Source organism: Sapajus apella, unplaced genomic scaffold, assembly GCF_009761245.1.
Source record: "Sapajus apella isolate SASKATOON/1434 unplaced genomic scaffold, GSC_monkey_1.0 scaffold28, whole genome shotgun sequence".
NCBI lineage: Eukaryota > Metazoa > Chordata > Mammalia > Primates > Cebidae > Sapajus > Sapajus apella.
Genome location: NW_022436968.1, coordinates 2,550,906 through 2,622,994, shown reverse-complemented (window position 1 = coordinate 2,622,994; position 72,089 = coordinate 2,550,906). Strand labels below are relative to the sequence as shown.

The window sequence follows — 72,089 nt, the reverse complement described above, 5'->3', positions numbered from 1 at the left end:
CCAGGATTTTTGCCAGAATATATTTAAAGAGAAAACAAAGAAAGGACGGGGAATAACAAAGTTTGATATGGTTGGCAAATCTTCAAGTTTTTTAAAATTAGCAATGTTTTTATTAGAGATGTCTAAGTGATTTTATGATTTTAGCATAAGCACACACTGATATTTTATATATTTCATTTGATGTATTTAATTTTACATAATTAACATACATATTGGGATATTTTGTATTTCTCAATTTAATTTTGACCATGATAATGCTTTGCTTATAGTGTTTAAAAGCTAATTCAATTCATTTGAGCCACAGTATTGGGGAGAACATTTCTTATGCTCACCATATGTCAATGGCTCAGGCTACCCAGGGGACAGAAACAGTCCAACCGTCTTCCTATTCTTGCTCTTCTCTGTCTTCATCCTCCCCCATTTTTGTTGTATATCTCACTTGTGAGGCACAGTTAAGTTAGTAGAACCAAGTTCAAAATTCACCATGCTACATTTCACTAGATGGCAGGGTCATCTCATAGGGACTGTTGATGTTTTTGACATTTTCTGTTTTACAACTAGATTATGAGGTCCTTAAATGCTTGTGCACAGGCCTGGGTCAGCATCATGATCATAATATATACATATAGACACAGTATTTCTGACAGGGAACAGATCATTTGTGGAGAGTAGAAAGCCATGTTTAGAATTTCAAAGAGAAATGTTTTTCGTGTGGGAAAAATTCACCGTATGGATTAAATAGTTTACCAACAGTGTAAATGAAAAAATAACTTATTCAAATTACCCAGGAATAAATTATGTTCACATTAGAGCGAATTAATAGTAGAGAAAAATAGATTCCACTTTATTTCAGCAGAGGTCCCCATGAAACTTAATGGTTCTGCATTGAAAATATGTCTAGTGTTTCTGCCTATTAACTGACATTGTGGCTTAATATATGAGTCAATAAGAAATGAAAAGAAAAATATAATACCTTTTCAAGGAGAATGCTTTGGTTGCTCAAGAAACACTTATTGCACCCTCAATATTGACACAGTCACAGTGCACGTCTCTGGTCTTATTTGAAACATTCCTTAGAAAGGGGGCATACAGTGCTCTGAACAATCAGAAATTTGTCGTTCATTTAAATATTTAATTTATCTTGAGTTAATTTTTGTATATATTAATAGTAAGGATCTAGTTTCATTCTTTTACTTAAGGCTAGCCAGTGACCCCAGCACCATTTGTTGAAAGGGAAGTCCTTTGCTCATTGCTTGCTTTTGTCAGCCTTGTCAAAGATCAGAGAGTTGTAGGTGTGTAGCTTTATTTCTGAGTTTTTTATTCTGTTCCATTGGTCTATGTGTCTGCTTTATATCATTATCACTGTTTTTGTAACTCTACCTTGTAGTGTAAAGTTGGGTAGTGTGATGCTTCCAGTTTTGTTCTTTTTGCTTAGGATTGCTTTGTCTATTTGGGCTTTTTTTGGTGTTATATGAACTTTAGAACAGATTTTTCTAATTTGGTTAAGAATGACATTGGTAGCTTGTTAGGAATAAAGCTGAATCTGTAAATTGCTTTGGGCCATATAGCTATTTTAATGATATCGATTCTTCCAATCTATAAGCATGGGCTATCTTTCCATTTATTTGTGTCTTCTCTGATTTCTTTCAGTGTATATCTTTAGGATAGTTAAAGCTTCTGTTGAATTGTACCTTTTATTAGTATGTAATGATCTTTTTTGTTCTACTTAATTTTTATTGCTTTAAAGTTTGTTTTATCTAATATAAGAATAGTGATTCCTGCTCTTTTTGTTTTCTGTTTGCATGGTAGATATTTCTTCATCATTTTACTTTGAGCCTGTGGATGTTGTACCATGTGAGATGGGTCTCTGGAAGACAACAGATGGTTGGGTCTTGTCTTTTGATCCAGGCTTCCACTCTGTGTTTTTTAAGTGGGGAGTTTAGCCCCTTTGCATTCAGAGTTACTGCTGATATGCGTTATTTTCATCCTGTCATCAGGTTGTTAGCTGACTATTATCTAGGCTTGATTGATAGTTTTAAGTGCCTGTGGGCTGTGTACATGTTTTTGTGGTAACAGGTGTCATTCTTTTGACTCTGTACTTAGCTCTTTTTTAAGCCATTTGACCATTTTGTGAGGGTTAGTTAGATTACAATTAGTAAAAATAATCCTTAAACATACTTCCCCATGCACAGATATATGGAATATTACAATGCTCGATAGGCAAATGAAAAGTAAGGATACTCTGCACTGTGGAACTTGTATGTAAGGACCCCTGTGAATTGTGATATTTGATGACTGGTCACCTAAAGCAAATGAGGGCACTGACAGCACATCACATATTAAATATTAGTATGACTCAATTTTGGGTTAATTTTTAGCTGAGGTTTACATAATAGAAGTTTATTTACATAAATAGGAGTTCTGATATTTTTCCTAGAACTCGATGTTCTAGGAAACTAGAACTGTGTATTCATATTTCATGCATACATAGAAGTCCATGAGATTGAGGGTTGCTGTAGGTATAGTCCAGTTCAAGACAGCAGTATAAAGTAGATCTTATACAAGTGATTTACAGACCTCTTGTACAGGTGTATTACCACAGCTTTTACTTGTCTGAGAAGGATTTTATTTCTCCTTCACTTATAAAGTTAGAACTATAAGAATCCTTCAAAAAAAAAAAAACTCTAGAAAATACTATTCTTGGCATCAGTGCAGCAAAGAATTTATGATCAAGTCCTCAAAAACAATTGCAACAAAAGCAAAAGAATTAAACAAAAGAGCTTCTCCACAGCAATAGAAACCATCAACAGAGGAAACAGACAACCTGCAAAATGGGAAAAAGTATTTACAAACTATGCAAGTTACAAAGATCTATTAACCAAAATCTACAAGGAACTTGAACAACAAGCAAAAAAGAGAAACAAAAGCCCAAGCTATTAAAAAGTGGGCAAAAGACATGAACAGACACTTTTGAAAATAAGACATACAAGTAGCCAATAAAGATATGAAAAAAATGCTAATGCCCATTAATCATCAGATAAACACAAATCAAAACTGCAATACACCAATCAGAGTGGCAATAATTAAAAAGTAAAAAAATAACAGATGCTAGTGAGGCTGCAGAGAAATAGAAATGCTTATACACTGGTGATGGGGATGTCAATTAGTTCAGCCACTGCAAAAACAGTTGGAGATTTCCAAAGGCACTTAACACAGAGCTACCATTTGACCCGGCAATCCCATTCCTGGATATATAAAAGGAATGTAGACTATTATACCAAAAAGACACCTACACTTATGCTCATCACAGCACTATATTCACAATAGCAAAAACATGAAATCCACCTTGGTGCCAGTCAATAGTTATGAACTGGTTTTAAAAAATAGCCATAAAATAGCATAAAATTATGTATTTTGCAGTCAAATGGATAGAAGTGGAGGCCTTAATTGCAAGCGAATTGTTGCAAGAAAAACAACAACAAAAAAATCAAATACTGTGTGTTTTTACTTAAAAGTGGGAGTTAAATATTGAGTACACATGAACATACATTGTGAATAATACACACTGTGCATTACTAATAGAGGATGGAGGAAAACATGAGTTGAAAAACATCCTATTAGGTACTATGCTGACTACCTGGGTCCAATATGACCATGTGAAAAATCTACACATGTATCCCCTTTATCTAAAATAAAAGGTGAAGTTTGAAAAAATTAAAATGAATACAAATAAATCAAATACAAGAAATTGGTCCTAATTTAGAGACTTGTTTTTTATAAGAGACAGATAATTTTGAAAAAAAATATACTATGTGTAATTTATAAAATTTCAAAAAAGATTGATAACATAAAACAAAAATTTAAACTGAGAGACAAAGAAAAAAAAGTAGTGAACTAAAAAGCATAGAAAATTTAAAGGAAAAGTTGTAGGACAACTGAAATGAATGACTGACATTAACACCTATAAGAAAATTGACACTGAAGAAGAATTTACCAGTGAAAGAATGACTGTTTTCCAAACCTCTTTCTAAATAAAGAATGACAAAATAATGAAAGGTGAAGAGATTTTAAGCGAAGCTATCTGGGCTCCCAGGTCACATTCAGAGTGAGATGAAAGAAGGCAACAATGAACAAGGGTGGAAGGAAATGTTTTTGGGAGTAATAAAGACAGTTCTAAACTTATTCAAGTAGAGATAAAATAATTTTCTATAAAATGTCAATTTTATGGTGTATATGTGTCACATTTTCTTTATCCAGTCTACTATTGATGCGCATTTGGGTTGGTTCCAAGTTTTTCCTATTGTGAATAGTGCTGCAGTAAACATCCAGGCACATGTGTTTATAGTAGAATGATTTACAATCCTTTGGGTATAAATCCAGTAATGGTATTTCTGGGTGAAATGATATTTCTGGTTCTAGATACTTGAGGAATTGTGACACTGTCTTCCACAATGGTTGAACTAATTTACACTCCCACTGAAAGTGTAAAAGTATTCCTGTTTCTCTACAGCCTGGCCAGCATCTGTTGTTTCCTGACTTTTTAATAATTGCCATTCTGACTGGCATGAGATGGTATCTCATTGTGGTTTTGATTTGCATATCTCTAATGACTAGTGAGGTTGAGTTTTTTTAATATGTTTGTTGGCCACATAAATGTCTTCTTTAGAGAAGTGTCTGTTCATATCCTTTGCCCACTTTTTGATGGGTTTTTTTTTTTAATTTTAAATTTGGTTAAGTTCCTTTCCAGTTTTTATTATAGTTGTTTTTTTTTTTTTTTTTAAAAGCTGGATTTTTATTTGTTGTTTCTTCTCTCAGTCATTGTCAGAACTTTCTTTTTTGTATTGAAGGGACAGTTTAGGCTCATATTTTTGCTTTTATGTTTTCTAGGTAATAGTCTACTGACAGCCACTAAATTGAAATGCCAGATGTAGGTGACAGAGGCATGGAGGCAGCAAACCACATTGCCATGTGTATACCTATGCAACAATCCTGCATGATCTGCACATGTACCCCAGAACCTAAAGTACAATTAAAAAAAAAAAAGAAAAATTCAAAAAATTGGAAAAACTTTTCTTAATATAAAATGAAAATGAGGAGTATCTTTATGTTTAACCACTCTTTTAAGTATTTTGCCTTGGAATATTCAGTATCTCTTTACATGATACAAGCGTCACTCATAGTTCTTTCTTATTGTTAAATTTCTGTAAATATTTTACTATATTTGAATATTTTGATTTTAGCAAATCAACCACATTGAGTACATTCTGAATTTGTTTTTAGCTCCTTATTGCAATAGTCTCTGTGAATAATGTCATGCTTTCATTAATGATATTTACCATTTCAGAAAGGTTTAAAAATTATGGGTGTAGCAGTTGAGATCATAAGTGTTCTTTACTGCTATAATGTACCCGTTGGAAAGCACATACTAGGGTAAGGAAAGATAGTAGATTAGCTGATTCATTTTTGTTTTCTGTAATCTTTATTATAGTAACCTCCATTCTGTGGTTTCACCAAATTATTTTTTAAGCCATTTGACCATTTTGTGAGAGTTAGTTGGATTACAGTTAGTAAAAATAATGCTTAAATGTACTTACCTAAGCACAGATATGTGGGATATTACAATGCTCTATAGGCCAGTGGAAAAGTGAGTATGCTTCACATGTGGAACATGCATGCAGGGACCCATGTGAATTGTGATATGTGATGATTGGCCACCTAAAGCAAATGAGGACACTGGTGGCAAGTCATATATAAAATATTAGTACACCTCATTTTTTGGTAAATTTTCTTACATAAATAGGAGTTCTAATATTTTTCCCAGAACTCAAATAATTATTTTATGCATACACAGAAGTCCATGAGGCTGAGGGCTGCTGAAGGTACAGTCTAGTTCAGAGCAGCAATATATAAAGTAGAGGTTACGACCTCTATGTAAAATTGCTTAGACTCTAATCCTGGCTCACCAAGTAATGATTGTGACTTTATTTCCTCAATTTAACATGTTTTTATTGGATAAAACCTAACATATTCATTAAACTTATAGAATTATTACCTCCTTTCACAGAATAGTAAATTCAGGCCCCGAGATGCTACATAATTGCACAGGACACACAGCTAGCAAGCAGCAGGCATGGAATTTGAGTCAAATCAATGTGGTTTCTCAAAGCTGTCTCCCAAAATTCAGATCATAAAAATATTTACTTCCCAGTTATATTGTGAGGATCCAATGACATGCAAAGCATTTAGAACAGAGTTTGGCACACACTCAGCACTCATTGCATGCTAGTTATTATAACAGACATTTTATTACCATGTGGTTGTGACTACGTGTGGTGGGAGGTGAGACGTTAGAAGTGGAACAAGAACCAGGCGTTGTGGCTCATGCCTGTAATCCCAGCATGTTGGGAGGCCAAGGCAGCTAGATCACCTGAGGTCAAGAGTTTGAGAGACCAGCCTGACTAACATGGAGAAACTCTGTCTCTACTAAAAATATAAAAAGTTAGCTGGGCGTGGTGCTGCTTGTCTGTAATGTCAGCTACACCAGAGGCTGAAGCAGGAGAATCGCTTGAACCTGGGAGGCGAAGGTTGTGGTAAGCCGAGGTTACATCATTGCACTCCAGCCTGGGCAAAAAGAATAAAACTTGGTTGAAAAAATAAAGAGTGAAAGAAAAAAAAAAAGTGGAACAAAAGATTGAGGAAAACCTTGAAAGTACCCAAAATATATTAGCTATCTGATTTCTAATCGCTTTTGGGGGCTGGATGCTTCCCTGTCTTTTCCGTAATTTGCTTCTTCATTCTCAATAAAGGCTATTCTTAGATTAGAGCCATAACAATTTTAAATCCGTATCTCATTTGCCATACTTTACACTTTTTATAATGACCCTGCATAACTAATTTCATATGGTTGGATGCTTAAAGAGTGAAAGAAAAAAACAAGAGAAGAAAAAAGAAATAGAAAAGGTGAAAAGGAAGAAAGAAGGAAGCAAGCTCAGTTCACTTCGAATCACAGTGTGAAATTTTGCAGGTTGCAAACAAGCAGTATTTAGTATGAAAAACATTAAGATATAAAACTTTAAAGGGCATTTTTTTCTAATGCCACATATCCAGACATTTCTGTTTACTCTAATATTTGGCAACATAGAAATATATGAAAGACTGCGGCCAAATACCAGCTAAATCATTTGGATCTTTCGTTGTATGTGTGTGCATATGTATTTGCCAGTGCTTTACTTTTCAAAGGTTTTGGCATTTTGTTAAGGTTAAAAGTAAGACCTTCATCCCATAATGGAAATAACCATAACTGTATCACATAGAAAATCCCCACACAGGTCACCTACTTGCTCAGGACATTTGTTACTTCATAAATTAGATAAAGCATTAGCATAAGCATTACTGAAGGCAAATCAAAGCAGATTGTAAAGGATTGTTCTAGTTCATACTCCTTCACTTTACCTACAGACATTTGACTTAAGGTATCCATAGTAAAAACCAGTCTCACTGTTCTCAAATACCAACACTTAGAAAAAAGGGCTGTTGGTAACAGGCAAAATAACTTGACATCAATTCCAATGTGAGTGATACCAGTTGGCTTTATACCAATGGGAAACCCTTACATACTGGCATTTATTTTATTTTTTTCCTAATGATGAATATTTTCAAATGGTTTAAAGGAAATATAATTTAAGGGGACAGTCTCTCAGAAAATGGCTAAAGAGAAACGACTATTAATATGTGTTCACAATTCATTGGTGCAGAAAAATGACAAAATTTGGATGAAGAATCAATTTATAAGAAATTTTTCTATTATTTCAAAATTAAATAGTTTTTGTTTGTTTGTTTGTTTTTGAGATGGAGTCTGGCTCTGTCATCCAGGTTGCACTGCAGTGGCTGGATCTCAGCTCATTGCAACCTCCGTCTCCCAGGTTCAAGTTATTCTCCTGTCTCAGCCACCATGCTTGGTTAATTTTTGTATTTTCAGTGGAGACCAGGTTTCACCATGTTGGCCAGACTGGTTTCTAACTCCTGACCTCAAGTTATCCACCTGCCTTGGCCTCCCAAAGTGCTGTGAGCCACAATGCCTGGCCTCAATGATTCATTAATTTTGGTATTTCACGCAGTTTAGTCCCTGAAAACTTTTGCTATCTGATTATGAATATTTAGCATTAATGAAAAATAGTAATATCTACGTTAAGACTTTGGGGGATGATAAAGTAAAATATACGTGAAACATCTAAACAATACATTGTACACAGTAGGCACTGTAAATTATATCAAGAGCAGTAATAATACCATTCTCACTATATTAATTTCGTAGCACACAGCACTATCATTCATTTTCTAGCAACCTACACAAAAATCAAAAGTACTGACTTCTAATCATTCGAATTTGAATTACTCTACAGCACCAGCAAACCAATATGGCATAACAGGGTATGCCAACAACTAATTTTTTGAAACAAAATAACAGCTTTGTCAGCATAAAACTAGAGGATGAGAAAAAAAAATATTTGTGTGTGTGTTAGTTGGATTTATATTTCTATTGTCCCTTTTCATATAGTGGTAGAATTTGATACACTGAAGATAATAAATATTATTTCTTAAAATACAGTGACAGATACATTCTGAACTCAGTTATAGATATCTTTGCTGTCAAGTAACTTCATTACAGCAGGGGTAGATTAATTCATAAGGCAATTTATTGAAAACTTTAAACAGTCTTACACATCACATTTAATGATACCAAAAGAATCTGCTATGATTAGTAGTAATATAATGAATACCATATGAATTAATAATATTTGGCCACTTATTGAAGTTTTAATGGCTCCATCTGTCTCTTAGTTCATTTGAAATAATTAATACTGTCTTGCTTTTCCTATGACAGTAATTCATACACTCTAGCTTCCAATGGTTATATGCATCCCTGAACATGGTACCAACTACATGAATTAAGAAAGGTTGTAGAGGTTGAATCCTACATTTTTAACTACCATAAAAAGAGGTAGCCCCATACATGCTAGGTAGATTCTTATTTATAAAATTCATCTTCAGGTTGGCAGGAAGGCAGAGAGAAGGAAATAAATTCAGTACATGTGACAAACATGTAACTATTACTGTAGTAAAGAAAACAGGGTCAAATAAATCATTTTCATGGGTTATTTGCATTTCAAATTATCAAAATATTTTGAAGACTGGCATATATGTAATGATTAGTCAATTGTCTACTATTTCACAGATTTTTTTTCTTTGTATTTTGCTTTACTTGTTTACGGTTACCTAAAGCACAATGCTCACTTGAAAACTAACTATAAATATGAGTCCAAACTAAAGAGAACGTTATAAGAAAATATTTTGAAAATATATTTTAATTGAAAAGTGTTAAGGAAGTTAAAAGAACAATTATAAAATCTGAAGCCCAACTTGGTTTCAATTGGCACTAGAACAACTAGACAGAATATTACAGTATAAATTAGGAAAATTACTTAGAAGTCAAGAGAAGTTATAACTGCATAACTGCATTGTACAGAGCCTTAGCAGCCTGTTCCAGATGTCAAAGGAGATATTGTGCAGAAAGTTGATGACCTGACATCTGAAGTACAGACTTTACTGATTCTAAAAAATATAAGATGTCTGCCATATACATTTTTCATATCAAGGGATTCTTACTAACAGAGCTGTCATTTTCAGAAAAACTTCTAATTGAGACACATTCAAGAATGTACTTTTTTAATGCACATAAAAATGTTTAATAAATATTAATTCAAAATGACAAATTTTATAATTAAATCTTAAGTTGAACCAAAATAATATTTAATGGCATATATAGATAGGGGATTTTGAACATTTATTGCTGGTCAGTCATGCAGGTGAAAATATAACACATAGAGAATATTTTTTTTCTTTTCTAATGCCTTTAATGAAAAGGCAAATAATTTTGTTTGTAATATATATTTTAAAAATGCAAAAGTTCACAAACTAAATTGAATAAACAGAATCATGAAGAGATTCCCAAAGGATACTTGAATTATAAAATACTACATAATTGATTGACTAATAAATCTTATGACTAGTTGAAAAAATTGGTAGGAACACAAAAGTACATGCAGTCAGCACTTCATATCTGCTCTTTGCATAACCGTGGATTAAGCACACTGTGGATTAAAATATTCTGAAAAATACTGAAAGGTTGTGTCTGTACCGAGCAGGTATAGATTATTTTCTTGTTATTCCCTAAACAATGCAGTATAAGAACTATTTACATAGCATTTACATTGTATTAGGTATTACAAGTAATCTAGAGATGATTTTAAAGTATGTGGGACTATGTGCCTAGGTTGTATGCAAATTATACTTCAGGGACTTGAGCTTTTGAGGATTTTGGTATCCACGGGAGGGCTTACAAACAATCCCTATGCCACCAAGAAAGGACTGTAAAAGTGATCACATTTCAAATGTTAAAAAAAAAAATTGGTTGCTAAATAATAATAATGGTCAGTAAATACCAAATACACCACTTGTAAAGACTACGATGTAAAATTGACATTAATTTTATAGTAGTGTATTCTCTAATTTTTTCATGGGCATATGAAGTATTTATTGTGCGTAAAATTTATATACAGGCTATGGTAAGAAAACAGAATATTCTCTTTCCTTAAAAAACTCAATTCCTGTCTTAGTTGTTTATGAGTTTACATTTTTAAAAATCAAACTATTTAAATCAAACTGTCACCTCTGAGGGCACACTGGCATAAATAATAATGGTATTACTATTATTATTATTATTAATTTACTTTCTAAAATTATTTTAAAAGGAATCATTCTCACTTCTTTTTCCATGTAATGAGGTACAATGAATTTGAGAGTAACTCTATTTATACAGCATATATTGTTAAAGAAAAATGAAGAAATCTGTAAGGAGAAATATGAATTTTATAAATTGCATGTGTCAAAAATATGTCATACAACTTCCAAATGACAAATGAAAAGAGGAGTGTGATTTTTTTTTTTTTTTTTTTTTTGAAATTTACAAACTCCATAAAAGGATCCTAGAAAGTAGTCAGGTTTCAAGATATGAATGATCAGTCAATGAAAAGCAGACGTTTTGAAGTCATCAGGAAAAGGGATACATAAGAAAATATATGCTAATAAAAGTCTTTAGAAAATAAACCTATTTCTGGCAGTCCATATGGGTGTGCCCACAGGGGTGCTTGTGTCACTTTAACCCAGATCCAAGTGGCTCAGAACAGAGAGACTCCATTTGTTTGAGATAAGTTAAGGAATTTACTGCCTGCTAATCCAAAGAATTCTTCCTGATCTTGTCCAAGACCATCAAGGTAGTACATGTACGGATCTACAGGAACCACATAATTACTGGGCTTGGGGCCCCCCTCTAAAACAGTTATAACTTAGATCACAGTATCCAAGTTCTTTCAAATATCTGAAAAGCTTTCCCAAGAAGGACAGGTCCAAACAAACCCTGACTGCATAGAGTACAGGCATTTGTCTATGCCTGGTCAGGCATAGACAAACATCTACAAGTATCAAGACAATCCAAGAAAACATGAACCCACCAAATGAATTAAAAAAGGCACCAAGGGCCAATCCTGGAGAAATAGAGATATGTGATTTTTCCATCAGAAAATTCAAAATAACTGTTTTGAGTAAACTTAAAGCAATCCAAGATGACACATAAGGAATTCAGAATTCTATCAGGTACATTTAACAAAAGAGATTAAAATAATTTTTTAAAAGCCAAACAGAAATTGTGGAGTTGAAATATGTGATTGACATACTTGAGAGTGCATTAGAGTCTCTTAATAGCAGAACTGATCAAGCAGAAGAAAGCATTAGTAAGCCTGAAGACAGGCTATATGAAAATACAGTCAGAGGAGGCAATAAAAAAGAAGAATTAAAAAGAAAGAAGCACACCTCCAAGATCTAGAACATAGCTTTAAAATGACAAATCTAAGAGTTATTTGCCTTAAAGAGGAGGTAAAGAGATAGAAATAGAAAGTTTCTTAAAAAGGATCATAACAGAAAACTTCCCAATCCTAGAGAACGCTATCAATATCCAAGTACAAGAAGGTTATAGAACACCAGGCTAATTTACGTTCTAAAAGCAGCAAAAGAAAAGTAATAACTAACATACAATGGACCTCCAATATGTCTAGTCGCAGATTTTTTCAGTGGAAAACTTACAGTCTAGGAGAGAGTGGCAGGATATAACTAAAGTTCTGAAGTAGAAAAAAATACAGTGGTATATCCAACAAACTCACAGCAATTCAAGATAACAAAGACCCCTTCCTCAGACAAAATAAATACATTTAAATAAGCTGAGGGATGTCATCCACATCAGACCTGTCCTACAAGAAATGCTAAAGGACTACTTCAGTCAGAAAGAAAAGGAAATTAATGAGCAACAAAAAATCATCTGAAGGTGTAAAACTCACTGGTAATTGTAAGTACATATAAAAACACAAAATATTATAACACTATAACTGTGGTGAATAAACTACTCTTATCTTCAGTAGAAACATTAAATGATGGGCCAATCAAAAATAACCACAACGTTTTAAGACATGTACAGTACAATGAGCTATAGTAACAAAAAAAGCTAAAAATTCTAGGGAGGAAGTTAATATATAGATTATTTTATAGCTTTTATTCTGCTTGTTTGTTTTTGTTTTTGCAAACAAAAAGTGTTAAATTTTTGTCAACTTAATTGGTTATAAGGTATTATTTGCAAGCCTTATCATAACATCAAGTTAAACAACATATAACAAATATACACACAGAAAAAAAAAATCTGAATCATATAACCAGAGAAAATCATGTCACTAAAAGAAAGAAAAAAAAAAAAGACAATGAAACAACAAGAAAGCATATGACAAAACGGCAGAAGTAATTTGTCACTAGTTATCTATAATAACGTTGAATGTAAATGAACTAGACTCTCCAAATAAAAGAATAGAGTGGCTGAATAGATTTTTTTTAAAATAGATACATTGATCCTTTTTAGAAGAAACACACCACACCTATAAGGACACATACAGGTTGAAAATAAAGAAATGAAAAAGGTATTCTATGCCAATAGAAACCTAAAAGACTAAAATTAGCAATATTTATATCATACAAAGTAGATTTTAAGACAAAACTATAAGAAGAGACAAGGAAGGTCACTATATAATGATGAACAGGTCAATTCAGCAAGAAAATATTGCAATTTGAAATATATATGCACCAAACACTAGAGCAACCAGATACATAAGGCAAATACTATCAGAGCTAAAGAGAGAGATGGAGTCCTATATAATAATATCTGGAGACTTCAACACCCAATTTTCAGCATTGGACAGAAACTCCAGACAGAAAATCAACAAAGAAACTTTGGACATAATCTGAATTATAGACCAAATGGATCAAATAGATATTTACAGAACATTTCATCAAATGACTACAGAATACCCATTCTTTTCTCCAGCACATGGATCATTCTCAAGAACAGACCAAACAAAAGGTCACAAAGCAAGACTCATAGGATTCAAAAAATTAAAATATCATGCATCTTCTCTGACCAAAAATGAATAAAACTAGGAATCCAAAATAAGAGGAATTTTGGAAATTACACACATATATACGAATTAAACAATATGCCCCTGAATGACCACTGGGTAAAATAAAGAAATTAAGAAGACAATTAAAAAACGTCTTGAAACAAATAATAATGGAAACACACTATACCAAAACCTATGGGATACAGCAAAAAAGCAGTACTAAGGAATATGTTTAAACATATAAGTGCCTATAGCAAAAAAGAAGAAAAACTTCAAACAACCTAACAATGCATCTTAAAGTACTACAAAGGCAAGAGTAAACTAAACCCAAAGTTAGAAGAAGAAAACAATAAAGATTAGAGCATAAATAAATAAAATTGAAATTTAAAAAATCAATGAATCAAAAATGTGATTTTATGAAAAGTTAAACAAAATTGACACACTTTCAGCCAGATTAAAGGAAAAAAAGAGAAGATGCACATAAATAAAATTAGGGATGTAAAAGAATACATATTACAATTGATACCACAGAAATTCAATGGATCATTAGGGGCTACAATGAGCACCTATATGCCAGTAAATTGGAAAATCTAGAAGAAATGGATAAAATCCTAGATACATAAAACCTACCAAGAGTGAACAATGAAGTAATTAAAAACCTAGACAGATCAGTAACAAGTAATGAAATTAAAACCATTGTAAAAAGTCTGCTGCAAAGAAAAGCCTGGGACCTGATGGCTTCGCTGTTGAATTCTACCAACCATTTAAAGAACAACGAATACTAATCCTATGCAAACTTTTCCAAAAAGTAGAAGAGGAGAGAATATTTTGAAAGTGATTCTATGGGGATAAATTTAGATTGATATCAAAACCAGGCAAAAAAAAACATTAAAAAATGATAGTATAGGCCAGTATCTCTGAAGGACATTAAACAAAATAAATAGATTTTATTTATAAATCCTAAATAAAATACTAGCAAACTGCATTCTACAATACATTAAAAAGATAATTTATCATGACCAAACAGAATTTATCCCTGTGATACAACAATGGTTCAACATATTGGAGTCAATGTGATACACCATATCAACAAAAGGAAGGACAGAAACCATATGATTATTTCAATTAATACTGAAAAAGTGTTTGATAAGATTCAGCATCCCCTCATGTTAAATACCATGAAAAAATTGGCTATAGGAGGAACATACCTCAACATAATAAAAGCCAAGTACAACAGACCCACAGCTAGTATCATATTAAATGAGACAAAACTAAAAGCTTTTTCTCTAAGATCTGGAACATAACAAGGATTGCCACTTTCAACACTGTTATTCAACATCGTGCTGGAAGTCCTAGCAGGAGCAATCAAATAAAGGAAAGAAATAAAGGACAGCCAAATTGGAAAGAAAGAAATCAAATTACTCTTGTTTGCAGGTGATAGAATTTTAATGTGGGAAACCTGAAGTCTCCACTAAAAACTATTAGAACCGGTAAGCAAATTCAGTAAAATGTAGGGTGCAAATCAACATGCAAAAATCAGTAAGATTTCTATATGTCAATAATGAACACTTTGAAAAAGAAATAAAAAAGTCTACTTATAAAAGCCAAAAATAAAATTAATACCTAGGTAACAACCAAAGAAGTAAAAATTATTTGTAAAGAAAACCGTAAAACACTGATGAAAAAATTGAAGAGGTTATCAAAAACTGAAAAGATGTTTCATATTCATGGATTGAAAGAAATAATATTTTTAAAGTATTCATATTACCCAAAGCAATCTACTGATGTAATTGTAATCTCTATCAAAATACCAATGATATTCTTTACAAAATAGAAAAAAAAAAAAAAAAAAACTATTTTAAAAAATTAGATAGAACCAAAAAAGACCCAGAATAGCCAAAATTATCCTGAGCAAAAAGAACAAAACTGGAAGTATTACATTACCTGTCTTCAAATTATACTACAGAGCTATAGTACCTCAAATAACATGTGTCTGGCCTAAAAACAGAAATATAAACATATAGAACAGAATAGAGAACCCAGAAACAAATCCATGCATCTTCAACAAACTTGTTTTTGACAAAGACGCCAAGAACATACACTGGGTAAAGGACAATCTCTTTAATAAATGATTCCGGGCATGAGCCACTGTGCCCTGCCAACACATGATATCACGTGAAAATATTAGAATTCTGAGTTGTGATTTTTATTTACTTGCTTGCTTTTCCTTAGGCTTTGTAACTTGTCATATGTTAAAGTGTACTATCCTAATAAACTGAATACTTTGGTATCTTAAAAAAAATAAATAAATAAAAATAAAATAAATAAATGATTCCGGGGAAATCGGATATCCATATGCAGCAGAATGGAATGAGACCCTGTCTCTATGTACAAAAATCAATTCAAAATGGATGAAATAATTAAATCTAAAACGTTTACCTATGAAACCACTACAAGAAAACGCTGGGTAAACTCTCCAGGACATCTGTCTGGTCAAAGATTTCTTGAGAATACCTTGTAAACACAGGCAACCAAAGAAAAAATGGACAAATAGGATTATATCAAGTTGTTACAAAGTTTCTGCACAGGAAAGGAGACAATCAAATAAATAAAGAGACAACCTACAGAATGGGAGAAATTATTTGCCAACTACCTAACTGACAAGGGGTTAATAACCAGACTATAAAGGAGCTCAAACAACTTTATAGGAAAAAAATGAATAATCCAATTACAAATGAGCAAAAGATTTGAATAGACATTTCTCAAAGGAAAACATACACATGGCAAATAGACAAATGAAAAGGTGCTCAACATCATTGATCATCAGAGAAATTCAAATTAAAACTACAATGAGATATCATCTCAACCCAATTAAAATGACATACCCAAAAAACAGACAATGACAAATACTGGTGAGGATGTAGAGAAAAAGATCCCTTGTTTACTGTTGATGGGAATGTTATTTAGTATAATCACTATGGAGAACAGTGTAAAGTTTCCTTAAATACTAAAATAAAACTAGCAATCCTACTGTTGGGTTTACAGGCAGAAGGAAAAAAAATCAAATACTACACTTCAACATTTATTGCAGCTGTGTTCATGATAGCCAAAATTTGGATGCAACCTAAGTGTTCATCAATCTTAAATGGGGTTACTTAAATGTATTAATTTGTTTTTATGCTGCTAATAAAGACATACCCAAGATGGAGCAATTTACAAAAGAAACAGTTTTAATGGACTCACAGTTCCATGTGACTGGGGAGGCCTCACAATCATGGTGGAAGGTGAAAGGCATGTGTCACATGGTGGCAGAGAAGATAAAAGAGTTTGTGCAAGGAAACTCCCTTTTATAAAACTGTTAGATCTCATGAGGCTTATTCACTATCATGAGAACAGCATGGGAAAGACCTGCCCCCATGATTCAATTACCTCCCATTGGGTCTCTTCCACAAAACATAGGAATTCAAGATGAGATTTGAGTGGGGACCCAGCCATACCATATCATTAAGTGTGTTCTTTATGTGTTACTTATACATATGGAGTACTATTCAGCCATAAAAAAGAATAAGATTTTTTTTTATTTGCAACAACATGGATGAAAATGGAGATCATTATATTAAGTGAAATAAGCCAGGCACACAAAAACTGACATCACATAATCTCACTTATTTATGGGATCTAAAAATTAAAACATTTGAACTCTAAGTGATAGAGAGTAGAAATATGATTATCACAGTCTGGGAAGCGTAGTTGGGGATGAAAGAAAAGTGGGGATGTTTTACTGGTCCAAAAGATAGTTGGAATTCATGAATAAGGCCTAGTATTTGATAGCACAACAGGGTAAATATAGTCAACAACAATTTAATTATGCATTGAAAAATAACTAAATGAGTAAAGTCAGATTATTTGTAACAAAAAGAGTAAATTATTAAGGGGTTAGATACACCATTTTCCATGATGTGATTATTATGCATTGCATGCTTGCATCAAAACACCTCAGGTACCCTATAAATATAAACACCTACTATGTACCCACAAAATTTAAAAATAAAAAATTATAAAATCAACTTATTTCTACTATAGAAATAGTTTTCTATTTTTTATTACAAGATTTTTGAAATGATAATACCTGCTATTATGATTAATTTATGAATACAGCTTGTAGCATTTTTTATTCCTTAATTATTCTTTGTTTTTATCCAAGAGAAAATTCAAACACAATAATTATATTAGTTACGTGACTGACCAATTAGTTGATTCTCATATTCTTTTGTTATCCTTTCTACATGACAATTTTTTATTTTTACAATTTTAACTCTGAAATTCTAAGACCTCATTTTTTAAATATATGTAGCAAATAGTCTTCCAAATATATTTTTGACAATGCCAACTTTCATGGAAATTAATAATCACATTGTAAAGTTACAAAGTATAAGTAATAAAATTGTTAGAGAACAAGGCCAGAGAAAGAAGTACACAAAAATGAACATTGCTAGGTTTGCAATGTATTAAAACATTTACTCACACTAACATTTTCTTTGAAATCTATTAGAGTTTGTATTGTACCAAATGAGGCAGTAAATCAAGAAAGAAGATATGGATCACCAAACTCAACATAACAAAGGGTTGAAGAGAATCCCCATAATGATAGTGAAAGGTAACAGCTTTGCGGAAATAAACTCCCAAGTTTCTAACTCAGAGAACAGAGACTGTCAGAAAGAGGATGACCAGATTGGAGCCTTTCAGAAAGCTCCAGCAAAGATTATTTTCAGGAAAGTAAAACTGAGGGCATAGGATGAGTGTGTACATATTGGGAGAAGAGAGGAGCAATTGTTACACTGTTTGGGGTTGAATTAACAAGAATGCAACCACTGTATCATTAATTTCAAGAAAATAAAAAGTAGTACTCAAAATTAAAAAAGAAGTAATCATACTATCATGCTGTAGTTCTCAAAAATTTGTAGATATCAGAATCTCCTAGAGGGCTTATTAAAACACAAATTGTTGAGTCCCATCTTCAAAATTTCTAACAAATCTGGCTCTGTACCCAAGAATTTGCAGCTGTCTCAAATTCTAAGGTAATGCTGCGTTTGTTAGTTCAGGGCTGACAATCTGAGAGCCCTTGGTATAATACGTGGCTCAGATGCGAAGATGTTTGTGTAGTCATGATAATGTAACAATAAACATAAATTTAAGAGATGGTTGTATAAGAAAATGATAGGATTGAGGGACTATGTTAACTTCTCTTCCCTGGTCCACAAGGGGCATGGTTTCAAAGGCAAGAACTTCCCAGCACTCTGCCTTCATCCACTTCCCCATCCAGGAACCTAGAGTTCTTTGTCTAACTTTCCTGTGTGCAAGCTAGGTAAAATTTCAGGTGTGCTCCTTTGTTTAAAAAGACTGCCAAAAGCCCTGGAAGGAGGGGCTCTATTGAGGGCCAAGCATCCAATCCAATATTGGAGGCAAAGATCAATCACTCCAGAGAAAGTCTAAAAGAACTCCTATCACTGGAGGCGAACATGAATGGGGTGGGAGTAACTTCAAAGTTAAAACCCCACTGCCCCTTACCTCTGTGGACTCCTTATCCAGATCCGTTCCTACAGCAATGTGGGAGCTTTCTCTCCCTCTTTACCTGTGCCAATTTCCCTGTCTGGGATCCTCTCCCACAACAGCATGGGAGCTCTCTGTACTTCTCTCTCTCTCTCTGCCTAACAAATCGCTCTCTACAACTCTTTGGGTCCATATTATTTGTATGAATGGCACTCCCACCACACCTCCAGGGCCTCTTTCCTCAATCCTGGGACAGGAGAGGCCAGGAACCTGGGACACCGGGTTACAGGGTCAGTATTGCACATGTGTAAACAGGTGGGGAAAACAGAAAAATAAACACAGCTAAATCTTCATTTTTTTCCTATTAGATCAAAAGATAATATATAAATGTGAAAAATAAAAACTTAGAAATATAAGTATTCTATTTAAAGGTGTAGAGATAAATATAAAATATATCAGTTAAAAAAAGTGAAAATATTTTTCTCTGGTGAGAAGGAAAAGGAAGACAGGAACAGGGACAGTTTCAAAGGCTCCCTGTTTTTCGAAGGACAAAATCACCATCAAAACCACAAAAATGTGAACTACGTGTTTCTAAACAGACCTCAAAAAGTTCACTTGCCTACAGTATGGAAGCTGAAAAAAGGCAGGATGTCCCTTGCTCCACCTTGGCGAGGAGCTGTGAGTCAGGCGATTCACCTTTTGTTGCTGCTCTGCCTGTGATGAGGAAAGTAGCACCAAGTGTTGATTTGGGGGTTAGAAGCAAAGCGTAGCCAGTAGGCAAATTTGCAAATACAGAATCCACACAAAATAAAAATTGGCTGTACTTTTATCCTTAAATTACCATCAGTATTCCAGTGACTACAAAACAGATATGATTCCGCTCAAACCTTCCCTGTGTCTCTGTATCCAAACTGCCACATCCATGGCCTCTTTGGCAGTCCTATTTAAATATACTAAAGGAATAAAAATTCCAGTTTACCTCAAACTGGATTATTCTCTTTGCCCAGCAAAATCGGCTAATTTCCTGTATTCTGAATGATACTTTTTAGCTTAAAATTCTTATCATATGACTTCCAGTTTGAAGGTGTGTCTGCAAATTTGTTACAATTCAGTATCTTTGGTTCCAACTTCTAAGATCAGCTCTAATCTTTCCAACCATTAGGAAATATTTTATTTCCTGAAACTGTAACACTCTCTCTTATTTCTGAGCCATTATGAGGAGGGAGACCCAGGCATTTGGAACCCCCTCCCCCTCTGTCATCCACTGTGCATCTCAGTAGAACAGAGAGCAGGTCAGCTGGTGCCTCCTGAATCTCCTTCCTGAAAACAAGAAGCTAGGCCCTGGGGAAAGTCTCCAGAAGGCACTATGGAGAAGGCACTATTTTTACTTAACACAAGATCAAACCAGAAAACTTTTCACATGTGAGTCCTGAAACCATGAACTGAAACCCCTTCATATGTAATTCCTGAAACTGTGAACTAAAGCCCTTTTCATATGTAATTCCTGAAACTATGAACTGAAACCCTTTTTATATGTAATTCCTGAAACTGTGAACTGAAGCCCTTTTCATATGTAATTCCTGAAACTATGAACTGAAACCCTTTCATATGTAATTCCTGAAACTATGAACTTAAGATTCTTCCACGTGTAGCATCTAAAGTATAAGCCTATATAAAGGCTGAACATCCCTTTGTTGGGCAGGTTTTGCTATTAGGCACGCATGCCAACAAAGCTCCCAGCTGTAATACAAATTCCTTTCTCCTGTATCCGGTGTCCGAGAGATCCTTTCCCTCGGCCGCTCCTGCTACAATTAAACAACTTGTTCTTCCCCATGTTTGAAACACCTTTCTCCCTCAAAACCTCTTCCTTTAGGATTTATTTTAAACACCACTTTTTCAGAGAGATCCTCCTTGACTCTATGGAAGACTTAAGTATCTCTTGTTGTACTCTAAACTTTGATTTTGACTATACTAATTATACCTATAATTTATTATAGAGCAAATTTAATTTTCTTTGTTATAGACTTAGGGATTCTTAAAAATCTGTATTTACCTATATATTTTATCAAATATATTTTGCATTTTGACTACAAATCTGTTGGCACTAAATTTATTCGTGTTACTCACTATATGATTAGCCACTATATGATTTATACTGTTGGTATGAATTAAATTTAGTATACTGTAAGAGATCTCAAAATACAGAGGTTTTAATAATATGGCTGTAAATTTTCTGTCAGTAAGAGTTAATGTTCAGCTCTCCTAAAAGCAGTAATGCTGGGTGGGACCCAGGTCTCTTCTGCTCTCTAGCTCTAACATCTCTAAATTCATCATCATCAACTGTATGACTGAGTCTAGGTTACATCCATATTTAAATTACAGCCTGCAGAAAGAGAAAAAGTTAAGTTCTAGAAAAACGAGCTTGGAGATGGCCTAGAGTTATAATTTGTACTATCCCAGGTTGGATTCTTGTTCACAATTATTCTCTCCTTTCTCTAATTAAATTATATATCTGTACCTTTTGCCAAATGACTTTGTAGTATCCTACCAGTAGATAAACTGGAGAAGATATTCCTGCTCCATCCATGACTTAGTCATTGCCATTTTACTATTGGCATGTGGATGCGAAGCAGGAACAGCCACAAACAAACCTCCCGAACACTGAACAGGGAAGGAAGTGGTAATTTTTTTCCTTCAGGAGCTGTGGTAGGCATAGATGCCTTAACCACCGAGCTCCCGATAAAGAAAACCCTGGCCCTTTCAAAGGCTTGCAGTCTAAGAGGTGCACAAGTGACAGGGTCAAGAGCATGGGGCACGTGACTTAGGTGAAGGGTCTAATCGTGATTAAGCAACAACAGTACCTTCCGGGAAAATTCCTCCATATCATATCCGTGATCTATAGAGAGGATTGTGGTTAGCAGTAGGGGATTTAACCCTTTAGATTTGGCCAGCAGTGCCAACCCCTCCCTCCTCTGGCTGACTTTTAACTATTCCTTTTGAGATGTAATGTAGAAGGCTAAAGAGGAAATGGCCTTAGAAGCTTGGGAGGAGGGAGTCTCCTTCCTCAGACGGAAATGATGGTGTGTTTGTTCCAATCCGAAGCTTTGAGAGACTGTGTATCCTCCCTGTCTGTCATCAGTCTCTAACTTCCTGTAAGAGAAAAGACTGCGCCAGACAGTGGTTGCTCCTTGCGGGTTCCCAAATAAAAAGGTGCTGTAGTCACATTTTATTTATCAGTTTCTCAGTTTATGACTTGTTTCTATCTTTTCCCCATTACAAATAATACTACTATGAACATTTGTGTAGAAACTTTTGTGTGAACATATGTTTTATTTCTCTTGGGTATATACCTAGTGCAAAAATTACTGGGCCATCTGGTAACTCTATGTTCAACTGTTTCATGAACTGTCAGACTACTCCAAAGCTGCTGGTATCGTTTTATAATCACAAAAGCAGCATATATGGGTTCAGATTTTTTCAAATCTCTTCACTATTACTTCCTTGTGTCTAATTTTTTTTATTCTAGTGGATGTGAAGTAGTATCTTATTGTGGTTTTAATTTGGAATTTTCTGGTAAATCATGATGTCAGACATCTTTATGTATTTTTTGTTTGTTTGTTTTGCTTATTACCCATTAGTATATCTTTCTTGAAATAATGTCATTTCAGGTCCTTTGTCCATATTTTAATCAGGTTGTCATTTTATTATTGAGTTGTGAGGCCTTTATCTTTTTGGAAATAAGTCCTTTATTAGATATATTCTTTTAAAAAATTTTCTTCCTGTGTTATTTTGTTTTTACTTTTTAAAATGGTGTACTAGTAACACCAAAGTTTTAAATTTAAATTTTTTATAAAGTTAAATTGACATTTTTTTTTTGGTTGGCCATAGTTTGGATGTCATATCTAAGAAAGCTTTGCTGAATCCAAGGTCATGAAGATTTATCCAAGTCTTTCATCTTTTCTCATGAATATTTTATAATTTTGTCGCTTATGTCTAAGTCTTTTAAAAATGTTTTATTTTTAATTTTTGTGTATAAAGAGTAGGTGTATATATTCATGGGGAACATAAAATATTTTGATACACACATTCAATGTGTAATAATCATATCAGGGTAAATGGAGTATTTGTCTACTCAAGACTTTATCTTTTTTTGTGTTAAAGGCAATGCAATTCTTCTCTCTTAGTTATTATGAAATATACAATAAATTATTGTTGACCATAGTCACCCTGTTCTGCTATCAAATAATAGATCTTATTTATTCTATTTTTTGTATCCATTAACCATCCACACTCCCACCTCCCATTGCCCTTGACTGCCTCTGATAATGATCATTACACTCTACATCTCCGTGAGTTCAGTTGTTTAAATTTTAGCACCCACAAATCAGTGAGAACATGTGAAGTGTGTCTTTCTGTGCCTGTCTTACATCACTTATAAGAACCTCCAGTTCTATGTATGTTCTGGTGAATCACAGGATGTCATTTTTTTTTTTTTTATGGCTGAACAATACCCCTCAGCGTATGTCATGTTTTCTTTATCCATTCATCTGTTGAAGAACATTGAGATTGCCTCCAAATCTTGGCTATTGTAAATAGTATTATAATAAATATGGGAGTGCAGATATGTCTTTGATAAATTGAATTTCTTTCTTTTGAGTATATGCTTAGCAGTGGGATTGTTGGATCATATGGTAGCTTTATTTTTAGAATTTGAGGAACCTCCAAACTAGTGGTTGTATTAACTTGCATTCCAACCAACAATGTACTAGATTTCCCTTTTCTCTGGATCTTGGCAACATTTGTTATTGCCTGTCTTTTGGTTATAAGCCATTTTAGTTGGGATGAGATGACATCTCATTGTAGTTTTGATTTGCAATCTTTGATGATCAGTGACAAACACCTTTTCATATATCTGCTTGCCATTTGTATGTCTTCTTCTAAAAAATGTCTATTCAGTCCTTATGCCCACTTTTTAAGTTGGATCATTAGGGTTTTTTCTATAAAGTGATGAGGACTTTGTTGATTGTTTCATTTCTTGTGCAGAAGCTTCTTAATTGATGTAATTTCAAGTGTCAATTTTTGCTTTGGTTGTCTGTGTTTGTAGGGTACAACCCAAAAATCTTTGTCCAGTCTAACATCCTGGAGAGTTTCAGCAATATTTCTTTTAGTAGTTTCATAGTCTGAAGTCCTATATTTAAATATTTAATTCATTTTGATTTGATTTATGTATATATAATAAGATAGGGGTTTCGTTTCTTCTGCTTATGGATATTTATGTTTCCCAGCATAATTTATTGATGAGACTGTTTCCCCAATGTATGTTCTTGCCATGTTTGTTGAAAGTGAGTTCACTGTGGATATCTATATTTTTTTCTGTGTTTTTATTCTGTTTCATTTGTCTATGTGTCTGTTTTTATTCCAGTACTATGCTGTTTAAATTGAAGTATAAATTGAAGGCAGGTAATGTGATTCTTCCGGCTTTGTTCTTTGTGTTCAGTACAGCTTTGGTTATTCTCAGTCTTTTGTAGTTCCATTTAGATTTTAGGATTGTTATTCTATTTTCTGAGAAGAATATCATTGATATTTTGATAGAAGTTGCATTGCAGCTATAGATTGCTTTAAGTAGTATAGAAGTTTTAACAATATTGATTCTCCAATATATGAACATGGTATATCTTTTCTCTTCAAAATTTTTCACTAATATTGTATGGTTTCATTGTAGATATCTTTTACTACTTTGACTACATTAATTCCTAATTATTTTGTTTGTAGCTATTATAAATGGAATTCATTTTTTATTTCCTTTTCTGATTGTTTGCTGTTATATAAAAATGCTACTTGTTTTTCTATGCTGATTTGTATTCTGCAACTTTTAGTTTATCAGTTTTAATATTTTTTAGTGGAGTCTTAAGATTTTTCCAAATGTAAGAGCGTATCATCTGAAAGTAAGAACAATTTGATATATTTTTTTCTTTCTTTTCTATGATTGCTCTAGCTAGGACTTCCAGTACTATGTTGAATAATAGTGGTGAAAGTAGGCAACCTTGTTGCATTCCAGATATGAAAGAAAAGGGTTTCACAATGTGTATTTGGCAGCTGTAGAATGAAATGTACTATAAGTATTTATTATGTCCATTTGTATTGTGCTGCAGATAAAGTCCAATGTTCCTTCATTGATTTTCTGTCTGGATGATTTGTCCAATGATGAAAGCGAGGTGTTAAAGTCTTCAGCTCTTACTGTATTGGAGTCTTTCTCTCTCATTTGCTCTAATAATATCGGTTTTGTATATCTGGGTGCTTCAGTGTTGTATGCATACATATTTATCATTATTATATCCTCTTGTGGAATTCACCCCTTTTCATTATATAATGGCCTTCTTTATCACTTTGTATAGCCGTTGTTTTGAAATCTATTTTGTCTACTATGAGTGTAGCTACTTATGCTATTTTTTGATTTCCATTTGCACAGAATATTTTTTTCCATCCCTCTATTTTCAGTTTATGTGTGTCTTTATAAGATAAGTGTGTTTCTTGTAGGCAACAGATTGTGAGACTTTTTTTTTTAATCCATTCAACTCTGTGTCTTTTGACTAGAGAGTTAAACTCGTTTACATTTAATATTATTATTAATACATGAGAAATTATTCCTGCCATTTTGTCATTCCTTTTATAGTTATTTTGTGGTCTTCTCTTCTTGTTTTTTTGTTAACAAAGATAATTTTCTCTAGTGGTATGTTTAATATTTTGTCTTTTAATTTTTCAAGTCTAACAATAGGCTCTCAGATAATATTGTATATCTTATTTTAAACTGATGACACTGATAGCATAAACAAACAAAATACAAACAAAAGAAAAATGAATAAAACTCTATAGTTTACATTCGTTTCCCTACTTTTTAACTTTATTGTTCGTATTTCTTTTTGTACTGTTATGTCTTCAAAAGTTGTTGCAGTTATTTTTTATTGGCTTATGTTTTCATAGTTTCTACTTATGATACAAGTAATTTGCATGCCACAATTATGGTGTTACAATGTTCCATGTGTTTGTGTATTTACTATTACCAGTGAGTTTTATACCTTCAGTTAATTTATTATTGTTCATTAACATCACTTTCTTTCAGACTGGTAAACTTCCTTTAGCATTTCTTGTAGTACAGGTTTGGTGTTGATAAAATTCCTTACCTTGTGTTCGTCTGGGAAAGTTTTTATTTTTCCTTCATGTCAGAAGGATAGTCTTCCCTTCTAATTTTATTCTAGAATAACTTTTTCTTTCAGCACTTTAAATATCTCATGCCACTCTCTCCTGGCCTGTAAGGTTACCACTGAAAAGTCTGCTGCCAGATGTTTTGGAGCTACATTGTATATTATTTATTTTAAGTACGTTTTTATCCTTGGCCTTTGGGAGTTTGATTATTAAATGACTTGAGGTAGTCTTCCCTGGTTTAAATCTTCTTGGTGTTCCATAGCCTTCTTGTGCTTGAATATTGATATTTTTCTCTAGGCTTGGGAAGTCTCTGTTATTATCCCTTTGAATAAACTTTCTACCCCATCTCTCTCTCTACTTCTTTCATAAGGCCAATAACTCCTAGATTTGTCGTTTAATGCTATTTTCTAGATCTTGGAGGTGTGCTTGTTTTTAATTCATTTTTTTTATTTGTCTCCTCTGACTATGTATTTTCGTATAGCCTACATTCAAGCTTCCTAATTCTTTCTTTTGCTTGATCAATTCTGTTATTGAGAGACTCTGATGCATTCTTTAGTATGTCAATTGCATTTTTCAACTCCAGAATCTCTAATTATTTCAGTCTCTTTTGTTAAATATATTTGATAGCATTCTGAATTCCTTATCTGTATCATCTTGAATTTATTTGAGTTTCCTCAAAACAGCCATTTTGAGTTCTCTGCTTGATATGTCACATATCGCTGAGTCTCTGGGATTGGCTCATGGTGCCTTATTTAGTTCATTTGTGAGGTCATGTGTACTGGATGGTCTTGATACCTATGGATTTCTCAGTGACTGGGCATTAAATAATTAGGTCTTTATTGTAGTCTTCACAGTCTAGGCTTGTTTATATCTTTCCTTCTCTGGAAGGCTTTCAAGATATTCAAAGGGATTTACGTGTTGCAGCACAAGTTTTTAGTCACTGTAAACATGTCTGCATTAGGGAGCACCTAAAGCTGAGTTTTTGCAGAGCCATAAAGATATCACCTTGGTGGTCTTGAATGACATCTGCAAGAATTTTCCAGATTATCAGGCAGAGGCTCTTGTTCTCTTCCTTTAATTTCTTCCAAACAAAGGGTCTGTCTCTCTCTCTCTTCTCTCTCTGGCTCTGTCTCTCTCTCTCTCTCTCTCTCTTTTCTCTGTGTTTCTTCTTCTCCCTGTTCAGTTACCTGGAGCTGGGTTAGGGTTGACACAAGCACCCCAACTCATTCCCACTGGGACTGTGCTGGGTCAGACATGAAGCCAGCACTCTACTGGTCTTACCCAAGACCCACTGTAACCAGTACCTGGCTACCACTTATGTTTACTCAGGGACCTAAGGCTCTACAATCAGCAGGTTGTGAAGCTAGCCTAACCTGGGTCTTTTCCTTCAGGGTGGCAAGCTCTCCTGGGCTACCTTGAAGGGAAAGACCCCAGTTAGGCTAGCTTGGGCCTAGCCTCATGTCAGGGATTCAAATATGTTGTCCAGGAGCCAGGGCCTGGAATCAGACAACTTAGGAATCTACCTGGTGCTCTATTCCACAGCAGCTAAGAAGAGCCACTACCCATGTCCACCACTATTAAAAGCACAAAGTGAGTACTGCCTGGTTATGGCTGATGTTCACTTAAGATGCAGGTGCTTTCAGTCAGCTTGTGGTGAATCTGTCAGGCCGGAGACTGGAAAAGTATATAGGTGTCTTTATTTTTAAAAGACAGCTTTGCTGCATATAAAATTGTTAACTCTTGTTTGGCAGTTTTATTCTTCATGCCATTGAATATCTTATCCCAGTGCTTTCTGCTTCTACTGTTTCTGTTAAGAAGTTAGCAGTTGGCCGGGTGCAGTGGCTCACGACTGTAATCCCAGCACTTTGGGAGGCCGAGGTGGGCGGATCACGAGGTCAAGAGATCCAGACCATCTTGGCCAACATGGTGAAACCCCATCTCTACTAAAAATACAAAAAAATTAGCTGGGCATGGTGGCGCATGCCTGTAGTCCCAGCTACTTGGGAGGCTGAGACAGGAAAATTGCTTGAATCCGGGAGGCGGAGGCTGCAACGAGCTGAGGTCGTGCCACTGCACTCCAGCCTGGCGCCTGGTGATGGAGTGAGACACTGTCTCAAAAAAAAAAAAAAAAAAAAAAAGAAGTTAGCTGTTCATCTGATTGAGGTTGTTTTGAAAGTAAGAGTCATTTATATTCTTGCTGCCTTTATGATTTTTTCTTGTCTTTTACTTTCAGTATTTCCAGTATGCTGTGTGTTTTAAATCTCTTTGTGTTTATTCTCCCTGGAGTATACTGGGTTTATTAGATATGTATATTAATATTTTTGTTTTTAAAATCATATTGAGGTAGTTTTCAGTCATTACATTTTCTGATTTTTTTCTTATCCTTTTTTCCACCTTTCTTTCTGGTTCCTTCATTCATGTAAGTTAGGGCGTTTAATATCATCCCACATTTCTCTGTGGCTCTCTTTATTTTTTTTTCATTCTTTCTTGGTTTTCTCCTGACATGATTTCTATAAATCTAAGTTTGTTAGCTTATTCTTCTGCTATTTCAAATATACTATTGACCCCTTCTTATTATTTTTTTTAATTTCAGTAAATTAACTTTTCAATTCCATAATTTTTATTTGGTTCTTCTTTATAATTTCTATCCCTTTACTGATAGTCTCTGTTTTGTATGCTGTCATATTATTTCTTATTTCTTTAATCATGGGGTTTTTTAGCTCTGCAAATATAAATGCTAATTTAAGTTTTCTGATAGAGTTGACATCTGATCTCTGATCTCTCTCTGTCTCTGTCATAGGTAGTTTTTGTTTTTTCTGTGTTTCTTTTCTGGTGTTTGATTCATATTTCTTTGTTTCCTTTTTTTATGTGTGGAAAAAAATTGATCATTTTAGATAGTATATTGTACTGACCCTAGATGCTGGTCCTCTCTCCCTTTTGTGTTTGTAAGTATTATTTGCTTGTTTATGTATGCAGTGACTGAGTTGGTGGATTATTTTAGTGAGGTCTCTTTCCAGTACAATTGCTCTACGCACATGTAGTTTGAGTCTTAGATGTTGTCATCGAGAAGGGCAGTGTAGTCATGTGGACTATGAAGACAGTGCTTTTAGTAAGTCTTTCTCCCTTAATTACACCAGCTCTCACATTGCACTAGCTCTCCTTTTATTATTTTTTAACAATTCCCTGGAGTGTAAATCACTTTACAGATGAATCCAATCAAATTCCGATTGCTTTTAAGGAATAGTTGAAGTCACTTTTTTATTTTTGCTCTGACCCAGGAGCACTCTTCCTGCTGTCTTATTCCAGGTCTCCTCTGCAAACCAACTGGCCAGCAGTTTAGTCTGCTTCTTGGGTCCCCTCTAAAATTCCTTTTATTACAATCTCACTGTTCTTGAGAACAATTTTAGATTTGAAATTCTTCACTCTCTGCTGCAAATAAAGTCAAACACTTTGAGAAGGAAGTAGGAGCTGTCTCTTTTATGTTTTTTTCTCCCATGCTCTTTTTACCAAGGAAAATCTCCAAGCTAGAGCTTTGGAACTAAATGTAGAACTGTGGCAACCTTCCCTCTGAAGGGCACTCCACTTTAGAATGCACCTGTTTGGGTGGACAGCAGCCTGCAGTCCTCTCAACTTACTTCTCTTGACATGGAACTACTATCTCAGCAGCTGGTGCAAGAATTGTTAGGGCTCCTGTATTCTCTGCACACAGTGTCCCAATAAACACTCAATTTTATAAGCAAGGATTGGGAGTGAGAGGGATCCCCTATATCTTCACCATAATCTCTAGGGTTTTGCCTCAATACCAGACAGCTTATATCCTGCACTTCTGCAAAAGAAAGTCCTCTGTTGGGGTGCTGGGTTAGGAGGAAGTCTAGTATTCTTATATTCAGCAGTTCAGACTAGAGTCTCTGTTTACCTGAGCTTGGAGCAGAAAGATAGAATAGTCTTGGTCCAACTACCACAGGCTTTCACCTTTTCTTTTTTTTTAACTAATTTTATAGAGTTGTTAAATAAATGTTTTCTCATTTGTCGCTCCTTTTTAGGACTCTTTCTAGAGGCTTACTATTATATTATACAGCAGTCATCAGTTTTACTGAGTGCAGCTCAGCAGAGCACTCTACACTAATATGGTGGAAGTCAATCTATTGAATTGAGATGTTTCAAAGTGAAGTCTTGTTTTAACTGCTTAATCTAGGCTTCTGGGGCCCCATTTAACATAATTATAAGCAAATAGCAGTTATTTGCTCCTTAACATTATTGTATCAGTTTTAAAGTTTAATAACATAGAGCTTCTTTTCAAATTATTCGTGTGTTATTTATAAGGAACTCTATAATACTACTGACTTGTTTTTAAATGAAAGAATGGTTTTATTTCACAGGTTTTAGAAGAACATACAAATGATAAGATTAGATGCAGAAAAACAACTGTAACAAATATAATAATTCTTTTCTCTCATATTTATTACGTTGAAGTTGACATGATATATTAGATATGCATGGCTTATATATATAATGTCAGATGATGGACCATGAGACAATTGAATTTAAAACAATGAGATATCTCCTTAGATAAGCATAATGCAAATATCAGACATAAAACAAAGACCATGGTAAGGCCACCCCTTTGATTACTCTTGAGCGCATGGAAATTGACTTTACTATTGATGAAATATTACAAAATCTTAAACCTGCTTCTATGTACTGTTAATTCATGGGTAGATTTTTAGGAATGACTAAGATTTATTGCAAAATATAAGATGAATAAAAAGTAAATTAAAATAGCTTGAGTCAATTTACATGCCAGTTTAGAAACACATTAGTTTTATTTTACATCTTTGCAAAAGACAGATGGTTATTAGCTATGCTTTAAAATGAAACTTGTATACTATCCAAGTAACAAGCAACATACCCAAGACTGCATTGGTATAATTTAACAACTGCAATTATTGGGCAAGGCAGTCTGTGAAATTAATAGTCTCTGCATGCAGAGCTTCTAAACATATACTACAGTGCTTGGCAGAGGTGTGTTAATCTTTAATTCACAATACTATCTAATAGACTCAGTCCTCCAGTTACTAACAAAATTCTTTATGCAAAATGAGGGTATTACTTCAAGAATTAATAAAGTCACTATACACCTTATTTTCTACAAGTAGGTTTGTAATCACAGGAAGAATTAAGCTTGCAACTTAATAAACATGCCAGTTTTATTGCTTCAAAAATCCAGTACTTATACAAAATGTAGTTAATTTGTAACTGTTGTTAAGCCATATAGTTGTTACACTGGTGTTGACTTTAGAAAATATTTCAGTCAGAAACTGAAATTGGATACATTCACAAGTATTCCTTGTATAATTTTCTTAAGTAACTTTTTTTGCACATTAGCACTGCTTTGTAATGGCAAAATTTTTTAAAATGTTATAAGATGAAATAATACTAGTTGACAATAATAAAGTTGTATTTTTCAACTAACTTTGAAGTGATTTACAAACACAGTTTCTTAAATCCCAACCTCTCATGTCACCTGTTGTAAAAACTGTTTTGTTTGGAAAAGATAATATCTGTATTTCAATTTTAGCAGATTACCTTAATATCATAGACGTCAGTATCCCAGTAAGAATCTTGTTTGTTGTAACTAATGAGTGCCCTCTGGAAGCTGATGGCAGACTATTACCATTATTCAAATTTATATGATCAGCCTATCCTATCTAGTCTCATTTTCAGTGATAGATAGATTAATAACACTTTCTATATTTGTGTTATTTTTAAAGGAAAATAGCAGTGCCTCGTACTATATTCTGAAGACTTGAAAGAATGACCCTATCATTCTTTTGACTCATTCTGAAATGACAACCTCATTCTTAGCTTCCACCCGGACTGTCAGCATCTTCAGTGTAAAAAAACAGAATATAACTTCAAAGTCAAACTAGACTTCGTAGAGGAAAATATAAGTGGATATAATACAAATAGTTTAAAGTAACAGAGGAAAAGAAAGTAAAACATAAAATTTGAAATTCGTTAATAATCATAAAAATAACTTATTAAACAACTTTAAAGCAATAATTATTAACAGATTGGGTAAGTAATATCCCATGTTTAAAAAGAACATTAACTTATTGTTTATTAAGAGGTGTCTTTGTGGTATCATGGGGCTGTGGATGAAATTAGGTAATTCGTGAATATACTTGTCATGGTGCCTGGCATGTAGTGAGCTTGTTTCTTTTGATTAACATGGTCTCTTACTATAAATGTAACTATTAATGGAGGAGGCAACAGAGGAGAATATCATGGGACTAGCTCCCCATGCTTTTCCCAATGGATATTTCTGTTCCATGAAAAGAAAAATATGTTAACAGAAAGTTAAATAACAATACAATAGCAAAGTAGAAAATATTAATGAGAGAAGAGAATCAAAAAAATGACACAACAGGTTATTTGAACAGTGGGTTTAAATGTAATACATTGAGAACTCAAGGGTTGGATGAAAGCCAGAAGAATAGGAATTTGTTAAGGATATTGAATTATCACCTAAGTCGTTTCCCGTGTTGACAACATTGGCAATAAGAGGTGTTTTTGTTGTTGTTGTGTTTTGTTTTTTTTTTTTTTTCTGTGACTTCATGGGCTGCAGGCATCTCTAAGTAGATGGAAGGAATACATTCCTCATGAGTGTAGGTGAGATATTCTGATGTAATTCAAAATGATCTTAGTATACGGAAACAATTTTTGTCATGTAGAAGTTGCAGATATATCTTTTTTTGAAAAATACATCTAAAGATGATTTATGTCCATTATTTGATGAAGTATGAGAATAAGTAAGATTTAGTAATACATTATAATACAGGATAATTTAAGTCTTAAAATGTAGAATCCAAAAGTCTAATCTATTTGATAGGGGGGATGCCATAGAAAAATATTTAGAGTCCAAGTCTGAGAGTAACTTAAATCAATTCTGCCTTTATTTCATTGGCCACAGGCACATGATATCATTCCAACTCAGAGCAAAGGGAGAAAGCATATGAACTCAGCGAATAATTCACAGACAGCCACTGACAAAAAGCAGAAGATATTCATGTTTAGCAAAAATACATGTAGTTACTAAGCACATAAAGATGTTTACTAGTAATCCATTAAAACAAAGTAAATCAGGAAATACATTGAAGAAGTTACTGTCATTCACTCTAAGTAGACGTGTGAAATTCATTTCAAGAAATCTACTTTTGGAGTTTTCATTCAGGAATCTTAAAATTGTTAAACATAATTAAATCTCAATAATTTCATTCAGAAAATAAGAAATGTGTTCAAATATTTATAAATAAATATATCTTTATAATACAGTTTAAAGATCTGCTTAGATTGATTTTTAGTAATGTTAGGCCTAGATGTATTATATCTTTTTACTTTTTTTGTACATTTTTACATTTTGCCAATTCAATTAGATCAGGTTATGTTATTTCAACATATTCTTAAGGAAAGAAATATAAAGCAACTGCATCAATAAGGATTAGGTTCCACTTTAAGTAAAAACAATCACAAAAGAAAAATGTCTTCAACATAGCAGAAATTGTGTTTTATGATGAAAGAGGATAAGAAAACAGGACTTTAGCTCAGTTTCATGAGAATCTCACTCAACCTCATTTGATCATATTATTTTACCATGTTCATATGCTTCAAATGTAAACTTGATCTATATCATGTCATCATAATCATATTTGAGAAGGAGTTGGTTTTGGGTGATAATTCTTCCTGGTCTAGCATTTCTGCACATGCTCTATTCAAAGAAGCCAATTTAAGAATGGTTTTACAAGTAAGCATCCTTGGAAAGACAAAACAGTCACTATCTCCAGAGAAATTTAGAGACATGTCTTCTAGCCAAAAACCTTATACCTCCTCAGAGACATTTCAGGATAGGAATGTATTTTTCCTATTTGGATAAGAGTTTTGCTTACAGTCAGGATAATAAAGTAATGTCTTTCTCTGGGGAACATTATAAGATTAGGAGTTCCCACTAGCAGAGTGTTCCTTAGCAGTGAAACACACTTGTGTGCTTAGCATCTTCCCAGATCTGGTCTGCATTGCGCTCATAGAGTGGGGCAAGTAGCACCAACATCAACCAGAAGCTAATGCTGCTTTCTGTGAACTTAATATAACCCATTTGTCTAAGTTCATTTGGACTCATTGTTTTCTTGCCAACTTCCATAAAAATTGTGGTAAGTTAGCCTAGGAGCTGTGTTGCTTCTTGGCAATTGCTTGACCACTTGACTTAGATAAAAAAAGAAGTAAAAAGGCAAAGTAGACAGCTATTCTTTTAGGAGGATTCTTAGAACCTACCATGGTGTACGTAGTAAGAATCGTTGAGGAGTGAAACAGAACCTTAAGAGTGGCCAGGAATTATAGTTTGAACTGCAGCTGTGTTACCAGCACAGTTATCAGCAGTTCTATTATAAAGGAAGGAAAGAGGATGTCATTGGATGACTAGCTGTTGTCCTATTGAAGCACTTATGCTCTAAAAAGAAATGAGACAATTGACAAGAAGACAATGCAGAGTGAAATCAAACTTTTATGAATGTAAGTATGATGTGTGTTCACACAGAAGCAAATGTGGAGTGATCTGATGAATGTAAATCAGTGTATTGGCTAAAATGGACAATTAATGATAGATATTAAGTCAAATGTTTAAAATACAGTGAAACAGTGCTTAATGACAGTGATACATTCTGAGAAAGGCATCATTAGGTGATTGGTTGTTTCACAAACCTCATACTGTATATATACACAAACCTGGTGGTCTAGCTTGCTACACGCTTAGGCTATATGGCATAGCTTACGGCTCCTAGGCTACAAACCTGTACCGCATGTTACTGTATTGAATAATTTAGGCAGTTTTAACACAATAGCAAGTGTTAGTGTTTGTGTATCCAAACACATCTAGATATAGAAAAGATACAGTAAAAGTGTCACATTATAATCTTAATGGGACCACCATCACGTATGCGGTCCGTCGACAGAAACGTCATTGTGCAGTACGTGACTGTAATATATTTTAAACTTCAGCCAGATTTTAGCACAAGTTTTGAAATAAAGAGTGAAGACACATGCTGACAAATTTGTTTAGGGTAAGAGACAAAGAAGCTGCACATTCAGCTAGTGTGTCTTCAGGGAGATATTTAGTTGACAATCAGGACAGTGAGCATTGCCAGAATATGCAGGAGTGACATATAAAAAGCGAATGTGTTAAGAATATGAGGATATTAAGGGACTACCCAAGAACTTTATCACTAGTTTTGGTATAAATTGATTTTACTTAAATGAATACTAATAAAACATAAAATCTGGTATTTGGGTAGTATGAAATAATTCAATACTCCATGGAATGACGTTTTCCCCTCTGAGGTTATTGTAATTATAAACCTGTAGTACAGTAAAGAGAGAGAGAAGTATTATAGCTCACTAAAAGATACATTTAAATACTTTAAGCAATTTCTCAGTCCATTTTGAAGAGGAAGTAAAATAAGTACTAAAACTGTCAAGCATCAGATTTAGATCTTTGGTGGTAGTGATTTTGTTTTATTTTCTGTAATTAAACCTGTTTACTCATTTTCTAAAATTCTGTGGCAGGTATAAAGGCAGTTTAAGAAAACCTAATAGTATTGAATAAATTTAGAAGGATGTAATCTTGTTATTAATTGTCATTCATTTGTTTTATTTGCATATCATGATGGCCTTATCTATTTTCCAATTAGTTTCCCCTGTTTTTAGTTATCAAGTGATTGCAACAGAAAAATCTCAATGTATTTTATTATGGGTTTGGTAAAAGTGCCCGATTTAGCAGATAATTGCACTTTTCAAGACACTTTTATAGGGTTTTATTTCATAGCCCATGAAGCTCAATATTTCGTGAATTTTATAGTCCATGAAATAAAGAGCTGGTGTAGCAATAAGTTAAACCATTTATGTTTCAAAAATGAATGTTAATTCTGAGATGCATTATGCTATAGGCCAATTGTCTAATGAGTTTGAGAGTAATTTTATTTTTATATATTTAGAGCAGACTCTTTATCATATAAACACATTTTTTTACTCAAGAAAAAGTACAAGATGAAAGAAATCAGGCAAAATGCAGAATAGATTTCTTTCCGTGATTTCAATCACTATAAAGATAGACACATCTCTCTACCCTCTAGGGTTCATTTCAGAGCTATATAACCTGAAGTGAGGTTTGAAGAAAACCTTGAACTACTATCAAATACAGACAAATGCAGGACATATCAAGAGGTAATAAAAATGCATCAATTTCAATCTATAAAATCATAGAGTATTCATTCTTAGAATGGATCTTATTTTGAATGGAAGCTAAATAGCTCTTATCCTTGTGTGAAAAGAATGAGCTTTTGTGGAAAATGCACCTTTATTTGAACATGGACACAGGTACAGCAATGCTTCCGATACTTTAAGTTGAGTGTTTCTTAATGTTAGTTCCATGGAACGTGAGAGAATAGAAAGAATTTTGTGAAAGAGAATTCTGTGATTAAAAAAGAGAGAAACACTACATTAAACCAATTTAAACATATTTTTGAGGCAGGATTTCTAAGAGATCTATAGGTACAACATTCAAGGAAAGGGTCCAACAAGGTGGTAGACATTGTATCGTTTTCCAAGCCCCTTTCACAGCGAAACAAAGATTTACAGAGCTTCACCCAAGTGTAGTTTTCCATAGAACCATTTAGTTAAAAAGTGACTTAATAATTCTACAAATTTACTCAATGTTCCAAGTGTTCAGACAAGAATTCCTCACAAACAAAAGTTATTCTCTCTTAGCCGAGTATAATTTAGGTTTGAAGGAACAGTGTTAGGGTCATGTCAAAGAAACCTGTTTTCTCTGCCATTTCTGTCCCATCACATCCATACGTAAAATCAGTCAATTATTTTAAAAATATTTTGTTGTGAGCTGTTATATACAAGGAAGTATACTGAGTACTCAAAGAGAAATAAATGCAATTTATGGCATATCAAATTTTCTGAGACTATGTCTTCTACCAATGTTCTGGTATATTTGATGTCACCCATTGGAATCACTGCAAGACAAGCAGCAATGTCAGGCTAAGGCCTTAGCACCTTTTGAATTGGCTTTACATATATTTAAAGCTCCCAGTAGTGCTAAGAGGTAACTCCTCTAACTGCCCTGTTTTGAAGTTAAGGAAGCAAGATCATGGAAGTCACATAATAAGAAAGTGGCTAAACCTAGTTTCAAACCCAGATTTCTGATGCTAGAGCTGTGTCTCTTTACCACCATATTCGCAATTTGCAGATCGTTCTGTCAACTGGTAGCATTAGTCAGGCGCTGGAACAGAAGCCAACAATTTAGGTTTCAAAAATTGTTCTTCCTTTTAATAACTGTGTAACTGTGTGCATATCACCTAACTTCTTTGAGTTCGGGTTATTCATCTATATAATTATGTTAATAATTATGTTCATTATACCTCATTATATGTCTATCTCATAAGATAGTAGATTTTAAACTTTTCTAAATAGCAAGACCTTTTTTAAAACAAATGAAATGTTATTCAGAAATTCAATTAATAAGAGATAAAAAGCAATTTGTTCTTGATGAAAAATGGATGGCAGGTAGCATTGAAAAAGAGGCTAGTTCAACTTCAAGTTTTCCCTCCTTCCTCATGGCCCTTCCCACCACAGGCTATCTTAATAACAACTTTGCATATCAATAGGGCTTAAGATACATTTTGAAATAATTTTCCATTTAAATATTATCATCGATATAAATTGCCTAACATAATAAAGTATTAAATGAATTAGTGATATTATGTTGCTAAATTACTAAGGCAAATCTGTTCCCCAAACATTTTCTAGGACAGAGTACCTTCCAAACATTATTTTGATAAAATCTAATGCCAGTAGCATAGGGCAAACACATTCATTTTTTAAAAAAACTACATTCTTAAAATGCATGGCTTTAATCATGCATGAGAATTATTTTCAGAATCCTAAACTGTCTAATAAGATTTTTGTTAATATTTGCATATTTACTGAAATTTTGAAATGATATGTATGTATAGATGTGTGTGTGTGTGTGTGTGTGTGTGTGTGTATGTGTGTGTGTGTATTTTTTTCTCTTTGAGATGGAGTCTAGCTGTGTTACCCTGGCTAGAGTGCAGTGTCATACTCCTGGCTCCAAGTAATTCTCCTGACTCAGGCTGGTCTCAAATTCCTCACCTCAACTGATCTGCTTGCCTTGGCCTCCCAAATGCTGGAATTACAAGTGAGAGCCACCGTGCAGGGCCTAAAACAATGTTCACTGTTCAGTTTTTATTTCCAAGAGTATAGAGTTTTATTAATGCAAAATGTAATCTTAATTTTTTTTGTACCAATGAGTACAGATAGAAAATAATGTTTCTAACAGAAATTTCTACTAATGTATTGTCAGTCAAAATTTAATCAAAACTTAATTTTTTTATATGTCCACCACAAACTAAACAAATTCCAAAAGTAAATAAAATGCTTAATTGGAAAATAAAATCTGGATGTTGTATATCTCTTGTTTATATTTGAAGAGGCTGAATGGAGTTCACAGTTTTATCAGAATCAATATATAGAACATAATGTAAATTTTAATACATTTCTAAGTTTTTAAATAAAAGAATATGCATTTAAAAGCGAATCCATTTTCGAGAAGAGTGAACTATGTGTACTACCTAAAATTAAGACATGAATGTGTTCAAATTATATGTATACAGTTGACCCTGAACAATACAGTTTGAATTGTGCTGGTCCACTTATTCAGGAGTTTTTTTCAGTAATACATTGGAAAAAAATTTGTAAATTTGTGACCATATAAAAATTTTGCCTAGCCTAGAAATATTTTTAAAAATTCAGAAAAATTTATGTGTGTCATGAATGCATCAAATATATATAGTTACTAGACTGTTTATATCTTTATCGGCTGTTATGTTATTGGTAAGGCTTCCAGTCAGCAGTAGTCTGTTATGTTAACAGTAAGGCTTCCAGTCAACATCAGTTAAGTTTTCTTGGGGAATCAAATATTATACATTTAATTTTGACTGTGTGTGAGGTCAGTACCTCTAATTCCTGTGCAATCCAAGGGACAACTGTAATTTACGTTATTCTCTATGAAGATTTCATTGAATACTTTAGTCCACATTTATATCTCCCTTCTTTCAATGCTATGTATAAATAACATTTATAGGAATTAATTTAGTGTATGAGCTGCTATGAAAATGTAATAGCTTTAATCTAAAAGACATGACCACCTTTCCTTCCCTGGAGACCTATTCTTCTCTACTGGAATGCTCTCCCCTTTATTCTAGTATCTGCCTTCCAGTGATACAAAAACAATTGCAAACCACAGTTACATACATGATATATATATTTGTAATGTCTGTCTTATACACACACACAAACATATATATGTACATTTATGTGAGACAGAGTAATATAAACGTATAAAATGTATAATATATATTAGAAAAACAGTAAGTCATTTTCAAATATTAATATGACTGTCCTTATATAATTTTTCAGCTTAAAAAATAGGGGCAATGGTAGCACTACAAAACTGTTAAGGGCTGTTCACTTGTGCAAGATGGGGTTAGCTATCAAAACCAATGAAAAGAACTTAAATATTGTTTACTTTCACCCCCTTCTGTCTTAGGGGAGAGGAAATGTTACTTCTTTTTCCTCTATGTAGTTTACATGGATTGGTTATTCAGTATACCCTTTGTTTGCTGTAGATTTTGAGATAAATCCAAAGATAGATAAAAGAAGTTGTATCAAATTGGAATCCTAGTGAGAATTTTTACTTCTTCCTCCCCATTATATACTCTCAGGAGACCAGAGCTTTCAAACATGTGACAACTGGGCTTCTGAATGATGACCTATGGATTTTTAGTTGATACAAATTTGCCAATAAGGACAGCAGAGCAGCTGACTGTAATAGAATGACTCATTCATACATCTGCACAGGCCCTTATCTGTACTCCTAGGGTTGCAAATGTGAAATAGGGCCAGTTTTGGCATATGATGCAAACACTCTCCCAGATACTACCGTAGGCTTACAAGGAAAAATAGAGGACTAATTAACCACTCAATTTGGAAAAAAAAAAAAAATGCTTAAACTACTCATAAAAAGAGGACAAGAATAACAGATGGCCATACTAGACCTTATTTTTCTTTGATATGGTAAACATATATATGTTTCCAGCTAAAAACAATCATTTATAAAATATAATCATAAAAACTAAGCTATATGGAAGTTCTTCCTTTAGTCTATAGCATTTTAAATGAGTTATGTGGGTTCATAAGCCAGCATACTACAAGGTTTATTTTTAAACTCAATCATACTACAACAGCTGTTCATTAATTTATCTGGTTATGTGTATCTCATATAATTTTGAGATTGCTACCTTTAAAGCCAATTTAAAAACTTTATAACCTCTTCCTCAAAAGATAACAGTGTTTATTTTAAAATGCCATATACACAACTCTTAACATATATCTGCAGATTTTTCCAAGGTGTATCCCTAAGTAACCATAGACCTATTGAATTAGAATTTCCATTGGAAGGCCTCAAAACTTTTATTTTTTAATAAATAGGTAATATATTTGCACTGAAGTTGAAATTTGGGCAATGTTCATCTAGCTAACTATTTTGAAAAATGCATAAGCAAAAGAGGACTTAAACAATTTGCTTTATTTACTGTAGTGTCACAAGTGTGTATCACAAAATCTGGCACATAGCAGATATTCTGATAGAAAAAGGTTTTTAGATGATTTGAAATAAATACAACTAGTTTTAGAAATGAGACAGAGAAAATGTTAGTCAGCATTTTAGAAATGTTTTTGATGTTTACTTTATTCTTCTTCTTTCCTCTTCAGTTAACTATATAAAATTCTGTAATTTTTGGATTATTTGTTAACTTTCCTTTAATAAACTCAATTGCTTACAGTCAGTCAGATAAAGCCTTGGCTAGCTCTGTTATAATAGTTCATTGACCTAACATCTTGAATTTTTCATAAGCCAGAATAAGTCGTGAAATACCATGTTTTACAAATACAATCATTTTTGCTAGAACTTTTTATGCATTCAAATTTCCTGAATTGTGCCAGTCCCAGTTAGGTGGCTGGTTCCATTCCAGTAACAATTAAAAATTCTTGCTATAATCCAATTTTACTGTTTAAGAAAAAGAGATTAGGAGAAAAATATTAGGTTCCTAAATACAAATATGCCGATAGAAGTCAACAAGTATAATGAAACCCAGATCTGCCTGGCTCCAGGTTCCTGTTCTTAAGTAGTGTAGTATAGTATTATCTTTATTATTAACTTTTCTTGTTTGTCAAATCAGAAAAAGTCCATATGATTACCTTACTTCAGTGTTCTGATTTGATTTTCCATAGCTTTATTAATCCCTTTATTTTAAACAGTTTATTAAGGTGTAATTGAAACATCTAAACTGCACATATTTAAAGTGTTTAATTTATGCACTGCTCTAACTATACACCCATAAACCATGGCAACAATTGAGGTAGCAAACATTTCCACTACCCTCAAACATTCTATGTGCCCCTTTATAATATTTCTATCCAGCCTTTCTCCAATCTCCTTCCTCCCCCATTCTTCCACGAAAACCTCTGAACTGCTATCTGACCATATACATTAGTTTACATTCCTAAACTTTTACAAAGAATCATACAGAATATACTGTTTTCAATTTTAATTATTTTTCTCAGCATAGTTGTTTAAAAATTCAAACATTTTATTAGTAGTATCAATAGTTTTTTCCTTCAAATTGCAGAGTAGTATTCCATTGTATGGATATACCAGCTTATTGGTTAATGAACATTTGTTTTGTTTTGTTTTTCAGAGGTTTTTTTTTGGCTATTGCAAATATAGTGGCTATAAAATATGTAAAAAAGTGTTCGTATAGACTTACTCTTTTATTTCATTTGGGGAAATATATAAGAGTAGAATGGCTGAATCATATTGTAGGTGTATGTTTATCTCCGAGAAATTGCAAAACCATTTTACAAGGTAATTACCTCAATTTGTACTGCCTCAAACAGCATATGAGTTACACACCCTTCTCCGTCATTTGTTTTCTTTTAAATAGCCATTTTTACAGATGTGCAGTATGTCTTTCTGTGTTTTTAATATACATTTCCCTAATGACCAACAATGTATAATAGATATTTATTTACCATCTATATATTATCCCCTTTGGTGGACTGCTTGTTGAAATACTTCTCTGATATTTTTATTGGATTTGTTTTATATTATTAAGTTTTGAGATTCTTTTATATTCTTTGGACAAAAGTTTTTTGTCAAGTATATGATTTGTGCATATGTTTGCCCAGTCTGCAGTTTATATCTTCATTTGCTTAACAGTGTCTGTTGAAGAGCAGATTCTTAACTTCAATTGGGTATAATTTTTAAGTCACTTTCATAGATCATATTTTTAGTGTGTATCTAGAAATTTTTTGCATAACCAAGGTTAGCAAAATTTGTTGTTATATTTTATTCTAGATATTTTACATTTTACATTTCCATTTAGATCTATGAGTTATTTTTGTTGTTGTTGTTGTTATTTAGTCTTTATTTCATAATCATAAACTTAACTCTGCAATCCAGTTACACATGGGAGGGAACAAGGAAAACATGGAACTCAAAGGAAACTGCAGTGAGAGCACAGATTCTAGAATACTTAGAGCAAATGGGGCGGAGGGGTTCTCTTCTGAGCTACAGAGGGAATGGTCTAGTGGTTAAGATAAAATGCAAGTCAAACTTATTTATTTATTTTATTTTATTTTTTTGAGACGAAGTTTCACTCATGTTACCCAGGCTGGAGTGCAATGGCGCGATCTCGGCTCACAGCAACATCCGCCTCCTGGGTTCAGGCAATTCTCCTGACTCAGCCTCCTGAGTAGCTGGGACTACAGGCACGCGCCACCATGCCCAGCTAATTTTTTGTATTTTTAGTAGATACGGGGTTTCACCATGTTGACCAGGATGGTCTCGATCTCTTGACCTCGTGATCCACCCGCCTCTGCCTCCCAAAGTGCTGGGATTACAGGCTTGAGCCACCGCGCCCGGCCAAGTCAAACTTATTAGCGTTGTCCACAGTCAGCAATGGTGATCTTCTTGCTGGTCTTGCCATTCCTAGACCCAAAGTGCTCCTCCACAATATTCATGCCTTCTTTCACCTTGTCAAAAACCACATGCTTGCCATCCAACCACTCAGTCTTGGCAGTGCAGATGAAAAACTGGGAACCATTTGTGTTGGGCTCAGCATTTGCCATGGACAAGATGCCTGGACCTGCATGCTTTAGGATGAAGTTCTCATCATCGAATTTCTCCCGGTAGATGGACTTGCCACCTGTGTCATTATGGCATGTGAAATCATCACCCTGACACATAAACCCTGGAATAATTTTGTGAAAGCAGGAACACTTATAACCAAATCCTTTCTCTCCAGTGCCCAGAGGATGAAAGTTGTCTGCTGTCTTTGGAAACTTGTCTGCAAACAGCTGGAAGGAGACGCAGCCCAAGGGCTGGCTGTGGATGGCAATGTCGAAGAACACAGTGTGGTTGACTTTGGCTGATACTGCACGGCTCCTGGCGGAGGTGGCATCTGCAAAGCCTCTGAGTTATTTTAATTGACTTATATGATGCAAATTATGTATCAAATATCTTATAATTTTGCATATGGATATTAAATCATTAAAGCATTCTATATCAAAAAGACTGTCTTTTTTTGGCTTGTTTTGCACTTTTGTAAAAAATCATTTACCATATGTAATATGGGTTTATTTTTGAATTCTGTTATGTTCTATATTTCTATTTTGAAACTATCACTTGTTTAACATAAATTTACATTATATATTTAAATTTTGTTTTAATTTATTTAGGTCTGCTGAATAATCATAAAACTTTTAGAATAAGATTTCAAATTTTTATTTTAAAAAGCCTACTGGGGTTTTGATTGGAAGTGTAGTGAATCTATAGATTGGTTTGAAAAGAATTGTCATCTTCTGATTCTTTTGATTGATGCACATGGTATCTTCTGATTCGTGAATATAATATGTTTCTCCATTTATTTAGGGTTTTTAAAAATTTTTCTCTCATAATGTTTAGAGACCCTTAACAACCTTTTAAAGATTCATTTATATTTTTTCATATTTTAATGTTATTTGAAACAATAATGTTGAAATTTTAATTTTCAATTGCTTTTTCTGGTATATAGAAATGGTTTTTATTTTTATAAGCTTCTGGCTTTTCATGGCTACAATTTCATGAAGATTGAAAGAGAGTTAATAGGCGTAGCTCTAAGTTAACAGATCCTGCTGTTCTTATAAGCTTAAGAAAAGTTTTTTGAATGAATGTGTTTAGTTTGTTCTGTGCTTCTAATTAATTTTGGGGGGTCCTGAAATGGCTGAGTTTGATATATTTGCCTTTTTTTGAGGAGCAAACTCACTGAACTTCTGTACGTCCTAAGTCCACAAACCCATGTTTATTGAGCAATTCAATTACTTGTTTTTGTAAAAAAAAAATTATTTATGTCCATACACGTTCTGAGTTCTGGTTTCTTTTTCTTTGTTTAGGGCTTCAGATTATTTAAAGTGGATTTGTCCACACTTGTCCACTGTTGATATTCTTATTTACTAGTTGGTGCCTAGAGACATTCATCATATTGTTTCCTGAGGCAATAGTCTTAAGAGGTGTCCAGGTATGGAGCTGCACTGGAAGGTAGGTAGAATGAAGATAATGTTGGACTCTGGGGCTCAAGTGATTCTCCCACCTCAGCCTCCTGAGAAGCTGGAGCTATAGGCATGCGCCACCAAGCCTGGTCCAATGACCTACAATTCCTAACATGAAAATCACTTATTAGTTAAAGAAGCCAAAGTGATCACCTCATAGTAACATTACAGGTTAATTTTAAAATTATAAAATCAAAAGCTCTATAAATGAGAAAATAAGTATTTAGTAATTTGAACAATTATTTATAAGACTAAAAATAAACTCAACGTTTAATTAAAAATACTGTTATCCATTACTTCAGACAGGTCTTTCTTCATCAAGTCATTCATCAAAGATGCTAATCAGAAGGTAAATGACCATATTAACTGCACAATTTATTCAAACATATATTTTAAAATATCAAAGATAAATAGATAAAACCTTTCTACATTTAAAAAATAATGTTTAATATATGCATTCGCTAGAGAAAATATTTGCTTATCAGCTATTTTTATGTCAAATATTAAGGACAATTTTAGTCAAATTTAATAAAAGTAATTATTAATTAAAATCACATTTTGAAGGCAGCAAAATCAACATGTTTTACACGTAAAAACAAAGATTAACAGATTTCCAAACAAAATTATTTACATATATTTGCCACTTAAAATTAGAAATTCTGTTACAAAAAGGAAAGAAATGTAAGACATACTGTTTTTTCATTAAATTATTGAATCGCTTGTCACCATAGTAACTAACAGACACATCAGGAGAAAATCATTCACATATATATTCTTGCAGGTGACTCTCATTCTCCCCATCTTTCTTTCAGCTGCCTCCATAGCTTATTATTAGAACCAAAACTAATATTAGTCGAGAAACAGGTGTTCACCTGAGAAGCATTGCTTTCAAGCAGAATTAGCTTGTAAATTGCACATAAAAATTGATCAATATGCATTTAGTCTTTAGTCTTTAATATCAGTTTCTGCCTAATTAATTGGAATAAAAATTTCTTGTTTAGCACATCTCCCTTTATATGAGAAGGAGATTTTTCTGGTCTTCCTTTCTAATAGGTAGAGGATCATATGGGATGAGTGTGAGAAAGTTCTTAGAGAAGTATATCCAGAAGACTAAGTGTTGACAGATGCATCATCTTAACTAATGGGTATAGAATAAAGTATTTCAATATGGAGCAATTTACAATTGCCTCTCTATCATTTGATGTCATTTATTATATTGTATTCTATGTTACAAAATCATACTGAAGTCAAGAATCTTCTGAGTTAGACATTTTTTCACATTTCCTGGACGAGTGTATAGTGACTCAGAAACTTATAGTAATTTGACAACTATTTACAGCTAGTAATCAGTGGGACAAGAATGCCAAACCATGCCTGTCTATTTATAAAACTAAAGATTTTTCACTACAATGAACTGTCATGTTCTTATTACACATAGAAGCCAGATGGCAAATTGGAAATACACCAGCCAGAGAAGCTATGGTAGAAATGGTAATTTTACTCCAATAACCATCACCTTCCTCCACATAGAAATATAAATATCACCCCACTCATTTTTAGCTTGACACACAGCTTGCCTTTACCGTTTGTCAGCTTTTCATGTAGTTATGACTTGTCATGTGATTAAATTTAGGGCATGAGGAATAAGCAGAAATAACGTTTGGGATTGCTGAGACTTCTCCTTACAGAGGATAATACTATCCCGATGCTTTCTATTTTTTCTTCTTCCTGGTAGTTCATATACAGATATGGAGGAAAACCAGTTTTGATCATGCAGGACTGCAACCAAAGAAATAGTATTTCCACAATATATCAGGTAACCAGGTGCCTGAATGTCCTTGTGATATGAAGCAACCTGACAATTTTGGATTGTTCTCCTCTGATCTCCCCAGAGTGAGAGAAATTACTTTCTTTCTCATTTTAGTTCTATATTTTGGGGTCTCCTTGCTAAAGAGCCTTGAGTTGTAACTTAAATAGTGGAGATATTCATTCACAGCCTGTTCTAGTTTGGTCTTTCCTAGTTATCTGATACCCAGAAGAATTTTATTCACATGATAAATTTTTAAGAAATGATTACCTATTTAACTTATTCTTATATCCTGTTTTATAATACATGACGAAAATACATGAATAATATAATTGGTAGGGTTACCCTCATGTTCATCAAAATACAAAAGATAAAGGAAGCAGCTGTAACTGAAAGCATATCCAGAGTTTCATAACAACCAAAGCTGAAAGTTTAACCATACAGATTCCTTAGCTTTCGTCGTTGAATAAAAAAAAAAAAAAAAAAAAAAAAAAAAACATGCTAGTGCATCAGAAACATCAAGCTGTTTCCTAGCTATGAATTCTAAAAAAAATCACACAGTTGTCTCTGGCAAAACAATATTGTTTATTCCAGAAACAATTGATGATTCCCTAAATGGCATTTTTTTTTAAATGCAGGGCTATTGGGTGTATGAGCATTTCCATTTTTGACTGGAGGACAAAATACTAAGATGCACTTGGGAAAAGCCATTTGTACAGTGTCCTCGAAAATTTTGCACTCTATAGAGGATAGGCCTATTTTCATGTGTATGTAGTCTTATTAAACCAAATTAATTAGCTTCTTGCAATATATTACTTCTGTTACACATGTAAATTGTTTTATAATTACATTCCCTACTCATCTTAATTGTTGGAAAATCAGGTATGTTTATAGATGTAAATATATGGAAAAGTAGGTAACGTTACAGTTTAAATACAGCACATTCATTAAAGAAATCATGAGATAAGCAAGTATATTACTATAGATTACTTAATGTTAAGATACATATTTTAACAAATATGTACTTCAAAAAAATTTTATGTGAGGAGTAAGGTGAAAGCTGGTGGTGATACAGGACAGGTGAGCCCCACTTTGGGCTTATCCTGCAAGGGTTCTTGGCTTTGGCCAGAAAAGAATTCAAGGATGAGCTGGTGGTAGGGTAGAAGACAACAGCTTTGTTGAGGTGGCAGTGTTACAGCTCCAGGACTGATCTTATGGAGCAGGGCTATCCCATGGGCAGTGTGCTGAAAGTAGCAGCTCAGGGCAGTTTTGCAGTCACATTTTTACCTCCTTTTAATTATATGTAGATTAAGGGGGATAAATGCAGAAATTAATAGGGAAGGGGTAGTAACTTCTGGGTCATCAGGTCATTGCTATCGAAAGAGGCAGTAATGCCTGTGTGTTGCCATGGCAATGGTAAACTGACATGACACGCTGGTGGGCATGTCTTATGGAAAACTGCTTCTGCCCAGTCCCTGTTTTAGTTAGTCCTCAACTTGGTCCAATGTCAGAGCCTTGTCTCCAGAGTAATGTCCCACCTCCTACCTCAGTGGTAATTAGAATTAAACATAACATTCATTATCTTTAGTCAAGAAGAACCAACTGCCTGCATAATTCAAGCAAATGCCTCTTGTAATTTTTAGCCTCTATGTTTCTTCTAGAATAATTCTGTTTTATTTTAGTTTGACAATAATGAAGAAATGGTGGATTAGAATAACAATGATCTGCCTTCTTTCAAGCACTATTATTAGAATGTCCACAAATTGGTAACTGTGGTCAAGTTCTCACTTTGGTATTTTCATAACTTTCTTAAAAGTATATAAAAATTATTAAACTGAGTGAGGCCTGTTTTTCATCTAATGCATCTTCGCATCTCTTTCATACTAATGGATGTATTTGGCAACAAGTACATTCTCTTCTAAAATTCACCAATTATCACTCAAATAAGCTATTAAAATACCTTTTTAATTTTCACTAATAAGTGTGGTGTTAACATTAATAAGTAATTTATTCTATACTAAATTTGTCTTTGCTTTTGTTTGTGCAGAAACTCACTTTACATAATTTTCAATAAAATTCTGTTTCTATTATTGCAGAGACAGGTATCTGAATTCTACCAAGGCCTACATGCCTGTGTAGATTACAAGCATGCTTGTTATTATTCTGATTCTCCCAGGTTTCCTATTGTTTTCCTTTATTTTATCTTCATTTATTTGCTTCTATTTCTCTATCTAAATCATTTTTTCTTTAATTCTATCTTTACATATTTTCTTCAGATAATATTGAGTGTATGCTGGCTTTTTCTGAAAAGTAAGTTAATATTTTGTTTTGAGATCTTGACATTTTTTACTAAATATTTCAATAACCTTTTAATACTTATAGCAGCACGAAGGAAGACGATGGCTTGAATTTCCAGTCTCTTCCTATGGATTGCAACACATAATGTGAAGTCAATCATCCAATATATAAAACTTGGGTTACTTTTTATCTAAATGCATTCCATTGCTAGCACTTACATGGAAACTTATTTGTCAATGCATGTCTATTTCTATTCTTCCATTCCTCCTGGACAACTTGCCCCTTACCAATGTGAGGAATAAATGGCTGATTTTATATTCTCCCTCCATAATTTACCCCCTGGAGAACTGTTGTGATTGTCACCAGGAATCATCAGTTTTTCAGAGTCTATTTAAGGATTCTGTAATAAAAACTGAAGAACGGGATTTACTATTCCTATTTTTGTGAATAAAACTGTATTCAAGCACTAGCTAGACCATCCAACTGAGACATATTCTGTCCTTCAGTGGTCCAAATTCTGTTCCCTTTCTTAGATAATCACCATGTATGGTTTCCGTGAATATGGAGATAGTACAAGTCAAAGCTATAGACTTGCTCAAATCAGTCACTTTTGTTAAATTGCTATACATCAACATATTTTCAAATGTATTATGAATTTTGTGCAGCTCTCACTCTATGTTACTCAGAGTATATATTTTTATAGTATATTATCCACCTTTCAGTATGCAAAGTACATGCATGTACACTGCAGTTATGAACAGCCAGCAGAATAGGGTAGAAAGTGAAAAGAATTTGATTCCATAACACCAAGTTTAATTCTTAATGCCAAAACTTATTAGTTCTTGTTAGTTTTAGTAAATTACTTACATCCCTGGAGCATTGATTTCTTCATATATATGATGTGCCATTATATTTCCACTGTTATGAAGATTAGGATTAAGCAAGTATCTCCTTATCGCTGACAATCAGTAAATTCTAACTGCTATTAATATAATTGCCCAGTGCAAATGTAGCAAAACAACTCACTACATCTTCTAGCCCCTTGAGAACATGAGTCAGGATCAGGTTCTAAGTGTTTTAAAATGACAATGCTTGTTACAAATAAAGGAGCCTGCATGGTGACATAAGTATTTTCTAGCACTTACAAAAATAAAGAATAAAATGTTTTCTTATCGTCTTAATTATCCAGATGAATAGAAAAATTTAGTCAATCAAGGTATTATGGTATAGATCAGTGGAAATGTAGTTTATTGAACACTAGAAATTAAGCTGTTAACGGCTTCCATTTAAAAATCTTAAGAAAAATTTCATATTCATATAAATTTTGGAAATATGTTATGCTCCTCTATCCCCCTTGGGGATTGAGATTATTTATTAGCACAGGAATATTTTCCTCAGTCTCAAATAAATTATCAAAAATTGTAACTAGGCTTTAGAAAATTATTAAAACTTGTTTTCCACATAACACCTAATTACTCATATAGTACTATTTTCACATATGGCCTGGGAAGTTAATAGTGCTGGTTAGAAAACTATTATTATACATATAAGTTTAATACCTTTCATGATATTCATGGTACATGGTAGTGATCAAGAAATATTTTTGAGTGGCTAAGTGAATAGTTGGCACTTTATATATCTAAAACACTTCCATATCTACCTATTTATCTAGGTTGTGCTATTTTAGAATTCACTAGGCAAACCATATGCCACACTCACAAAAATAAAAAAAAAAAAAAACAGAGAAACAGAGGTTTTCCTGATTTAAACATTTCATGAGATATATGAGTAACAATTGTGCATATAACTTCTCTTAGTTTGCATTATTTTGAAATTTTTCTTAAGGCACTCTTTTCTAATATAGAGACTCTGCCTAGGCATATATTATGTTGCATTTATTATACTTTTAAATTTTTATAAAAATACTACTCAAGACCAATTGCACTGTCTTGGTAAATTTCATTAGGTTTTAGTGAGTTTGTACACTGTGATTTACATTTCGGTTTTAGTAAAGGAGAAAAGTCAAGAAGACGTAGTTTTACACAGCATTTAACAGGACTATGTTTCATTAAAGAAGCAGAGCAAGTGACCTCTGGTATTAGGTTCTCTGAGGAATACTAAAAGTAAGAGAAGCACATTAATATTAAAGAAATTTGTACAATTTTCAGACAGCCAAAAACAGTCTAAATACCTTTTTTCTTTCTGTGGTGAAGGAGCAGGACAGTAGATTTGTGACCTTCACTATTTACAAGAGAAAGATTCTGTTTTCTACAACCTACTAAACTCACCATAAGTCATGAACTTGTACTAACTGCTACAAGCCCCTTTTTAAGTAAATTAATTAATCCCAATATTGTATAATAAATAGTAAAGGTAACATGAAGTATTTCACTTAGAAAAAATAGTCCTCATGTAGAAGGAAATTTTAGATAGAGTATAATAGAAGTCAATGCCATTCGGAGCTCTTTCTTTTTCTGTCTGTATTGAGCATATTTCTCAAAATATATAATCTCAATTGATATTCCAAGTTATATTTTAGAAATATCTTGGGCAACAGAATGAATAAACTTGAGATAGGAGGTATAGTCATGAAATTTAAAAGTCTTCTCCAACAACGGAAATATATGTACACTATTTCATAAACACTGGTCATTCTCAACCTGCCGTGAAATGTTTTTGGGACAATGGGGCAATTTAATCTGCTTTTAGATGTAGCCTTTTGACTTTTACACAACCAAGATGCATATCCATAGAATGATGTAATTGTCTGGAAGTACTCCTTTAATGAGAAATTTAGGCTCTCGCAAGACCTACTAATGAGATAGTCTTAGGCATAATCGATTCAACCATTGATTATGTTTTCCCTGTGCATCTGTGTGTGTGTGTGTGTGTGTGTGTGTTTGTGTGTGTGTGTGTGTGCATGTTTGTTCTATATATTTTGTATATATATTTCAAAAGTTTTTTATAATTTCTAAAATTTCTACAGTGTCTGCATTTTTTTCTTTAGTCTTCAGTACCATAGATAGATAGAACATATATTGCACATTTTCTTTTGTATACAAAAATAAATTCGAAGTTATTTTGAGCTGAAGATTAATTTTCAGTAACATGGAATTCAGGAATTATACACTTGAAAATTGGGTGATCCTTTATAGTCCCAAAGTATTAATCACAAAAAACATATTATTCTTTCAAGGTTTTTATTTATAATTTCCTCAACTGCATCCCCCAAAATGGAAAGTCCTATTGAGTATTTGAACATGATAATTAATAGACAATTGTATAAATTAAGTGCTCATTATTTTAAAAAGATCTGATAATAAAATTCCTGAGAAAACAAAAAATAGATATACTTTTAATAGAATATATAGCAAATTAAGTAAATGCTTTGTGTATTCATAATTTATTTACCAAAAGAATCATTTTATTTCTAATTACAGAATAAACTTTACAAAAAAAACTCGTCATTTAACCAGGGACTCAATTTAACAATGATACATTTGTCAGTTAAGATGCTAAATGAAAAACCGTTAGCATATTCAGTCAAATTTGCCAGGATTTTGAGGAGAAAGGTCAACTTGTATGGAGATAGTCCGTAAAATACCCAAAATAAAGTTGTCTAGAAAGATGATTCTGCTTTATAATAACCAGAAAAGAATGGTAAGCAGAATGATGGTTCCAGGAAAACAAACGAACAAACAAACAAAAAAACCCGGTATGTGTACTGAGTCTTTTGGGAGCAAAAGTAGTAGACTGGTAGCCACAGCATATACTTGAGTGAGGAGTAAGATAACCAGAATATTTCCATAAACTGTAATTCCCTAAAACAAAAGCCTGGATTAATCAAGTCAAGTAGTTCCACATCATATATTTCTAATTATAAGCCTCTTTTTTTGTTTTGATGATTTGTTGCCTCTCACACCGCAACTTTCCCTGGTGATTTAGGGCCATTGATTCACCAGTCCTCTATGATGAATGGATCTACTTGGACCTCTTCAGCTAAGAGATTCCCAATGATCCAAAGCTCTTCTTACATTCACCCTGTCCTCATCAAGAGATCATATCTGTTTGTGTTCCATTCTACTATTGCTAAATTACCTATATCCCCCAACTCAAACTCCTAGCTCAATGTGTTAATAACATAGTTGCATTAACATGTAATAATAATAATAACTATCTGGAAATACAGTGTTTTCAATCAAAATAAACATGACAAATGTTGTGGAAATTGTTAGCAATTTGATCATTATTGGGAATGAGGAGGTGCTTTAACACCTTTCTCTGAAGGTTCCAAACCTACCCTCAAATGCTCAAATAAATGAAATCTCTTGTGATTTTCAGCTATAATCTACACTCATCAACCATAAAGAGAAGAATCTTCAGCAGAACACCCTTCTGAATGTTTTACTGAATAGTCTTTAAAAGCACTTCTTTAGGATTTTGTTCTTAGATTATTGATACAGGCTTACATTCTACAGGGATTCATCAACTCTATACACCTACAGTGATCCCCACTGGCGAATAATAGTTTCTTTACGTATTAATCGTTACTTTAGAGTTTGTAAGATAAGAATTGTTAGTTTTGTTCTTCTATTGGGTGGGATGATTAAATTGTAAACTCTAAAGACCTACAGTGATCCCCACTGGTGAATAATAGTTTCTTTACGTATTAATCGTTACTTTAGAGTTTGTAAGATAAGAATTGTTAGTTTTGTTCTTCTATTGGGTGGGATAATTAAATTGTAAACCAGAGAATACCATACACTAAAATGGTGAATAAATGTCAAAGTATATACTGATGATGATAATATGTTAACAAATATGTTTTGTATTTGGTGAATGTATTGATTTTTATCTGGTAACATAATGAGTTCTCCTAAATTTTTAAAAGTCCTTTTATTTCCCCTCCAAAAACAAAACAAAACAAAAAACAGTATGGGGAGACAAGACTAAGCTCACCATATTTCAGCAGCATGTTCAGAAGAAAAATGCAATTTACTTTCAAAGTTAATTTATTTTTGTTTTATAATTGAGAGAATCAAAATGGTCTTTCCTTTATGATATCCACTAGGGACAGGCAACATGTTCTTAGTTTATCATAATTATTCTGCAAGAAATTTAGCTTTCCCTTAAGAAATCTGTTAAGAAGAGGCACTTAGCTCAAAGTGGCTGAGTCATATGCCTCAGGAGGATATCCCAGGGAGTGTGAAAGAAGCAGATGTTTCCCATCTTCACCCACTCCTGAAGTGCTATCATTAACACTCTTACCAATCACGTGCTATAAATTGCAAGCATGCTCCATTTAGTTCATTTTCTGGATAGGTATTTCAATTTGAAAAAGTGATATTCCACATGGTCTTTAATTTTACTTCAGCTTTATTTCCTGGGACCACTTTCCTTTGCATGTGTGTGACTATTTTCCATGAAAATAAATGGAATATAGCCATGAATATCAATAAAGAAATGAAATATAGCAATATATATAAATGAATAGAAGCACATTGTTTGCTAAAATATTTTTAAATTGCATGTTGAAAAGATCATTATTCACCATCCATAGTAATTTTTCCTTTCAGTTAATTAGTCCAACAATGGAATTATAATTAAAATATTCCTTAAAGTTTAGTCTTTCTTATTATCTTGAAGTTTAACAACCTCCATGACTGTAAAATATCACATATATATATAATATTAATACTAACATATAATACTATATGTTATATATTAGTATATATATGGGATTACTATCATCAGTTAAAATTCTCTAGGCTATTCATGGTTACAAATGTAGGGCAGCATTTTTTACCAACATATGTTTATTTGACGTAGAATGTTTTTGAGAACTTTTAATAAACTGTGTGTATATTCACATTAATTCTTCAGTATCTTGCCTAAGGGTAACTAACCAAAATATTAATTTATTCTCCCTTAAAAGAAGAAAGGAATAATTATAACCAGGCTGTGAACTGATTAGAACTCTCAAATGACAATACAGTGTAGGACTTTATATTTCTACTTTATGAAGAGATTTTGATTACTAATGGAAGAGAGAAAGAAATGAGAGGAGGACAGGAGAGAGACAGACATAGAGAGATACTGCAAATAAAAGAAAGCACAATTTTAAATAAAAGGCATATAACTATAATTTGGAAGAAATATGTATTCATATATGATTTCCCTGAAATTTGTGTTTATTTAAGAATAATGCAGAAAAGTCAAGCCATACGATACAATTTTGGATATAAGACTTTCAAATTCTCCAGACAATTAAATGTGTTGTAGAGTCTTAAAAAAAATAACACTGACAAGAATAACTTATAATTGTTCAATGTAATTCTACTAGTAAAGTTCTGGGAAATTGGATATTCTTTGCAGTAATATTAATATTTTACTTTAAAATATGTATAATTTTACATCACTGAACGAATCTCAGAAAACTATATAGTGCAGAAATCTAGTTTTCATGTATGACACACATCTTTAACTCAACATTGTTCATTGTCTTCTGATACTGCTACTTAATTTATAATAATGCTGTTCCAATTTTGCTAGCCTTTGGCTTACCTAAGCAACTTACTGACTTAATCTAAATAGGATGTTAATAATAATCATGTCTACTTATTTTGTCTGTACATTTCAAAGTAATGGTCTTAAACTGCTAACAGTTACTCACAAGTTAGAAAAGTGATTATTGCCTTAAAATATTTCATATGTTGTGTTGCCTTAAAACATTTCATGCGGAACCCAGGTGTATTTAGAGTGCATCTATGCACAGCCATTTTCTTATTTATTTATTTATTTATTTTTAATTTTTATAATTACTATTTTCTTTTTTTTTAAATTTTTTAATTGCATTTTAGGTATTGGGGTACATGTGAAGAACATGCAAGATTGTTGTATAGGTACACACATGGCAGTGTGATTTGCTTCCTTCCTCCCTTTCACCTATATCTGGCATTTCTCCCCATGCTATCTCTCCCCACCTCCCCACTCCCCCATCCCTCCCCCATTTCCCCCCAACAGACCCCAGTGTGTAGTGCTCCCCTCCCTGTGTCCACGTGTTCTCATTGTTCAACACCCACCTATGAGTGAGAACATGCGACGTATGATTTTCTGCTCTTGTGTCAGTTTGCTGAGAATGATAGTTTCCAGGTTCATCTATGTCCCTACAAAGGACACGAACTCATCATTTTTGATGGCTGCATAATATTCCATGGTGTATATGTGCCACATTTTCCCTATCCAGTCTATCATTGATGGGCATTTGGGTTGGTTCCAGGTCTTTGCTATTGTAAACAGTGCTGCAATGAGCATTCGTGTGCATGTGTCCTTATAGTAGAACGATTTATAATCCTTTGGATATATACACAGTAATGGGATTGCTGGGTCAAATGGAATTTCTATTTCTAGGTCCTTAAGGAATCGCCACACTGTCTTCCACAATGGTTGAACTAATTTAAACTCCCACCAACAGTGTAAAAGTGTTCCTATTTCTCCACAACCTATCCGGCATCTGTTGTCTCCAGATTTTTTAATGATTGCCACTGCTCAATGAAATAAGAGAGGACACAAACAGATGGAGAAACATTCCATGTTCATGGTTAGGAAGAATCAATATCATGAAAATGGCCATACTGCCCAAAGTAATTTACAGATTCAATGCTATCCCCATCAAGCTACCAATGACCTTCTTCACAGAACTGAAAAAAACCACCTTCAACTTCATATGGAACCAAAAGAGAGCCCACATAGCCAAGTCAATTCTAATCAAAAAGAACAACACAGGAGGCATCACACTACCGGACTTCAAACTATACTACAAGGCTACAGTAATCAAAACAGCATGGTACCAATGGAACAGAACAGAGGCCTTGGAGGCAACACAACATATCTACAACCATCCGATCTTTAACAAACCTGAAAAAAACAAGCAATGGGGAAAGGATCCCCTGTTTAATAAATGGTGTTGGGAAAACTGGCTAGCCATGTGCAGAAAGCAGAAACTGGACCCCTTCCTGATGCCTTACACTAAAATTAACTCCAGATGGATTAAAGACTTAAACATAAGACCTAACACCATAAAAATCCTAGAAGAAAATCTAGGCAAAACCATTCAGGACATAGGCATAGGCAAGGACTTCATGACCAAAACACCAAAAGCATTGGCAACAAAAACCAGAATAGACTAATGGGACCTAATCAAACTCCATAGCTTCTGCACGGCAAAAGAAATAGTCATTGAGTGAATCAGCAACCAACAGAATGGGAAAAAATTTTTGCAGTCTACCCAACTGACAAAGGGCTGATATCCAGAATTTACAAAGAACTAAAACAGATCTACAAGAAAAAAACAAACAAGCCCATTCAAAAGTGGGCGAAGGATATGAACAGACACTTTACAAAAGAAGACATACATGAGGCCAACAAACATATGAAAAATGCTCATCATCACTGGTCATTAGAGAAATGCAAATCAAAACTACATTGAGATACCATCTCATGCCAGTTAGAATAGCCATTTTCTTATGTATTTTGCTGTCTCTTCTTCCTCTTTTCATCTTCAAAAATTATTTGGTAGGAATAATAGAGGGAATTGTGTAACCAGGGGCCTGGAACTGATAAAAAGCAATAGTGATATTTTTGAAAAAGTTGATTGCTCCTATACATCAAAACATCTATATTTTGGCAATTAAAAATGATTCTTAATAATGGAGTTAATCATGATGTTTTTCTCCTATTTCATTTTTTCCATTAACTGAAATAACTGAAGAATAAATGTGAAAATTAAATGACAATAATTTGATTCTGATATAGACTTAGAACTTGTTTCATCATTTTCTTCCTGGTGTAAAATTTGTTTTATTTTAATATTTCTCATATAATTTTCTTCCCTACAGTTGGTAATCTAAGATTTAAAAACTTCAAGAAGTTATTTTTCATCTTCTTGATTTTTTATGTTTATATAAATATGATAAATAACCTCATTTTTCAAACAAAGAAGATCACATTGTACACATAACATAAATAAGAAATGGACAGGAAAGCCTGTCCTGTAATCAGTAAAGATAATTAATTATATCACATTTCATATAGGGAGACAAAATGCCATAATGATACCAGGATTAATAATAGATCTGTTGACATGAGGGGAGTTTACATTGATTAAACCCTTCTGAATATAATTTAAAAATATATACAAAAGGCTTGAAAATATCATATTCTTAAGTCAGGCATGTCTGTCAGCCAGATCTGAGCATTTCCATTCATTGATTTGAATAATTATCAGCTTTCTTTGGAGATATAAAAGGTAGCAGGTAAGAAGATGAAATTAGTGAGTAGAAACTGCTTGTTTAAAACATAAAGCTGTGATCAGAGTTAAGAACATCTGATTCTAGGCTAGGCCTTTTTAAATTTAGTTAGGATAAACACATGATGCAAAGACCAGTGCCAAAAAATTAAATTAAAAAACGTTTAAAGTAAGAAGGTAGCAATCAACATGAAAAATATAATATGATAATTACAGAAAAATAGTTAACAGAAACAGATGCCTTTTGATGATTTGAAATATTAATGCATGATTATTTTAGATTCAAGTATTAATTAAGATGTCCAGAACAAGATTCAAATTTTGTGATAGTAACTTGTTAGGTTAGAGGTTAGTGACTTGGTAGTAATTTGAATTTCTCATTACTGTTGAAGCCTTAAAATGAAGTCTTCCTATTTTTTATCTTCCTACTTCTCAGTTTGTCTTTCTCAAATACTTTCTTTGAGACATATCTTTATTTGTAAATAGAATGTAGATCATGGTGGAATGAATAGAACTCCATGACAATGAATGATGATGCCAATTATAGTGTTACATCCTCGTCACTACAGTCATGACTCCAGGGATATGCTCATGATTCAAGCCAGTTACCCAGTGATTTATTTCTGCTTACAGAAGTGTCATGAGGTAAGACTGAAGAAGTCCATCTCCAGGGCTCCAGTGTTTGGAGAAGATGGTCAGAGAGAATGATGCTGACAATTTTGACAGTATTTGGGATGAAAAAACAGAGTGACATTACATATGTCATTACTTCTGTTTAAGTGCAGTTCTACCTACTTCACAAAATTTCCATTTTCACTCTTTTGATTTTCACTATCTTTCTTTTGCTCAAACACAAAATATCCTAATTAACTACCTGACTCTCAACTAACTCTGATAAAGGAGGAAAAAATATATATTACATGAATATTCATTGTTTCTGAAATTAGTTTTTTAATTGTTTGTTTTAGTTTTCATCAGGAATATCTAGATTTTCAGAGCTATCTGTAGGCAAAAGCAATAGAAAGTTGGTGGGGTTTTTTTTTGTGTGTTTTTTTTTTTTTTTTTTGTATTGTTTTGTTTTCATTTGGAGAATCTCCCTTGTCCTTCAAGCATCCTTCTCTCAGTTTTGTGCATTCTCCCAATGACCTCAGTTTGCTGATTTGCCCACTCAAGGACCTCATGTATAAGAAACATTAAAATCTTACAAATATGCTATGTCTGCATTCTCTACAATTATGTAATTTATATATTATTTGTTTCATGCCATGTTTACCTACTACAAGAAGGTATATTAAAATTAAATTTAAGTGTTAATATTAAATACTCTTAATACTAATGAAACTGACATCTTACCTGATTACTTTATCATTCTGATCAAAATTAATATTTCCTTTTCTTTCTCTTCTCCACTTGCCCTTTCTCATAAGTGTTTCTCCTGTTTGTTATTATATTGGTCATGGTCCCTGGAATTTACACATCTAAGCTGAAGGAAGTCAGAAAACCTGGCAACATTAAAATCAAAGATGGCAGGCTAAAATTATTTATTGGTGGAATTTGTACTTTAAGAGCCAACTTAGGCCGGGCGCGGTGGCTCACGCTTGTAATCCCAGCACTTTGGGAGGCCGAGGCGGGTGGATCATGAGGTCAAGAGATCGAGACCATCCTGGTCAACATGGTGAAACCCCGTCTCTACTAAAACTACAACAAATTAGCTGGGCATGGTGGCGCGTGCCTGTAGTCCCAGCTACTCAGGAGGCTGAGGCAGGAGAATTGCCTGAACCCAGGAGGCGGAGGTTGCGGTGAGCCGAGATCGCACCATTGCACTCCAGCCTGGGTAACAAGAGCGAAACTCCGTCTCAAAAAAAAAAAAAAGCCAACTTAACATCCAAACTCTAAGTATTGTATTATAAAGGTGGCATTTCTGATGTTATCGTTAACTGGGTGGATAAGATATTTTGAGTACTACAATGAAACCTATTTTCTTCTCCCTTCACCAGGACAAAATGAGTGTGAACTTGTTGGATATATCTCACATAAAATTTAAACAGATTCCAAGAGCCTTAGAGCTAAAAGAATTGTAGAATTTGCATGTCCTATAATTTTGTCACAAAGTGAAAACTCTGACATGTAGAGAGGATATTTAACAAAGTTTCACAAGGGTCTTTCAATCTGGCTTGGGTCTTCTCCCTTTCAGTATGCTGTCAGTTTTGAAGTAAGTGGAAACAGACTTGTACTGGCATTGTGCTAGCAAGGGGTGTATGTTGTTGAGTCCTTAGAGGGGGACCTCACCCATAATGTCCTCATACTCACATGTGTTTGGGAAGCTGCGATCTATTTATCCTACATCAATAAGCAATAAGTAGTGTAAGTATAAACTGTTTATAATTACATTGCATTATCATTGATCTGCATTTTGTTTTAATCATGAGTAGTGATTTTATTTTAATGTTTTAGGTATTGTTAAAGCAAACTAAATATGACATGAAAAGGACTTCTGTACTTCTATATTTGAGTCCTTGGGAATGAACTATAACCTAGCTTAATAGACAAAATTGAAAACCTAATTTAATAGTATATACCTGTGACAATAGCTGAGTGTTGGCCAATCCCAGAGGCCATACTTCAACCATTCATAGACTGCCGAATGTTCACACTGTGTTCAAATAAGGCAAATGCCAAGCTGTAACCAATCTCACTGTTTGTGTACCTCACTTCCAATTCCTGTAAGTCACTTTGCCTTTTTAGTCTACAAATTTGTTCAGAACACGAGGCACTTCTGGAGTCTCTGTGAACCTGCTGTGATTCTGGGGACTGTCCGATTCGTGAATTTTTCATTGCTCAGTTGAACTCCTTTAAATTTAATTCAGCTGAAGTTTTTCTTTTATCAGTAACCAGGTCAACAATTCATGTTGCGTATCTTCCAATATACATTATATTTGGCAAAACTGATGGACAAGTGATATGGTTTGGATTTGTGTTCCTGCCCAAATCTCATGTCAAATTGGAGAAGGGGCCGGGTGGGAGGTGATTGGATCATGGTGACAGATTTCTCCCTTGCTGTTCTAGTAATAGCTAATGAATTCTCATGAGATCTGATGGTTTAAAAGTGTGTAGCATTTCCCCATTCACTCTCTTTCTGAAATATTAAATTATACCTTTTTATATTCTAACATGTTTTACTGAAACCTCTTTAGTGCGTAAACTGATTAACAGTTTTGCTCTTTCTTCAAGGACCTCTTTAGTTTTCTCATTTGATCAAGAATGTAATGTAACAACGTCATAATGTTCACTCTAAAATATTTCACATTTTGAAAGTAAATAAATACATAAATAAAAATAAGTTAGGCAAGTCTTAAAATAAATTGAGTTTAAAATTATAAATGTTTTGCTGTATGTCATGCATTTTACAAATGCTGAATAAAGAACACCTTCTGGCTGGATGGTATGGGGCTCAGGGTGGTAGCTCAGAAAAAAAGCCTACATAAAGAAAACATTTAAGAAGGCAGAGAAATGGATATGAACAGATGTATGGAAGTAGTAATATCTATAATATGCTCAGAAAACATTTCATTATTTACTTTGAGCAAAGTGTTGCACAAGGAAGAGGTGCCAGATAAAGCTAGACAAATAGACACAAGTCATAGTGAGGAGGGTATCAGTGAATGTCTTTAGGCTGGGCCTGGTGGCTCACGTCCATAATCCTAGCACTTTAGGAGGCCGAGGAGAGTGGATCACCTGAGGTCAGGAGCTTGAGTCTAGCCTGGCCAACATGGCAAAAACTTTTCTGGAAACCATCATTCTCAGCAAACTGACACAAGAACAGAAAATCAAACACCACATGTTCTCACTCATAGGAGGGTGTTGAACAATGAGAACACCTGGACACAGGGAGGGGAGCATCACACACTGGGGTCTGTTGGGGGTGGCTAGGGAAAGGACAGAGGTGGGTGGGAAGGTTGGGGAGAGATAACATGGGGTGAAATGCCAGATACAGGTGACGGGGGATTGGAGGCAGCAAATCACCTTGCCATGTATGTACCTATGCAACAATCCTGCATGATCTGCACATGTATCCCAGAACCTAAAGTACAATAAAAATAAAATAATAAAAAAATACAAATACAAAAATTAGCCAGGTATGGTGGTGATGCACGTGTAATCCCAGTTACTTGGGATGCTGAGGCAGGAGAATCCTTTGAACCCAGGAGGTGGAGGTAGCAGAGATCTGAGATTGTGCCACTACACACCACCCTCGGCAACTGATTTGAGATTCTGTATAAAACAAAACAAAACAAAACAAAACAAAACAAAACTTTAATTCTCTAACACCATATGAAACAGGAGGCACTACAACTTTTTGAGTAGAATTGGGGTTTAGGAAGTATAATGTGAAAATTCTTTGCAGAATAAATTGCAATAGGGGAGGAAAGGACGTGGAGAAACTGTGTAAAGCTTTCATAATCATAGTCTAAAGAAGATTTAGCAGGAGCAATAGTGGAGTAAAGGAAGCAACAGAGAACACAAATTCTTAGGGCATTAAAAGTCTCATTGATTTTTTTTTCTGAAATTATACCTATGTTTCTGTCCTTTGCATACAAAAATGATGGCTGATTATTTCTTTTTGGTACTGGAAAGAAGATGAAAATGGATATCGTAGCAGCTGCCTTTTCTACATTGAATACACATGTTCCCTGGTCTCTGGCAATCATCCAATTATCATGTCAGGAAGAAATAAATTGTATGTCAAAAATGAATCTCAGGCTGTGCTATAGATATTATCACATGGACTTTCCCCTCACCGTATAAGACTTCTTTTCCCACTGGAGTAATTTAAGATCAACCCAGCACAAAACCAATTTATTGGAAAAAGAATGATTGCCTCATGATCCATGGTGCTATGCCCCACCTGGGACTTGTCAGCTCTTTACTGCACACAGCTGCCTAAGCATCTGCCTTAGCATCACTAGTATTTGCTGTCCCTTGTGCTTCTCGACTATCTTCAGAATGGAAAGCAATATGAAATCAAAAGTTCTTTGCAACATTCCCAACTTAGATAAAACGAAGGTTGATAGTTCAGTGCCAAAACTCTTTTGGCCTGTTTTGGCCAAGACATTTTAATGCAAAAATGACTCTACCCCTTGGACCAACGATGTTGAGGAAAAGAATTTTCATGTTAGGTATATTTTAAGGAATTATTTTATATTTTTTATTCCTAATAGTATTTTATAGTAAGGAGATGTTTGTCTTAGTCTCATGAAATTCTCTTTTCGAATCCATAAGTGACCAAATCATTTCCTTTATTTTGTCTCCAAACTTCTGGGCTTCTCACAGTTCTTTTCACCTCTCTACCTTGCCTCTCCCAGACCTCTAGCCTGATAGTGCGTAATGTTCTTACCATGTGATTTCTTTCCACTGTCCAAGCCTTTATGAATAAATCATCAATTTTATAATTTTAATGAACTCAGTTAATAACTCAAAAACAATATGTCTTATTAACTAAATTACAATTGGGCATGCATCATTCTTAAGTCTGAGATGAGTAATTGAATCAAATGCAATTTTGGTAATGTTTAAAAGTGAAGCCACCAGTTATAAAATGGTGGTACTCTTTTGGAGCCACACGGAAGTAAATATGTGACTATCAACATGTCTTAGACGACTAGAAACTCCTGACCTTGCCAATGTGGGAGGACATAAAAAGCAATATTCTGCAATGAGTGGCTCTCACTCTAAGCCAGTGTTTCTCAAACTATTTGTTGCCATTATCAGTCTGTAAGGAAAATTTTGAGATTGTTAACCTAATCAACCACCCAAGAAATTTTAATCCTATAGATATATTGCATATTTGTATATGTACTGTATGCATATCTGTACCTTCTAAATAAAAAAGAAACTAAGGTTATTTCTACCCCTGCAAGCCAACTTAGCTCCTATGGCGGTATCTTCTTTACTTAGAATTTATGTACTCATGTAACCTTAGGATATGCTAGGACATCTCCAAATCCAGAGATGATAGAGTCAAAGATCTGTGTTATACTGTGTGTAACTGGGCTGTGGGGAATATAGCAATTACACAGGTGACAGAGGCAGATGTTACTGTAGGAACTGTCAGGCCATGGCAATAACCTTGTAAAGTATAGGAAAACAATGACAAAGATCAACAAAATTAACCCCAGTATAAATCCTCCTGGACTACAAGACACATGAGTAGTTTTGTATCAAAACATCTGATCTGGCTAGTGTTTGATTTTGTATGTATATATAAAGGAAAATCCTGAGACACCTCTGGATTTTCTATCAAATCATTTATTTTAGCAACCAGAAAACAATAATCTATGAGAATTCATAATCTATAAACATAGAAACTATAGACATAATTTTTTCAAATTTTATTGTTCAAGGGATAAGTGGAGTTCAAATTCTAGCAGAGTGTAATTTCAGGGTCCTGAATGATTGGGAAATATTGACTTAGGGGCTGCAAAGCCAACGTGGCCAGCATCTACTGATATTCATCTGTTTCGTCTTTACCCTTTTGTCAGCAGGGACTTGGCTTGGGTAATGCTTACACAGTCAGAGTCTGCCACCATCTAGTGAGCTACTATCTCAAACATAGATATTCACTGAAAGAGAGACAGGAAAGGAATTCTACTTCCAGAAAAGAAGCAATATGGATTTTAAAGAACATCAGGCAAGAAAATCAGAAAGAAACCTTTTTCTATAGTGAAAAATGCTTTTCAGTTAAAAGAAAATTCTCAGAGTTTTTGAAGTCTATTTTAATTATTGTATTTCTTGTAAGTTAGTTTGTTAATGGCAATGTGTCCTTGTTAGTGAAAAGTCATTGAACAACTAGACATTAGCTCTTTCCTATTAAGAAAAAATTTAAGGTGTTAGTTCAGAGGCTGCTCATACATAGCCAACAGGGAATTAAAGTGTTTTTGTTTATAATTAAAAGGTGTGTTCTTCCATCAAGAAGAAAGCTACATCCTGTATGTCAGTAACTACTTAATTGGAAAAAAAAATGGACCAAATAGAATAATTCTACATTTTTCTCACTATGAGAAAGAAAATTTGTAAGTACTACATATGCAATAAAAATATATATATTAGTTACTCTCCTATTACTTTGAGTGTCTGTATATTAAGAATCCATTGAAAAGAACTAACTTATTTGTCAAAATTTTCTGGGTTATTTTTTTAAATCATATGTTTAATCACTGATATATCTCATATTTTTTCTGACAATTACTTGCAGAACATCATTTAATTCAATTGATATTTTCTGTATATTAAAATCATAAATGGTCTGAGGCATTCAAAACAGTGATTTGCTAAGGAAATAAAATATAAATATAAAGAAAAACATTCTTAAATGTAATCAGATAATATAAAATCAACTTTAAGCTTTTTATATTAGGAAGTTTACCACATTAAAAATGATAAAAATTAGACAATGAAGAACATTTTATACTTTTTTAAAGCTATAACTCACTTCTGTTGTAATGTACATATAACATATAAATAAAAGAGTAGACATTTGACAGTTTAATTAATTCAATTTGCATCCAGAGAGAGAGAGAGAAATTAAGCTACTATTCATAGCAGTTTAATTATAGAAACATTTACCAGTCTCGGAACTTTATATGTACCATCACACATTTGACAAATTCAGGTGACCAGATTGAAAAAAATATGTATCTGAATGGATCAAAAGATATATAGGTTATAGATGGGTAGAAAGGAAGATAGGTAAGATTTATAGAAAATGCAGAAGTTATTAGCCTTCTTGATAGAAAATCTGTGTTTTATATTGTTTTATTGTTGTTCTCTGAAGAATTTTAGGTGCTTTTTCCTTGCTAGAGATGCTAATCTATTTTCCATAACCTCCTACCTATTTTTTGCCAGTCTAACCCAATAGTTCATTTCAGATTCTTAGCTCACATTTCTCCCTAACTTTCCATTCTCATTTACATTTCTTTTAAATATAAAAACAAAGTTGCTCATCCATGCTTAGCAAGAAATCTATCAGTGACATTTCTGATTATGTTGTAGGGCTGAGTCAATAACTTTTCGAAGGAGCAAAGAGGTTCATATTCATAAAGAAAATTCTTTGGTTGTTCTAACAGTCATAAGGTAATTAAAGGCTAAGGAAAACCAAATTCCTAGTTTGATTCAATGAGAATGAGGAACATCAGTATTTTGAAAAAAATGCTATTGAAGAATTGCCAGCTGTATAAAAGTCAGGTGCACTGGATCTAAATTATGTTCTTTTAACTATATGCAGATTGCTTTAATTCAATAGTCAAATGTATAATTGTGATTCTGAATTAAGAAAAATGAAGTTTTAAAAAATGTCTTTTGCAAAGGAACTTGCTATGTAAAGACTTGAAACTGATGTTTAAAATAGTGATAAAATAAATAAAATATAATAAAAACTATATAATACAAGATAAAGTTGGTGATTTGTGGGACAACAAATTTTTTTACAAAATTAAATATAACATCAAAAATTACCAAATAATGTAGAATGTATCACACTCAGATTTGCAGTCTTGTAGTCAAGCAAATGGAGCTTCTCAGTAATAAATTCATTAAAACTGTTTGATCCCTAGCTATATTATTCTATTTTTCTTCTCTTTGTCATTTAAATTATACCCTGTTGTTTAGTGCAATTGTAAATAAAATGTGCACAGTAACTTTTAGACCATCTGTTATTGGTATCTGTTTTGTTTCTTTCTTTGAAATTATAATAACTGTCATGAATTCTGAAACAGAGTATTCTTCTGGCCTTCTGGTTAAGATCATTCCTACATCTGCTCCCAGTAAAATTGAAGTGAATGTGGCACTGAATGAGCTCTGTGATCTACTATGGCTCATTTATTTCTAACTGTTATGACTAGAGGTGTGTCTGAAATCTTGGTGATATAAAAATCCTCTAAAGATAGCCCTTCATAGAATTGCAATATTAATAACACTCCTCTTTACACATGACTGACCAGGAAAAATTGATTCTTTTCTTTATTTCTCTTTACAATCTTAAATCGTTAATACCTGTGATATTTTTGCCTCCAGCAACATTGTCCATCAATTATAAATACTAACAAAAGTGCCCTAATTATCACTACTCTTTAAAGACTAAGTACCTTCTTTGAAATACATTACTTTTCTTGGGAACTTTAAAGAATATTTCTCTTTTTGCTTAGTAAGAAGAAAACAGGCTTTAAGGATCCAGGATTTGAATGATAATACAGCTTTTTTTCTTATTAAAAACTTACATAAATAAATAAACAAAAATTTGTCATCCTAATAAGTATATTTCATCAATTTTTGATGGCTTAGGCACATGTTTTGTTAGCCAATAGTGCTAAATTTCTGGATTTGGAAGTGAATAACATGGCAAAATGGTCTGACTTTGTCAAGGTTCCAAACCATGGGCACTAGAATTGTTTAGACCAGAAATAAATCGCAGTTTCACTGTTGAAGTGTTGAGCAGAACTTGGGAACACAGAAAGGTGACTCTTTCCAATTCCTTGATTTTCAGCCTTCAGACATACTCTATAAGCTGGAAAAATTGGGGTTGACGTTGCTTGTTAATTAAATCAAGATAACACTATCGCATGCACTCCCATTGTAGTAGATTGTAGTTTCACAGGTTAGCATCATGGAATATGATCTTAGTTTTGAAATATACCTGTCACTTTTCATACGCAAAACAATCGTGAAGAATTGTGATTCCTCAATACATTTACCTACCAAGCATACTTTACCTTCAACTTAGCCAATTTATTAAGCTGTAACTTTCATAATCAAATATCTTCCAGGCCCCCACAGAAACTCACAATTCCAAGTAGAATTTTTTGCCACTCATGCTGAAAACAGAAACAAGTATACAATAACTACATAAAAAAACAGTATGTTATTATATTAGACTAGTCATTACTAGATGATGTAAAACAATGTATATACAATGCAACTTACCCATTGTAAACATAATTAATTTCAACTGATTACCTTTTTAAGGAAAATAATTTTTACATATTCTGGTACTAGATGAGTGTTTTCAGACAACTTCGTATGTTTGGATTACAATTTTGTTGTCTGTCTTGCCGAGGATATTAATTGAAATTTTTAAAGTGAATGCCAATGTTAAAAATCAAAGTACGACAGCACATTAATCCTGATTTTCACATATCTTCTCAAATTGTTCCTAAATTTCTTTCTAATGCATTGGATGTATGATTTACATATTGAATGAATATAATATTGCATATATGGTTCAAGTTTTTGCAAATGTTAACTCAGATGTATATCAAAGTATAGAACTTTTCCTTCATTCCATAAAGCTTCCTTGTAACCTTTTGTAGTCAAATTTTGCTTCAACTTCATTCCAGGTAAGCACTAATCTGATTTCCAGTACTATAGATTAATTTTTGCTGCTGTCAGAATTCTATGCATTGTACTGTATATGCATTTTGTTTCTATCATGGAAACTATTCTGCATAAAGGTTTTGTAAGTCCTTATATTGTCTGTATAAGCAGTGTCTTGGTTTTATTGCTGAATATATTCCATTGTTTTATTTTCTATTTCCTTGATGATGAATAATGTTGATACAATTTCATATATGTCTGGTTATTTCTACTTATCTTTAGTGAGATATCTGTTATAGGTGTCCACTGGTTTTATTGGATTGTCTTCTTAATATTGAGTTTTTAGTTCTTTTGTAAATGATGAAAACTTAAACAATCTGAGGAGAAAGCAGAATATAAGAGTTCTTTTTATACTTGGGATACAACTTATTTGATCAATATTTTATTGCAAAAGTGTTTTTCTAGCTGTTTGTCATTTCATTTTATTCCTGTTGTATTTTGGAGAACAAAACTTTTCATTTGCATTAAGTTCGAGTAATCAATATTACCTTTTATAGATGAGTGTATTTTGTGTGTATGTATGGGCACTGTATGAAAATATTTGCTTTCTTGTGAAGGTAACCTTGAAGATATTCCATGTCTTTTTAGAAATTTTAGAACTGTAGATTTGACAGTTATGTTTATGAATAAATATTGGTATATGCCAGGAAGTAGAGACAATATGTTTAATATTGACATTCAGTTTGGTGAAAAGAAAATTATTTCTCCAATTAATTACTTTACCTTCTTAGAAAAAGTAAATAATATTGTAGGTGTGTGTGTATTTTCTATTTCTAGACTCTATACCTTTCCACTGATGTGTCATTTTTTAAAATAAAATGCTTATTTCCTTGATTAATAGTCTTGAAATCAGGTAGTTTATGTTCTTGTAATTAATGTATTTCCTTTCTCTCTTTTTTCAAGATCCTTTGCATTACTATGTAAGTTTGTTCCATGGTGAGCAGGTTTATGCAAACCTATCCCCAAAGGCTGAGGAAAGTGAGAGGACAATAAAGAGACTGACAAATCTAGTTTCTCAGAAACATTTCAATAGGAAACTACAAACAAAATCCATGTCTTGGGCAGCCACTAGATGAGATGGCAGATGCCCCTCACCGTTGTCCCCCAGACTCAGGGATTATAGACCACAGGAAAAGGAAGTGGGTGCTTTTGAAGGAATTTATAAGATAATTTTATATGAAGTAATTTGCTTAAGGGTAGGATTTATGGTAAGTTCATATGTCAGTGGTAAGTGTGTATGGCAGATTAGCATCCAAGATGGAGTTGCTTCGGTCTCCACAAAAATTTAGAATAATCTCATCGCTTACTACCCAAATATGCTGGGCTTTTGGATTAGGGTTGTGGTGATTGTATAGATAAATTTGAAGAACATCTTAAAAATATATCTGTTTCCAGTGTATTAGCAAGGTAGTTAGTTCTCCATATTTCTTTAAATTTCTTTGTTTCTCAGCATACTTTGAAAGGTTTCATGCCATAATAATGTTATTATAAAGTATTTTTGCACATTTTCTTACTACTCTATTGACATCATAAAGTCTTTCTGTATTTATGCATTAATTTTAGTTTTTTTTTTTTTTTTTTTTTTTTTTTGTAGAATCCATATAACTTCCAGGCCAAAAAATAATTTCTGCAAATAAAGAGATTTTTACACCATTCTTTTTAGTTTTATGCCTTTTATTACTTTTATAACAATATTATTGGCTAGGAATTCACTACATTATTGAATAAAAGTGGTGAGAATAATCATTTTTGAATTGTTGCTAATTTTAGTAAGAAAGCATTGAGTCTTTGGCTATTAACTGTAATGACAGTTGTAGGTTTTCAGAAGTCCATTATAAGTTTGAGGAAGTTTACATTCCTAGTTTTCTGAAAGTTTTTTTCATGTTTTTTGAAAGCTTTTTTTCATGAATATATAGCATATTTATTCAAATGTAAAATAAATTGGAAAATTTTCCCTTTACCGAAAGAGTTTTTCTAAGACTGATATAATTACTTCCTTAGAATTTTTATAGACTTCATTAGTGTAACCATCTGGGCCTAAAATTTTATTTTGCTAGAAGTATTTTGATTATGAATTCAATTAATTGAATTGAATGGAATGGAATTGAAGAGTAAATAGCTCTTCAAATTTTTGTGTTTCTATTTGAATTAGTTTTGATAAATTGTTTCAAACTAACATCCATATTATCAACTTTATTGGCGTGAAGTTGTTCATAATATTCTCTTATACGTAATTTCTGATTGATTTGCAGTAATACACAGTGTTGGTTCCTGATATTTGTAATATCTGTGTTGTCTCTTTTTTCTCTTCTAGCAGTCTAGGATAGGTTTATTAATTTTATTAATTTGTCCCTAAAAAATCAACTTTTATCTTTCTTAATTTTCTTAATTGTCTTTTTTCAATTTCTTTGATTTATATTCTGGTCTTTTTTCTTGCTTCTTCTTCAAGAAACACTACTGTTGATCTCCTTTATGTGCTATTTCTTTTTCTCTGGATCTTTCAATATTTTCTCCTTATATTTACATGTGCCTAGATATGTGTGTGTGTGTTTAAATTTATCTAGCTTAGAGTGAATTTTTACTTGTGTTTGTGTGTTTTTTTTTCAGTTTTTTAAAAATTCATTCAGTTCAGCCTTTATCAACTTCTTACATCCATAAGTCAATGTTTTTCATAAAATTTGAAATTTTTTTCCCTTTCATATCTTCAAATAATGTTTTCTCTCATTGTCAGTCTTTTATATTCAAACATTTTTATTTCTATTCTTCATATTTCATATTTTTAATTTTTTATCAAGATTATTGTCTCTCTTCTGCCATTTTCAATTCACTATTAAGTCAACTAGTGAAGCTTTCATTTGAGTTATTTTAGCTTTCAATTCTAGAATTTAACTTGTTTATTATCTTACTGTTTTACCGTTAGAGTTCCTAAATGTTTATTCATTAGACCATTTTATTATTTAATTATTTGAATATAAATTATTTTTTCTCTCTTCCTTGCCTATGAGTCCCATGTTTCTGTTTCCTTGCCTGCTTGGTAATTTTTTTATTCTGGATGTTTTTCATGATATATTATCAAGATTAGGAATTTTTATTTTATTTTCAAAAATATGAATTTTTGTTCTAAGTAGTTCAATGGCTGCTTTAACTTTTGTAGGCTTTGTTT

At 33.2% G+C, this 72,089-nt stretch overlaps 1 long non-coding RNA gene and 1 pseudogene across 1 annotated transcript; one reads left to right on the top strand and one right to left on the bottom strand.

The window, feature by feature from the left end:
* The first annotated feature begins 35,100 nt into the window (after positions 1 to 35,100).
* On the top strand, positions 35,101 to 42,804 carry LOC116560959. Its single transcript, XR_004273233.1, has 3 exons — positions 35,101 to 35,203; positions 35,448 to 35,452; positions 42,795 to 42,804. It is a non-coding gene; the product is annotated as an uncharacterized LOC116560959 (long non-coding RNA).
* A 630-nt stretch (positions 42,805 to 43,434) lies between these two features.
* On the bottom strand, positions 43,435 to 47,204 carry LOC116561224 (annotated as a pseudogene).
* Positions 47,205 to 72,089: the final 24,885 nt, after the last annotated feature.